General features: G+C 36.4%; 5 protein-coding genes across 23 annotated transcripts in view; 2 read left to right on the top strand and 3 right to left on the bottom strand.

Moving 5' to 3' along the window:
* Nucleotides 1–6,199: 6,199 nt before the first annotated feature.
* LOC135585357 (probable leucine-rich repeat receptor-like protein kinase At1g35710) lies at nt 6,200–13,224 on the bottom strand. Its single transcript, XM_065113767.1, has 11 exons — nt 13,000–13,224; nt 11,669–11,816; nt 10,717–10,788; nt 9,954–10,025; nt 7,690–7,761; nt 7,469–7,612; nt 7,094–7,174; nt 6,947–7,018; nt 6,776–6,847; nt 6,582–6,653; nt 6,200–6,498 (listed from the first exon to the last, which is right to left on the bottom strand). The coding sequence occupies exons 1-11, from the start codon at nt 13,082–13,084 to the stop codon at nt 6,408–6,410; spliced, it is 981 nt and encodes a 326-aa protein (XP_064969839.1). The 5' UTR covers nt 13,085–13,224; the 3' UTR covers nt 6,200–6,407.
* Nucleotides 13,225–19,603: 6,379 nt separating this feature from the next.
* On the top strand, nt 19,604–30,703 carry LOC135585354 (uncharacterized). 4 transcript variants are annotated; one of them, XM_065113763.1, is made up of 3 exons: nt 19,612–19,739; nt 21,269–21,441; nt 28,749–30,703. In XM_065113763.1, exons 2-3 carry the CDS (start codon nt 21,300–21,302, stop codon nt 30,344–30,346), a joined length of 1,740 nt encoding a protein of 579 aa, XP_064969835.1. In that variant the 5' UTR covers nt 19,612–19,739; nt 21,269–21,299; the 3' UTR covers nt 30,347–30,703. The 4 variants fall into 4 exon arrangements, with proteins under 4 accessions (XP_064969836.1, XP_064969837.1, XP_064969834.1 ...); XM_065113764.1 differs by lacking the exon at nt 21,269–21,441 and having other exon boundaries at nt 19,604–19,739; XM_065113765.1 differs by lacking the exon at nt 21,269–21,441 and having other exon boundaries at nt 19,605–19,788.
* A 1,067-nt stretch (nt 30,704–31,770) lies between these two features.
* On the bottom strand, nt 31,771–35,867 carry LOC103989002 (SNAP25 homologous protein SNAP33). Of its 3 annotated transcripts, none has more exons than XM_009407722.3 (9): nt 35,784–35,867; nt 35,604–35,690; nt 35,469–35,510; nt 34,287–34,516; nt 33,951–34,198; nt 33,620–33,713; nt 33,418–33,539; nt 33,249–33,346; nt 31,771–32,062 (listed from the first exon to the last, which is right to left on the bottom strand). In XM_009407722.3, exons 4-9 carry the CDS (start codon nt 34,414–34,416, stop codon nt 31,963–31,965), a joined length of 792 nt encoding a protein of 263 aa, XP_009405997.2. In that variant the 5' UTR covers nt 34,417–34,516; nt 35,469–35,510; nt 35,604–35,690; nt 35,784–35,867; the 3' UTR covers nt 31,771–31,962. The 3 variants fall into 3 exon arrangements, with proteins under 3 accessions (XP_009405997.2, XP_009405995.2, XP_064969833.1); XM_009407720.3 differs by having other exon boundaries at nt 33,951–34,207; nt 35,784–35,858; XM_065113761.1 differs by having other exon boundaries at nt 33,951–34,207; nt 35,639–35,690; nt 35,784–35,849.
* A 21,222-nt stretch (nt 35,868–57,089) lies between these two features.
* Nucleotides 57,090–62,572, bottom strand: LOC135615372 (uncharacterized). 4 transcript variants are annotated; one of them, XM_065113757.1, is made up of 5 exons: nt 61,954–62,572; nt 61,825–61,861; nt 59,186–59,346; nt 58,829–59,092; nt 57,090–58,721 (listed from the first exon to the last, which is right to left on the bottom strand). In XM_065113757.1, the coding sequence occupies exons 3-5, from the start codon at nt 59,337–59,339 to the stop codon at nt 57,313–57,315; spliced, it is 1,827 nt and encodes a 608-aa protein (XP_064969829.1). In that variant the 5' UTR covers nt 59,340–59,346; nt 61,825–61,861; nt 61,954–62,572; the 3' UTR covers nt 57,090–57,312. The 4 variants fall into 4 exon arrangements, with proteins under 4 accessions (XP_064969829.1, XP_064969831.1, XP_064969828.1 ...); XM_065113759.1 differs by having other exon boundaries at nt 62,424–62,569; XM_065113756.1 differs by having other exon boundaries at nt 61,825–62,572.
* A 2,720-nt stretch (nt 62,573–65,292) lies between these two features.
* The window catches only part of LOC103988999 (uncharacterized), an 8,161-nt gene continuing 2,160 nt past the window's right edge, over nt 65,293–71,293 (top strand). For 5 of the 11 annotated variants that reach the window (XR_010488003.1, XM_065113754.1, XM_065113752.1 and 2 more), the window contains exons 1-7: nt 65,293–66,047; nt 66,475–66,692; nt 66,962–67,076; nt 67,695–67,784; nt 67,962–68,147; nt 68,232–68,399; nt 69,052–69,162. Coding sequence is in view for 4 of the 11 variants with exons in the window: in XM_065113754.1 (XP_064969826.1) it covers nt 65,877–66,047; nt 66,475–66,692; nt 66,962–67,076; nt 67,695–67,784; nt 67,962–68,147; nt 68,232–68,399; nt 69,052–69,162 (1,059 nt within the window). In the remaining 7 variants the exon portion in view is untranslated. The remainder of the gene's footprint in view (nt 66,048–66,474; nt 66,693–66,961; nt 67,077–67,694; nt 67,785–67,961; nt 68,148–68,231; nt 68,400–69,051; nt 69,163–71,293) is intronic. The other 6 variants (XR_010488001.1, XR_010487999.1, XR_010488002.1 and 3 more) reach the window with 2 other exon arrangements.

Below are 71,293 nucleotides of genomic sequence, written 5' to 3'. Positions count from 1 at the left end.
ATAATTACTATTATTATTATTATTTATGAGAATAAGTTTGAAGGGAAGTGAATATATTAATTATATATTGGGGGGTATATGGGCATCATTTGACAAAACGGTGGGAAAGGAACATGTGTGGCCGTCCATGGATGACTTTTAGTCAGAGTCAGTAGAAAGAGGGAGTGTGTGTCTCCACTTAAAATATTTGTTTGTGTGTGAGAAAAAGTATGAAGGGGAAGTGGAAGGTGTGAAAAAGAAGACTGACACACCGAAAGCGTAGAGAGACAAACTCCTCCTCCTCTTTTCCCTCTTCACTCATAGCTGCTGACTCATGTGGCCATGATTCTATTGGATTGAGTTGGGATGAGACCCACAGGTTGGAGATGCAAGTGTTTGTGAGGAAAGAAAAATAGTGAGAGTGGGGTTCAGCTGAGGTACCGGCAACCATCAAATGATGGTGCTGTCTTTTCCGGTGTGATTGCTTTTGTTAGAGGCATCTCTTCCAGCTTTAGTTGTCGTAAAAGTTGCAGGTTGGGCTCATGTACTTTTTTCTTTCTAGTTTTTTGCTTGGATGTGTAGTTCTTGGCAGGATAATTACCCTCGCAGCTTGAATCGATTTACTAGATCTATATCAATTAGCTATCGATCGATAATTAGAGTCTCTCCACTTAGAGATTTGATATCCTCATCATAAACTCAAATAACATTGACTCTCCTGCAGTGCTGTCATAATGTAATACATCATAAAACTTATAGTTTGAATTACTTACTAAGATATTTTAACTTAAGCTAATATTGAATTTTTATTTTTTTGTTTATCTTTCTGGTCACCATATTTTCCTTCAGCATTCTATGTCAACAGAAACAAGATTGATTAGTGCTTTGTCAAAATTGTCTGCATGTCTTTCAAGTAGGTAGTCAGCTTGCTGCTGTTCCTGGGTGAAGACTAAAAGTTGTAGATGTTGACTTAATTTTTGTAGTATGTGGATCTGCTTGGTTTTATAGGGAGAGTTGTGCTCCAAGCAATTATTGATGTTTTCAAAACATTTGAGGGCTATTTTTTCTTCCTATACATAAATTTGATAGGACACAATGAGATTGCATGAGTGTCCAATACAAAATAGACAATCATTGATCAGATGTCCAAACTACCTCCAATTCTATAGATGATTTAAGTAATATATATGTATATAAATATAGAAGACCATTCTTGATGGTGGTAGGTTGCAGCCTCCTAATTATTCATTGCAGGTGCAAAAAGTAAGAGAGGAATGCAATTTATTATGGTAGATAAAGTCATGATAGCCATATCATATTCAATCCTATGAAGGGAAAGAAATCAAGTGCATGGGAGTGTTTTAGTTACTTCAATCATGCATAATAAGAGCATTAGTTTGACCATCCATGGAGACACTTTTTACTACCACTTATCTCCATTAACAACCAACACACTCATTCCATGCCATATCAGTTGACATACCTTCCATTCCACATTTATGATCAACTTTTTTACCTACTAATAATGTCTCTTCCTGCAAGCACAGATCCAAAAGAATGGACTTTAAAAATGTACAAGGGAAAATTTAAACTATTGTAGATAGAATAATAATAAATAGAAAGCAGTGAAATGTGCCATTCTTGGACAGTGGGGATTTTAATTAAATTAGGATCATTATGATGCCTGTCTGTCTGTCTTTGACAACAACATCAGTCTTTTGATTTAATAGCTCATGGAAGAGGATAGGATCAAATGCCATAACTTAATCTGCCATTATGCACTTGTTTATAAAAAAGATGTGCATGTATTTGGACTCATGTGTTAGGAACTGAGGATGCTTTTCCATCCATGTGATGCCCATATGGCATGCACCACCATGTCAATCAATGAGAGAGTTTGGATATATGATGGGCAATTTCCAATGAGCTTTTGATACCATGATAAATGATGAGTTTGAGTTACCACTTAATCCCCAAAAGCTTAAGTTATTAGAATCTTGTGTTTGAAATTGCCACCAATAGCAACATTTCTTTTAAGAATTCTGTGTGCATGCCAATCATATGGTCAATTCATTGTGATAGGTTTTGAAGATTGCATGGCTCTAAAATATTGCCTCAGATTTAGTCACTTCACCTACTAATCCTAAACTAATACAGCAATAACTAGTAAATCCAATTATTCATGATTTTTAAAGAATTTTTTCTTAATCGATTATGACATTTAAGAAATTTTCCCCAAAACAACTTTTAATCATGGTGTGTTTTTTTCTATCATTTTTTACTAATTTTTCTGTGTCTTTTGCTAAATATATAAATGAATATGTCTGCAGTAATCATTTCTACAAGTTTTTTTTAACCTTTATTAATATTGCTGACTAATTCCCAATTTTATCAATCTTATATATGTATTCAGTAATCATTTCTACAAGTTTTTAATTTTTAGAAAAAAATATATATATATAAATAAAGACATCATAAGCTAAAGATTTGATGTCCAAAATGGTTGTTTTGAGAGCCCAAAAGATTACAGCAACTCCATTAAGCATGCCAATGAGACTGGCAGTATCAGATCTAATCCAAATAGTGTTATCCTTCTCTCTCAGCTATCCTGAAAGCCTCCAAGAAAATAAAACCTTCCACTTTAGAAGGGGTGTTAATAAGGTAGAGAGCATATCCATCCATCTTCAAGGAGGGGACCATCCTCCCTCCTAAAGATATCAATTAATAGAGTAGTGAAATGAGCCATGGCAAGCAAGTATAAGAGCAAGCAGGGAACATATCAGAAAAGTCACTTTGTTACTACTGGTCACCAACAGTAGTGCACAAGAAGTAGAATTCTTAATGGAGTAGCTGAACTCTCTCTCCCTCTCTCTCTCTTTATGGTGTTCAAGGATTCCCCACACCTTCAAATATGTACATGAAATATGAAGAGAATCTTCTACCAAGCAAAATCAAGTCCCTGTTTCACTATTTTATGCACAGTCACCTCCTGCTCAAGGCTGTGGCATGGATTTTGCCTTGTTGACAATGTCAACCAGCAAAAGATATAAACAAGGCCTGATGATGCAGAAAGGTAGGTTGGCAAGCAAGCTGCTTTCTTTTTTCCTGGTCTTTTCCTTTTGCACATGGACTCCCAATTCCCTCCTCTTTGGTGACTGTTTATTTGTAAAAGAACTTTTCTCCATGCTTCTTTTTCTTTCTCGACCATATTTGATTCCCGCAGTAGCCTAAAATGAAGTCTCAGAACAGGCAATGGGGCTTAAACAGTCGAAGCATTCCAATTCAAGGCTCTGAAACCAAGAAAAGAACATGATTGGGTCCTCCTTCACACTGGCCTTGAGAAATGCTGCAGATCTCTTTTGGAAAGAACAGGTTAAAGCTGCTCATCTAACCTTGAAGAACTGTAAGAATAGCTGTTATAATATGGCCTGTTATATGTTCCCCAGCAAGCATCTATCAAGCATATATACACAAGAAATGTTTTCCTCACTCGATGAAGGAACCATAAATTAAGAGATGAGACATCCATCCAAAAGGGAAATAAAATTCCATCAAGAATATATTAAGGGAATCCTTTGGTTAAGTATAATCTTCTCTTTTGACACAGTAATACGTCAAAATAAAAAAGAAAGAATGTTCCTTTCTTTTGTTTCACACCCAAAATCTAGCTCCAGTAAAGGTCTTGCTAATTCATATAAGAAATCCAATCATTGGTTTGTTAGATTGGCAGCTTTCAGCATCAAACAATAATTTTGCAATAGCTGTTAGTAATCTGTGATGCAAACTTGGATGCTAAAAGTGATTCGGATCATAGAGTCTCATGAATATATTATTATTAATTTAGATTTAAATATTTAATATCAATATTTAGGTTTTTAATATATGAGCTATCACATAATATTGAGATGAATAGATGTTCGAACAAAAAAGAATTACGATGATAGAGTATACATCATAATGCGAAGTCATTACTAAGCTAAGCCTCATGTGCACCATATTAAAATTCAATTCGGATTATAATAGGTTTTTCATAAGGATATAAAATTGTTTAGGAGGAGATTATAATATCCCTAGTTTAATTTCACGTAGAAATGGATAAAAGGATTGAATTAGACATGAGAAATGGATAAAGTATTGAATTAGACTTTAAGAGTGAGATGAGTATGTTCTTACTAACTCTGACTTAAGATTCAACAAGTTAATACGTTAATTATTATTATTCTGAATCATGACATAATTGATCTTTCTGTAAGGTCTGGACTGCCACTAATACTTAAATATAATCTGGAATTCTGATGTGAGATATGCCTCTTTTTTCCATTGGCCAGTCACCATTAGCTGGAAAAATATTCATACCTTGGAATTCAATTACTACCATAACTTAAACCTGCAGAATGGAAACAGAGTGTCGCCACAAAAGCCTAAATCACAAGCACAAGAAAAGGTATCAACAGAAGATCCAACTGTTGATGTCATTGTAATACATGTGTTCTTGTTGAAACAAAGTGCTTTCAATAATAGGTCCCAAAAGGTACAGTTCTGCAAATAATGTGAAGCCACAAAGACAAATGTGACCCAACCTTCTTTGCAAAGATTGTGATCATAAGAAGAAAAAATATGGAAAATTAAAGAAAAAAAAAAAGCCACTGTGGTTGTCAAAAACTGGAGAGGAGCTACAAAAGATGGCACAAATGTAGAAAATAATAAGCTATACAGTTACCTTATTATACAAAACCATGGCTTATGTACGTTCTTCTGTACAGCCATTTGAATGAAGGGAAGGAATGAGGTATGTCAGTATCCAGTTTGATGGGAAAAACCTGAATTTGGGTGGGTCATGCTTAACTGGTTCCTGGGATCATAAATAGGATGGGAGGGTAGGCTTTATTGTGAAGTTGCAGCTACTCTGGAAGAACTCAAAACTGCAATCCAACAAGGAAAGGAATCAGATTTATTCATGTGGAGATTGATTCACAAGTTTTGATGGAAATTTTTTGCAGGCATACTGCTCTTCCTCGAAGGATTTTGAATATTTGAGTTCAAATTCAGCAGTATGTCTGCTTGTAGATGTGGCTAAGAATTTTGCAGGCATACTCAAAACTACAACCGGAGAATAAATCGCACCCACAAGCAGGTGTGTGAAGGAGCAGCGCTCGGATTCCCATGGCTAAGAAGCTTGACACCAGAGTCGACGGGCCTGGGCTCACCTCCAGCATCCATGGAGTATGATGGCAGGTCTTGGCCATGGAGACGACGATTGCTTTGTAATCTGAGGGTTAATTATAAATTAATTCTTATAATTAATTATATTTAATATTACGATTCCTATACTTTTAAAAATTATATTATGATCCCTATATTTATAAAAATAAAATATTTAACCCCATTATTTCAATAAAATATCTAATTTTTAACTCTGTATGAGAATTTTAATATTTTAATTTCGGACGTATAGAGATATCAATATAATTTTTTAAAAATATAAAAATTATGATGATTAATTATAGGTAATTAGCCTGCTGAACATGTTAGCACAAAACGTTCCCCCAAATCAGACTTCAACTTTGACTTTTTGTGCTGTGTTCGGAGAAGGTTGACTGACTGCATACGATGACTGGAATGCTCTATCATGTACCTACCTAAAGCTTACAGAAAGTAGGAGAGTTACGGAGGTGGCCTCTCCTGACCGATTCAATTATCCATGTAATCGAGAATCTAGATTGTTGGGATGATAAATCTCCTTATCATCTAAGAGCATTCATTCTAGAGTACTAAGATGACCGAGCTTTCATATCACACGTCGGCATGGCTCACGGACTAGAAAGAGACGTACCCGTCATTCATGACCCATCGGACAATTAATGCTGACGATGGAGGTGACAACGCACCTCGCAGAACGGTGATTGTAGCTGCAGGAAGAAGATAGAGAACAGCCGAGGCCGGGAAAAGAACTCGACAGGATCGACGGACAGGATCACCATGCAGGCTAAATCATGCTTTCCCAAACAGGATCGACGGTCAGGATCCTCTATTATGAAATATATTCCATGTACATGTAAGTTTCACCTATCGACATCCATTACACGCCATCGACATGCATGCGACTATATATGCATGTCTTTTCATCCAAGAAGATGATGATGATGGGTTGTTTCAACCCTTTATCTGCAACACTAGGACCACTGCACTGTCAAACAGGTAATCTAGCAAGTCCTATTGATTTCAAAAAGCTAAATTTCAAATAAATAACATAAAAAGTACAATCAAGAACATCTCAAGCAGATAAGAACTTCTAATTTACATGTGAGAAATTGAGTAAAAAAATTAACTGCACCAAATAATATTTGTAGGCTAATTATGACAGTAAGATGCATAGTGGCAATGGACAATCCTAAATCTTAAGGTAACAACAAATCAAAGAAAGCCTACTAGAACAAGAACTCTGTGTCGATCAGGTCAAGCACCTTGTGATTGCCCTTTGGCTTTGCCCCAGGTTTGAATTGGTTACCCTCAATATACCTGCATCCAATTTTCTATCATGAATTTATTCATAGTATAGTATATGTTGTTGTTCAAACACAACGACAACCAAAGAATCTTACAGTTCTTTTAAAAAGGAGTGCTTGTAAAACCCATCAGGGATTCTCCCCGTAAATGCATTATGGTCTAGATACCTGAAAAAAGGAAAGTAATTGAGCTCCCAGTATCCATAAAGCTTCTATTTAGTTTCATGAGATGGAAACCCAAAATAAATCCGAATTATTGCTCAGGATTGGGCATTTAGACAGTGACTCACAAATTGGTCAATCTTGGAATTTCAACAAGCTTTGGAGTTACTGGTCCAATCATCTTGTTGTATGACAAATACCTGTAAAGCATGTATGAAACAATATATATATATAAGAAGATGATTTATTAATTGTGTTAGTCTAAGAGTGTTTATTTCACTTAAGATAGAAACACTAACAAAATTTCTAGGTTGGTCAAATTTGCAAGCTGATCAGGTAATCCACCACTCATTTGGTTATTATTCAAGTACCTAACAACACAGACAATGATATAGATGTTAGTGAAGTTGCATGTCATAATTAAAACGAACAAGACATCCACATACAGATTACGGAGAGAAGGAAAGCCAGCTCGATTGCGGATAAGATCCCTTAGTGTTCCAGTCAAGTGATTGTTGCCTACATCACTGGGCATAAAGTTATGTGGTTAGTACACTACTCTGTTTGCTCACCATCAAGGCATTGTAAAAAATGATAGAGGGAGAAGCTTCAATATCCAGCAACCATACTGGATGATCCTTTTGAAGCACCATCAATATGCAAAAGAACAACAGCATTTCATACAAGCAAAGATAAACAGATATCAACAAAGTCATGCAGACATTTGTGCACTCAAACACATAGGAACAAACTTAAAAATATGTACACACACAACCAACATGCATATTTATAAAGATGCACAAAGAGGGAGTGAGCAATACAGGTGGCGTAGGTATTTTAGGTTTCCCAACTCAGGAGGAATTTTTCCAGTAAGGCGATTTTCATGAAGATAGAGATAACGAAGTTCTTGAAGATTTGCCAGCTCCACAGGAATATCACCTTTAAAATTATTGAAGCTCAGGTACCTACAGAGTTTTCAATCAATCATCACAAAAATATAAGACATCCAAAGAAGGAAAAACCAAATGCAAAACATACTTACAGATGTGTCAGTTTTTTCAATTCACCAATTTCAGGCGGAATGGCATCTTGCAGCTTATTCCATCTCAGGTTCCTAAGAAGCACAATAAGAAGCATGGAAAATGAAACTATAATTATTTTATTTATTATCAATCAGGTCAAATTAGGTATAACAACTGTTGGTTACTGAGGACAAAGTCACTTTTCACACAGTTTGAGTAACTATCCCAAAATAAGAATATATACCTAAGTGCTGCTTATTCACAATAGCTATTTGATCAGCTAAAATTTCTGAAATACACAACTGCCAACATTTGTGCAAAACAAATTAATTCAATTTTAATGGGTTGACGGTACAAGACAGATTAGTTAAATTTTCAACTTATAGACCCTCCTGGTAAACTTGTTGTGCACAGTAAACAATACATTGTTAGATTCAATTCACAAGACAAAAGTCAATTTAAGTTCGTAAGACAAAAATCCAAAACATGTAATTTGCAAGTGGAATGGATGGATTTTCTTCAGCAAGAAAATAGTGGTCACCAGCAATTCAGTTTAGCACCATAGGAAGGTCCAAGATTGGTCAGATGTCAGTTACTCTAAATTATAGTTCAGAAAAGTGCATAACCCAATCTATATTAAATTAATACATAATCTGCAAAATGGGCACATTCCCTTGGTGGTTAAGACCAATTCTACTACTCACTAAGGCTGCAAATTCAGCCAGTTGTCTTCCCCAATAAGATAAAGAAATCTTTTCATACATACTCCTGCAGAACACCAAAATATTGAGTTTATCCTTCAAAACATCAAAATATACTACTGTATGTCCTCTAAAAGTGAGAAACTACCAAATTCAACCCTAACATTAATAGTTATTTGTTTTAAAAAAATAAGGTTGGTTGATCTCAATTAAGCTCCAACCCAGGTTAAAGATGTGTCTAACTTAACAAATAACCAATTTAGCCCAATCTAACCCAATCCAGATCCCTACCCTTAAAACTTAGCCAACTCATCCCTTATTGTAAGTATTTTCTATGTTTTTTGTAAGATTTGCATAAGTCTATACATTTTGATGAATATATACAAAAGAAAAAGATAAAAGATGGGAAAAAAATTGCATGCTGTTTCTACAGGATCACAGGGGCACATATGAAAAGAGCAAATGAAAATTTTTCTTGTAAAAACCAATATGCTGCACAAAAGAACATCAAACAGAAACTAGCAGAGTCGCTTTGCAAAAAAGGTCAAATGCCAACAGTTCCTCAATGGGAACTGATCACAGAAGCAAATTCAACACTTTTCACCTTTAGAGTGACGCATGATATTTGAAGTCTTAAGAAATAAATTTGATATTTAAGAGTTCTCCAGGGATATATATGAATTTTTTCCTAAAATAATCCATAAAAATTTGGAAATTTTGGGAACTGGAGAAGAGTAGGACTAAGTGATAAGGTATATCCTATGCATACTCATCATGCTTGTTGACTCTCGAATAGAAGTACATGATAACAGAGCCAAAGTGTCAATTAGTAAAGCTAATTACATGTACAGAGAAGAAATATTACTCAATAACATAACCTGATCGGTGCAATACTCAGCAGAAACCAAAAAAGAAAATAAAATTGTCAAAAAAAATTCAATAACAATTGTTCTCAATTCAACCAACATGCTGTCTTCTCAAACATCACTTCGGTCCATTTTATTTATTTTATTTAATATCATTTTTTTCAAACAGTTACATTTGTAGCAATAGGCCCCTCTTTGGATTCATCTTTAACAAAAAAATGATATTTAACAACTTAGTTGTTCAATTGGATGGTTCTTCTCACAAATATAGTAGGCTGCCTTAAGTGTTGTAGTGGAAAGTATGATATCTGAGTGGACATCTTAAGTCATTTACTGTAATGACCAAGATTAAAATGAACCTACCTCCATAAATTCAATAAACTTTGTTCACAGTATTTTTGGACTGCTTGACTGGCATTTTCTTTCCCAACTTGCTTACAATTCTTGAGCCCAAAAATTCATCCATCAACAATGTCAATGAAATGTGTTAGTGAGTTACTATACAATCAGTGAGCTCCATGTGCACAGACATGCTTGAATATTGTCTTTAAATGAGATCATTTTAGAAGTAGAGAGGGATTATAAGTTAGCAATGCCTACAGATTAAAACAAAAAAGAGAGGATCCAACATAAAAGATCTAAATATGGAAACATAGCATGCAGAAGATACATAATTTAAAATTAATGCCCTAACAGAGAAGCTGTGAAGGAGTATACAATATTTTGAGGTGTTTCAGCTGCCCAATCTGAGGAGGGATCGGCCCAGTCAACTTGTTATTGTGAAGATCCCTGTCATTTAGATTATGTAAAGGTTAAAAGACTGCAGTCTCTAAAATGAGTAGTCACATCCAGAAGAAATTCCATTCTAATAAGCTGAACTACATTTTTTAAGCATGAAGCAAGATAAGACTCCTAATCAGCAAGGTACATGCTATGGAAATAAAATCTAAAGGTTCAAAAGTCCACTAAAGTGACCTTTTTTCTTAAAAGACAGTTCCTGTATTATATGATTGAATGCAGTATCATGTTCATGCTAAGCATCAAGACACATTGTTGGTTCTCCAATTCAGCCAAAAGTAACAGATGCAAGTACAAATCCAAAAAAGGCATCCTTATATTTCCAATTTTCTTAAAAGGTTTCACTATATCATATTTACATTACACTCCACGTTAGATGATACAATAAGCCCAATATGTGGTCAAGCTATCTGGGGACTCGAGTAGATATGTGCATGGTGTAAATGCAATAAGAAAGTAAATGACAAGAGAAGTCCAATTCCATATTTGACTCAAATTTTATGAGCAAAACCACAAGCAGGTGTAGCATTACACCAGAGTCCTTAAAATTACTTCTGAACATGTAACCTTTCACCACTTGAGGTCAAGGGAATTCAGTACCAAAAAATTCTACGGGAATGAATTACTAAAAGTGATGAAAATTCATAATCTGAAAATGATGTAAAGTGGAGAGAGTTCTTACAGTCTTGTAAGATCCAGGAGATTTGTAACAGCAATAGGGAAGGGACCAACAATTGATACTGCATAAACTTCCCTGCAAGCAGAGGTCTAAGATATAAGCTTTGCAATGAAATAAGTCTCCAATAATAATGTCTTGTCAACAGAAAAAAAAATGAACACAATGGTGCGATATTTATGCGAAGGACCATGTCAAATGTTTGAACTGCTTGCATAAGCAAAACCTAGTCACTGCATGCAGAGCATAAAACATCAAATTGACTATTATCTGATAAACTAGGCTAGTGAAGAGGTCAATAAACAGCAGTGCACTTTTTTGCATTTGTTAGTATTCAACAAGCAATATTTTCACTAAAAGTTGCCATCAGAAGCACAACTTGAAGATAGGAAACGGAAAGATGCACTGCTTTCATGAGAGATCATTTTTAAAGATCTCATTAATGTTCCAGTATATCAGTTTGCCCATACGGACTCACAGTATTCGTTGTCCAAGCACTATAGTGATAGAATTAGTCCTTGCTGCATACTAACACAATAAAGGAGGTAGCGACAATAGAATTTAAATCCCCATGTGTTAGACCTATAGGATATACTTGAAAAAAGAAAGACAAGGTTATTTCTATCTCAAACGATAACTTCTCTCGAACTTATGTGTTTTTTGAATAAATTCTTAACATAACAAGTATCACAACTGGATATCTTGCATGGTATAATTTCATACTGAATCAGACCATCAAAAACCATTATAATCAAGAACGTCAAATAGTGGATATCTTTTTTTAACCAGAAGCTGTCACAAAAGCCAAATAGATAACTTACAAATTGCATCTGAGGAAACTAAGGCAGAATCATTTATCATCTTGTCCATCATACAAAGAGAAAAAGCAGATAATAGGAGTTTAAGACATTTTATATATACATCAATATTCAGGGGAAAGAATAGAAATTTGACATACAATTCCGTAACAACCCTGTAATCTCCTTGTTGTGAGCATGTAACGCCTGACCACGGGGGAAGGTCACCATCTCCACAAGGATCATCTCCAACCCATGCATAAACCACTCGCCAACCAAGTGAAGCCTTAATTTCATTCAGTGCCTTTACTGCATGAAAAGATAGTTTCTCATCTCATGAGAAGGAACCAACAAATTCTACACATTTAGATTATACACTATCAATGCATATTCTCATCTTAAAAAATAACAATTCAACTTATAAACTAAACATAATGAGAAATGTACTATCATAATGAACACAATAGTCATTGCGGAATAGCCCAAGTGATGGTATGGACACAGACATGGAGTATGTCACTTAACTTCATGGTATGTGTGAGATAGACATATGATTATTCGATTCATTATTCTTGAATCATGTTATTTACTGAATTTTGATCACTTAAGGGAAGTGACTAGCGCACGAGTCTCCCGCCAATGGAGGGTTTGGGAGAGTCAATGTACACAGCTTAGCCTCCCACGTCAAAAAGGAGCGCCTGACTGTTGTACCAAGACCCACCCTCACATACTCTGATCACTTGCTGCAATTAATTATTTTTTGTCTTACCATGTAACTAACTATGCATCTAATTGAATCAATAACAATAGTCGCTGAAGACCTGAAAGCTATGAAATCATCCATTTTTCTTTCATTTTAGGGTTTTTTGAAGAATTTTAAAGAAGAAATTTCTGTCGAACCTTTTTGTCAGTTAATATTAATAAAATCAAATGCACATTGCTGAGATTGGATCCCAGTCCCAACATTCTAAATTGTGCACCATAGTGAACCGAAAAGCAAACGGACTGTAAATTGAAACCAGAAATTCAGGTTGCAGCTAACAGGGAGTAAAGGATCCTAATTAGTAGATAAAGGGTATACAGTATCTATCTCGTTGTACTGGATAAGCTAAATCCGGAGAGTGGAGACACGTAAAGTTGCATCGATTATTGCAGTTGACAGTGCCCTTACCACCCACCTTGTGATTTAAAGTGACAAAATTTGATAAAAACCAGGAATAATTTTTTGTTTTGAAAAAAAGCCAGCTGCAGAAACGAAAAACAGATTTTGGCTATCTTTCCTACTCAAACAAAAAAGGCAACTATTTTACCACGTCTTGAGCCCTTGCTTCCAATCTCAAAACCCCATTAATCCATCGCATCAAAGAGCAAAGAGACCCCAAGCAAAATCACCAAACTCCCAAGACACTCGCCTTTCTCACTAAAATAGAGGACTCGGGACGTAATGAAACCCAGATCTTGAAATGAATGCAGCAGGAAGTGCAAGAAGTACCGTCTCTCTTCACGGTTTTACATTGCGCGAAGCCGAAGAGAAAAACGAACAAGGCAACTGAGGCCAAAGTAGCGGAGCCCGCCATCCGACGCCCCGATCTTGGGAAGAAGAAACCGATGGTTGCCCGGGCTACCCAGATCACCGATCACCGTCCCCCGCCGGGTTCCGAAAGCTGCATCTCCCGTTGGGTGTCGGTAGCGGCAGAGAGCTCAGTGTCGGTGCGATCAGAGAGATCAATATAATAATATCAAAAACAAATATAATTCTCCCACCAGTTTCCCGAATACCTGCCTCTCTACCCGCCTTACTCACTGGATGGGTCCGCAGCTGAACGAGAGAGGTAAACCAATCACAAGGCCGGTAAACCATTCATTTGCTTATCCATTGAGAAAATATTATTTTGATAGCTTTACGCATGCCGTTGTAGAGAATGACAATAGCGTGCTTACGGTGGATAGTTAGAAACAGCTAATTTCAACACAACTATTGCATTTGGTACAGTTAGGTGTATAAAATCGCATTGGAATAATTTATTAATGTGATTATTAATTTAGCGGGTAAGACCTCAACATATATATATATATATATATATATATATATATACTACAGAATCAACAAACTTATGGGAAATTAAGTAATGATGGAAGAGAATAAAAAGAAAAGAGAGAGAAAGAGAATCAAAATAACATAAAGAATAAAGGTAAAAAAATAGATATGCAAAACAAGTATACAAATTTAAACTCAAAAATTAAAATTTTTAATTCTCGAAAAATAAGGGGCAAGGGGACTGATTATTCTTATTCTTATTATAAGATTGTGATTTGATCCGAATTTATTTTTTTTGGCAAGATTAATACAAGTTGAAAATTGAATCTGATAGTTAGAGTTGGTCAAAATGCTAGTAATCTGCCACCAGGAGACTATGAAATTACATAATTAGATCATACATTCTGACTCAAGTCTGATAAGTCCTTATAAGTCAATCTTAATCTTGCTCACTTTCAATGGGAAAATAATCAGGGATGTTACATATTTTGTCTTTGACTACTGAACTAAGCAAAGATAGAGCTATAATATTTTTTATTTAGTGACAAAATAAAATAAAATAACTATGTTAGAAAAATTTAGTAACTATATTCCACTTCAGTTAAATTGGATTTGAACGAGAATATGTTCTCTTTTCTTTTATAATAAAGGTATTTTGATATTTTTATAAAAGGAATATGTTCTCTTTGGAAAATGATGCCATTATTAGGAAAACCCCAAAACCTAAGCCTTTTTTGTCCAACAACTCGTCTTGTTAGACAAACAAACTCTCTTAATTGATGGCTAATTAGTATATGTTGAGAGATTCTAATGATTATTGCATTACTGTATGATTGATAGATTGGTTCCAAACTTATTTTTTAAAATATTAAAATCTAATTAGAGAAACAGAATGTTGAAAATTGTAGATATTTAAGGAAGAAATGTACTTCTTTCAGCAGCACAACATGTTAAGGTATCTTTGGAAATTAAGTCTGGACTCTGTGATATAAAACTTTGTTTTGTGTTGCAAAATATTTTATAGCACAGCAAAATTAGGCCAGTGCAAATTACATATATTTATTTGTAATCATTGTAAATTCTTAAACCATATGAACTTAGTAATTTAAGTGCTTGTGTCAATAAAATGAAAAGCTCCAAAAAAAATATTCCATTACCAATATCTTAATTATCAATAATATTTTTTTTTCGATAAACTTATCCTAAACTTTCCTATAAAACATGCTTCTCAAGTTTTAAAAGGACAATATGTTACCACCTCTTTTCTAAGTTAAAATTATTTATTTTTTTCTTGAAACTATGAAATGTTCATTAAAGAAGAAAAAATAGGCAATATATCTTCTATAGGAAAACCAATATTGTATTTTTCAAAATGGCAAAAATGGGTTAAGTTAGGATCTTATCTGAAAAAATATTCTTAAGATTTATATTGGTAATCTCCGCTATTTGCAATCCCACTTTAAGAACTTTTAGTACTCCTAACATATGCGTATACACATATACACATGAACATAAATATCCTCAATTCATTAATCCTTTTTTTTAATATAATAATTTTTGACTTTTAATTGTTTGGTCAGAGGGGACACGACTAAGATTTCAATGTGACTCTCGCGAGGATGATTAACTAATAGATGAAATATGTTATATGAAGTAAGGATAATTGAGGGGGTATGAAAAAAAAGAAAGAAGAGATATGAGAGGTAATTGAGATCATCTATTTAATAAAATTATATTTATTATTTTTAATGGTTTTATGAAGTAAGGGCCAATATCAAAATGAGATTGTCATTAGCAATCTCCTTTTTTTAAAAAAGATTTTCATATCTATCCTTTCAGAGTTTAAAATGACAGATTTATCCCTTCATTTTTTTTAGAATATTTAAATCATATATATGTATATTCATCCCTATAACTCCCTGTTGATGTTCATCCACTAAACTCAAAGTAATCATTAAATTTCAAGTCTTAACATATTAAAATTTTGGGTACACATAATATCTGTTATAATTTTTTTTTATTGATTTATTAATTTATTTTTTAAATTAAATTTAGATGGATAAATATAAAAGTTACTAATTTAATAATAGTATATAAGTATTTTCTAAGAGTATTAATATAAATTACTCTAAGTTAATGGGAGAATATTAATTATAATGATATTTTGATAAGTGTTTTAGTTTTATAATATCGATAACATCAAATTTTTTTCAACTTAAATTCAATATATGCATTTAAAAGGATATATGATTATTTAAGTTCAAGTTTATTATAATAATTTAAAACAATCGATAGATAAGGGTGCCTGGTTAAAAATCCACAATCAATTAGTTGTTATCATAAAAAAGGAGAGATTATTGAATCCTGAATTTTGATGATGAAACTAATTGATAAATCTATTAGACTAAATATGTTTTTGAGATAGGTTATACATGAAATACTTTGATCAAGGACTTAGATCATCGAAGTAGTAATTATCGAGTAGGAGAGTTGGACATGGCGTTGAAAAGTTCTCATGCTAAAAATTAGATGTCGAGCTGAAGGATTTATTGACATTTTGGAGATCGAACTTCGTACTATAATTCGGGCATCATGCTAAAAGGATCGAATATTACGTCAAAAAATTAGATGTCATAGAAAAATCTGACATGTCGGTGGAATGAGTGATATACCGAAGGAAAGGATGATGTATCGAACATTCATACAAAGTGTCAGAAGATGTTGGAATAACATACAATGTGCTGAAAGCTTCGTTAATGTGTCATATAAGTGGTTGATTTATCATAGGTTTGATCGAGATCATTATGGGTCAATTTGAGTTATATTGGTTCAAAACCATGCTAACTTATCAAAGAACCCATTGGGCTTAAACTAGCATCGAATTGGATATATTAGAAGGTCAAATTAGTGGCCTAAACTAGGCCTAAGCAATGGTACCATCAAGCCCAAGTAATAGTGTCGTTGAGTTAACCGAAAAGCATTATTTATATTTCTAATGATAGTACTATCCATGCTAATATTAGTACCACCCAAGGCGGTAGTACTACCATCTAGGTTGACGATAGTATTACTAGAGCCATGATTTGTGGCCCCATTATGGTGGTAACACTTCTCGGTGCTTGCGATAGTACCATAAATACCCTAAATTTTTAGAGATTTAAATTTTTAGCCCCATTCTTGAAGTCTTTTGGGACCTATAAATACCTCACCTAGGCTTAATTGATGGACTAACTATTTCTTAGCACTAAACTCTTATTTTGAGCATAATTTTAGTCTTCCCCCTCTTGAGTTTGGTTACAATTCTATATTATAGGAGGTGAGAGATTTTATATAAAAGGATAGTCTAAAGGTTATTTGCTCAGTCTTAAAAAAGATAAAGTTATAAATGGATAGTTCACCTTGCCCATTGAAAAAAAAATCAATAGTGAAAGTCGAGTTTTCGATACATATTGATTTATCGTTTTAAAATTGATTAAAATATTATTGAATTAATTCACCCCCTCTTAGTATCTTTAAGATCCTAACAATTATATCCAAGAGTGCTTCCCTTAGGAAATATTTTATCATTGTAGGTTTTCTTGTAGGTGTCAGCTTGATAATAATCTTCACAAAAGAATATGGATTATCATTCTTATACCTAATAACAACCATAGCATGAAAATATAAAATTTTTAAAATATCAAAATCCCGATATGAATAATTTTTTTTCCTCAAATCTATCATAACCATCTTAAAGGATGTCTATATTTGTAATTTAGTATGAGTATAAGGAAAGACACTATAGTACAACCCTTGTCCTTTTGATACTTATCAAAGTTGATTTTAAAATATTAGCTATTTTATGATGGATGTAGAATTTTTTTAGCAACATTCCTAGTAATTTCGATCATAAAGGTAATATTTAAGCCACAAACATCCTTTAGTAAAATATTTGAGCAACAAACATCCTTAATTTATACTTTTTGATTTATTTAGCATTCTATAACAATGGCCAAGGAAATATGTAGAAGATCATTTCTCCTTCTTAATTTTAGATATTCGTATGAAACTTTTTCTGTAATTTTTTTTCTCAACTTTTGCATGCATTCATTAAACTTGTACATAATAGGGGATCTAGCAACAACCTTAAATAGTTTTATAGCCTCTGTCTCCGATATCATTTATAAGATTTTTAGATAGATAAACTATGTAAGTCATGATATGTTTGGGTAGATCTCTTTCACAATTTTTTTTTTGGATTTTGATCATTAATAATAGTCAAATTTTTATATCGCATAATACATACTTGATGCAATCACAACTCTCTTAAATCTCTATACTCAATCTCCATCATAGCAAATCAATTGAAATAATCTATTACAACCATCAATAATTATTGCTGTCATCAAAACATCGAGATATTTTTCCAATAGATGTGTAATATCGATACCAAAAACGGGTTGCACATATAAAAAAAATCTAAGGCAACCTCATAAAGCCCAAAATATTTTTTTAAAATAATATTTTTGATGAAATTATTATTTGGACATGACTCTCACAACTATGCAATTTTAACTCTTAAAAATATAAGCCTTCTTATATGAAATATTAATTTCAAATCTTTTTTTAATATTAGTAATAATCATCTTTAAAATATAATCAACATTTACCATAACTTGATCTTTGATTTAACTATAATGAAAGAACGATTGTATTCCTTATGCCTATTTAATCTTGATAAATTACAATCATGCTCTTTATGAACCTTGATAATTCAAAAACTATTAGTTTCATCATGAGCTACTATCATCCATTGATAATTAGAAACCTTACATTTTGTTTTTAACTATTAACTTCTAATTGCAACATGCTTAATCTCAAAATTTCTATATATTCTTTTAAGATTTTTTGAAATTTAGCCATATGAAAGATATTATTTGAGTTACAAGATAATATATATATCAAAAAATATAATAAAATAATTTTAATATCATTCAAATATCATACTTGACTAACAAATAGATCATCGTATGAACGATTATCGTCTTTAGCAAAAGGAACTTGTGTGTTTAACAACATATCCTCATCTTTACTACAATCATATTTAGCAAGTACTTATTTAATATTATCATACATATTCTCACTTAAAATAACTCATTGACCAACAACATCTAATACATCATAAATATTAGGGTTTATGTCACCTTCAAACTTTTATTATAGTATTTTTTTCAGCCAATTCATTTTCGAAGATATTACAATCATTATCTTCATCACAAGAAAATTAATTATTGAAGTCTATAAAAAGAGGTTCAATACTTGAGCTATGATTTTAATTCAAACTTGATGATTGTTTATCAATATCATAAAGAATTGAAAATACTTTATCGGGAATAAAATCCTCCCTACAATGAGATTATTAAAATTAAAAATATTATTTTGTAAAAAATCAATAAACCAACATGACAGTAAAATGAGTTAACATATTGGCTTTTATGAAAGTACAACAAGAAACAGATATTATTTTTGAAAGACATCAATATACTTACATGATTTTTTTTGTTTTCTTGATTCAGGAAAAAAAAATAAAAGACAAAAGAATAAGAAGATGTACAATTTTTTTTTTATTGAGATCAAAACTCATATTATGATAATAGCTTATTGTACACTGTGCCACTCACTTTGCAAGTCTCTTTAACAGAGTTAAAATGTTAAATCACTGTTTTGGATCAATAAAACCTTAACGATCCAAAAGTCACTGTTTTGGATGAAAAAAAAAGGTAATTGGAAAAATAGTTTTCCAAGAGATGCTGTTTAGATAATTTATTTTCATAAATTATCTATCTAAAGTTAGATGTTTATTTTCATAAATTCGTATATATATTTATCTTTTTTCTTTTAAATTCCCTTTTTTTTTTTTGAAGGATCGATCGGACGGTGCACAGTTCTTATGCGCGAACATAGAAGAAGAAGAAGAAGAAGAAGAAGAAGAAGAAGAGCTAATATAAAAACGTAGAGAAAGATAGGGTGTTTTCTGCAAAAGGAATTTATTCTAATATTTATTCCATGATGAATCAGACGGTCCGCGCTCCGCGGTGCTCGTATAGCAGATGGTGTTCGTCTTTCGCTTCTCATCCGTCGAAGTCGTGGCGGAGGCCGCGTTTCTGCTGGGATTTCCATCACTTCCTGCCTTTTCCCCTTCCATTTTTCGGCTGGTTAGATCCTCTCCTCGGTGCATTCTAAATCCCTGTAACTCTTGAGAAGGTCCTTCTTCTTCTTCTTCTTCTTCTTCTTCTTCTTCTTCTTGATTCTTGGATTCGAAACCAGTCTCTTGACGTTCTTGGAAGGTAATTGTGTTATTTCGCGTCTTCAATGATACGAGCTCTGTGTCTTGGATTCGTCGAGTTTTTGACATTCGGTGTCAGGTTCTGATGAAATGGTGGTATGGAAGATGAGGATTATTGCAGAGAATTCTTGATTACACGAGAATGTTTCGTGTGGCTTGGTTTGGATTGATTTATTGGTTAGGGTTTCTGTGATCTTGAGGAGACAGTTTTGGAAATTTTGTGAAAGATTGGACATTGTTTTCTATATTCTGAAGAGGACGGTTTCGTCCTCTTCTGCGAGTTGGTACCGGGTTTCGGGTTCGTCATCTGCTACTGCTGGATGTAATAATTGGTGATTATGGTTTGAGTTTGATGGTTTGTTTTTTATTCTTCCTTCCATCTTGTGATTCTAGGTTGATTTTTGGTTTGGTTTTGTGAATACATGGAATTATTTTCTTTTTCTTTCTTTATATGATCGATTGGAGAGAAACTGGTTTATGATCAATCAGTACACTTGAAATGCATTTACATGCTCTTTAGGTGCTAAAGTTATATTGTACTTCACAAGATTGCGATTAAGGAGTTAGCCGTGTTTGAGGCAGTAAATGTCAATGAAACATTATTATAGATATGTGACGGGTCAGGGAAATCTGAGTGTTGGGGCCCCGGGATTCATTATGTACCGAGTGGAAGACCCAAACGCTTGAAAGCACAATGAACATTCACATCCTTGCTTTCTTCTTTCTTGCCACCTCCACCTCTCTCTTTCTTGTGTATTTGCTTGTCTTCTCTCTCTTTTTCCCCTTATTTTCATTTTTTATTTGGACAATTTTTTATGCTTAAAGAAGGCATTTACTGTTTATCTTTTGTTGGTTTCCTCAACTTGTTTAGTTGTGGTTTAGAGCATTATCTTTGATACGATGCTTTTCCTATGAATACTTGACAAATTGATGAAAATCAAATTTTATTTCGCTGACGTGAAAAGAAAAGGACTGACCCGTATCACTTTGCATTGGTGGTAAACTCAGGTTCAAGTTCAATTGATATTTTAGGGTTGTCACATAACATCATACACAATTGGGATCTTATTTCCTAGATTGACAATAAAGTAGAAGAACAAAATAAATAAAAAGAATATTGCAATAATCATCATCTTGTAGGAAAGGAAAGACATAATGCACAAAGAAGGAAGATTACTTTACAGAATCATCATCTTACAAGAAAGGAAGAATATCATGCATAAAAAAAATAATATTTTACAAAACTATCCTAGAAGCTTATCTTCTCAAAAAATAACTAGATACAGTGTGTTGACTTGTCTTGATGTGTTTTTTATTTTCTTTCTTGTTAGTTACTTCCTGTTCTTCTTGTATTTGTGGTCTGTATAAAGAGGGCAATAATTGTAATGAGATCATTAGTCTTTGGATGCCATGTGAGTGGTGAGAGGGCATGGTTTCCCTATCAGTCGGAGGACTTGGAGTGAGTCTAAGACTATGCTTTGCTTTCCTCTGCTCTCTGAAGCCAACCTGCAATGAAGGCATGTTGATTGAACTTGCAACGTCTCTTAAAGCTCTCCTCCTTGACCATCTTGGTACGCATTGAATTCCAACACTTGTTCCTTATTTTTTAAATTAATATTTCTGAAAATTGGATTTTTCTTGTTTCCTCCCTCTTTCCGGTTTAGTTTGTTTTTTCATTTATTACCCACCCCACCAATTCTCTCATCATATTAAGCATCACCTTTAGGGTTGCCTTACATCATATTTGGTATCGATTCTTTTGGTTTGGCCAAGATGTTCCATCGTCAAGACCAATCCTTATTTCATGAACTTGAGGCAAGTTCCTACATAGAGGAGGCGTATGATGCTAAACCAATTTAGTTTATAACTTATTTAAATAATTTTGATTAGTTTAGGGGTTATTTTGTATATATCATAAATTGCCACATGGCAACATCCATAATAATTATAACCCAGTTTCCTAATTTACTCTAGGAATAGAAAAAAGTAAAAAGTGTGAAAAATTTTAAATTGATCTCTACGAGGATGGAAATATATCAATCAAGAATATTATCTTCTTTGGAGGAAACATCAAATCATATATTTTTTTTAAATTATAATTGTAATTTTTTAAATATTTATTTTCTTTTCTTGTACTTGGGCTAGAAACAGATGTTAGAACATTCTAATGCATCAGTTAGAAGATCAGTGAATTGAGTTCTAGTGGCGCAATACCATAATTATTTTCCTGATGAAATGATTTCATCTTCTTGCGAGACCTATGGAAGTGCAAGCCCTTTATTCTACGAGTCTTCTTCAGCAAGTCTGGAAGTTATCCATTTATTTTCTATTATCTTGTCACTATTATCTTCCTCTTCCTCTAATTCTATTCCTCTATCATCTAAAAGAAATATTTTGTTACTTGTCCTCCATCACAAATTCCAATATAGGAAGGTTTTTTAAATTCCATTGCCTTGATCTCCTCATGGTTTCAATGTCTTAGAATATCAAAGGCCTAAGTGTGTTGGACAATATGAAATTTGTTAGTTTTTTTAGGGACCTATGCTCATCGTATTGAGGTTAACCACGTGCACAATAGGTATCAGCTGGACCATGATTAATGGGAAACATTTTGGGTTGCGGTATGATATCATGCGGGTGGAGATAGGTGAACCTGGTTTCTCTTGGAGGTTAAGTGTGGGGGTTTTGGGGAGGCCCCTAGATACATATTTGAAAGTTTCGAATCGAAACATATACTAATAAACAAAAGAGTATGTTTTTGTCATCAGCCATTTTGTACTTGTATCACCCACCATTCAGTTTGATATGTCACAAATTATTTTTGCATTTGATTAACCAAGGTAAGTATATCCTATATTCGATTACAAAATAGTAGGATGACCATAAATATCTACAGTTAGATGGTGCAAAGATTTTTCAGAAATGTTTGTTAAACAACAGCCATTCTAAGGAATTAATTGGTGTTGATTTTTTATGTTAATGGTGGATTCATAATAGAGATGCTGGTCAAATTTTGGTACATACGAAAAGGAAATCATAACTTCTATGCAGAAGAGGTAGACAATGTTTGGCCGTTGTAGAGTTCAAAAGAATTGGCAATCATTGCAGTATGGGTCAAATGGGTTAGGCAACACTGTCTAGTAGACTACCTTACATAAAGGGTGACTTTAATATCCATGCCAAACAAAGTACGAAAATGCAGAGTTGGGGGCCACTTGGAGGTCACACATATGGTGAATGGAATGTAATAAATAGATGATTTTAGTTATCAATGTTAAAATGAAAAAAATAAATGTCTGATAATACTGAGTAGATTGAATTATAGTCAGTTGCATTTCTTCTTACTAGACTGAAAGGTATAATAACATGGAATGTTCATAATGTTACGATGAAGTGCTGATGTAGAACCATTTAATAAATGTACCACTGTGCCTAAAGGTGTATGATGCAATGTCTAGTTACATAGATGCTATGCATGCAAAAATGGATCTGACACAAATAGAGCTTAGAGTAGTAAAAGTAGGTAAATTAAGCGTAGAATAATAAACTGTAAACAGATTGTGTTTGCAATAAATATACTTAGATTTTTATATTGATTCCAATTCTGAAGTTCATGAACCAAATGTGTCAAGGGATTCAATCATTTTTATTTCATTCTTGTGGATCTCAAAACTTAATTCAGATTGAGATTCTGTTGATAAGCTAATTATTCTGGATTTATATCCTAGGTGGATCCTATTTGATAACAAGATTACAAAACCGAATATGGTTCAGTTTTTTATCTATCTGATAGGGTACCAGCATGTGGAATTGCCGACCTTGCCTGGTTTGGTCTGGGATGAGTTGTACTGTGTTTGTAAAGCTCAGAGTGCGGGGTTTACTAGGTGGTAAAGAGATCAGTAACGAAGGGTACTGGCTGGTAAGCCTATTGTTTGGTGTTGATCTTTTGCTTGTATCTCTATGTCTCTCTTCATCTCTCTAATTTTCCAATTGTTTCTATGTTTCTCTTTCTCCGTCTCCTCCTTCCCACATTGCCACCACTACCAAGTCATCACTATTGTTGCTGCCACAGCCTCCTACCACCATGCATCTGCTCCTCCTCATCTCCTAGTTGACCCATATCGGTCTTTATTTTGCTTGAATTTCTAGCAAGTCCAATTTTTCTTTGTTTTCTATAAAAGTTAGATCCTTGGCTAATTAAATATCCTAGCGTTATAGAAAATATCTTCTGTCCATCTTGATTTTTTGAAGGCAAAAGGTGTGATTTTGTAGTTTGACAGAAATTTTTATGTTACGGTGACCAAGGAATGCAATATCGTGCGAATCAGTAACCGATTGTGCTGGTCCAATCTGGGATCGGTACATACCGAAAAACCCAAAAATACCTGAAAAATCGAAAAAGCTTAAATTAAAGACTTTCAATTATAACTTAATGCAAATTTAGTTCAATTTATAAGAAAATGTCAAAATAAGGAATAATGGATTTATCTTTTTTATATGTTGAGGAGCAGCTTTGCGGCACGTTTAGGATGGTTCTTCCCTTGATATTTCATCATCTACTAAGATACGAGTTGAAATGTTAGGTTACATGTTAAGACTTTAAGATTTTAGTAAATTCAATAATAAATGGAAGCAAATTGTGTATACATGCTTCTATCACCAAAGTAAATGGTGGGATTCTACAATCGGTGAATCAGTGTCTTCGTTCCTATGAATTCGTATAGCAATTTGGCATATCTGTTAAGACCCAATCTTGAAATTGCTCCCATGACAAGGTGTACCGATAAACTATATGTCGTTGGTGCATCAACGTAATAATGGTTGTTGCCTGATCGTCCTGAACAACATGTGTCTGAGGAGCCTTCGAAGGCAAGTATGATAGTGGCATGTAAGGGTGGGGAGGCTGGAGTACATTGGAACTTTTGCTATTGCCACTAACTTATTGTTCCATATCATAAGAATGATCAGCTTATAAAAAGAATGACCAATTATCACTGTACTATTATTGGCTGCAAGATCATTGATAAAATGATAGTTGTGAATACGACGAGCTTCGCTTTGTGTCTATATCGTAAAGGCTCGGTCACATCTATTCAAAGTTATCGATTGCCTTGCCCTTCCCCTTTCGTGTTGAACCTTAAGCTCTATGATTGCATGCGTAAAATGTTGCTCCTCGATGCATGCACCATGCTAAGGCTGAGTAGATGAAACCATCAACATCCCTAGTATCACCGCCATTGTCGATCGAGGGCACTACTATCGATGTCACTACTGTCTCTACACATTGATTGGAGTGTGACTGTGATAGAGATGGTGTCTCGTTGTCGGATTAAAATTGTTACTTGTCGCTCTTTGCCTTGGCACGTTGGGCGGATGACTATGATTGTTAGGTGTCATGACCTCGATTAGTTTGACTCGAGGTTGTCGGGTTCCTTTCGCCATGTTCTGACTGAGGGTATCTTCCTCATGCTAGGATGTTGTCCCTCTTTTTCTATTGTCTCAGACTCTCAATGATAAAACAAGAAAGACATAGAGGGTATCTTGCCTCATCAAGTAAAGGATCCCCTAGGTTCTACTGCTTTGACCCATTCTTGCATCGGTTGAAAATCTTTATTGTAAAATTAGAGATCGAAGAGAACCACTCGATGTCATCATTTGTGAAAGTACATGGGTGACCAATTTTGTCTAATCCTTTCATGAACTTGTGAAAGACCACCCTTCTGTTGCAACACACTAAGAAATTGATGATGTTCATTCTAATCGGTTCGGTCCAACTGTCACACATAAGTGTCACCCCATATAATTTGATTTGCTTCTTGAATGATTTAATCTAATCTTTGAATTCTGTCATCTCATTTAGATAAACATCGTTATCTCCTTTAACGTAGTAGATTGGATGCCTGTGGCAACCTTTTCAATTAATGACACCATGCTTTGAAAATATGAACCTTGAGCTATCTATGCTTGAATCCCGTGGAAGTTAAACCACTTTGCAATGACTTCGTCAATAATTTGCTTCTTTTCTAGTGTATCTGCATCATCAATTGAAGTCTATTTTGCTGAATGTGGTGCATAAGCTTGTGGATCAATATCGACAACTTCAAGTGTTGACCTCCAGCCAAGCCCTCTAACAAAACCTTGTATGCCATCCTACCTTATGCTGTCAATCTTGCTCAACCAAGGAGGAGTGGCAACTAGCTACTTCATGCTGACACTCCTTCCCAATCCTTGTGGCCCAGTGGCACCATCACCATTATGCTCCAACGAAACATAGATACTAGCTGCAAGGTCTGGGTTGACATCATCGTGATGACTCTGGTATAGATGGGTTCCTTTGTAGCCCGTTTATATTCTTCTTGTTGGTCGGTCTTCCTTTAGATTGCATCATACTTTGCCTTTTGCAACTTTTCTTAAAATGATTTTCTCATTCCCATTGGAATCTTGGTGCATTTTGCGACATCGAGAAACCTGTCAACCAAATGTTGTTTCAACCAAGTGATTTCTCTAGTCTAACTGACGTAGTCACAATGAATACACTGTCAACGATGGCAGTTGTTGTCCAAACGATGGGCATGATCCCAAGCTGGATCATGCATCTGTTCCTCTGGGATCATTTTCCTATGAATATTTATTAAATTAATAAGCTGTGATAATGCATTATCAATCAAGGACTCCAACTGAGTCTAAAAGTAACAAATTTAGACTAATTGGCTCTAATTAGAATCACTAGACCATAATCCATAATCCAACAATTAATGAACTTAAAAAGAAAACTCTTCTTTAAAGAGAAACACAAGAAATGAACTTTAAAGAATCAAGATAAATACTGCTCGTAATCCAACAAATAATTATAAGCTGTGTTTATACCTAATTACCCCCAAATTAGGTTTATATGTTACCTAATGGCCCTAATTGCCCCTAAAGTTAAGATAAACAAACTAATCATAAGAGGAAGACATGAAATTGGGCTCTATATAACCTTAATGACAAAATAATTCTAAATTAGATAGAATGACACTAATCACACTATTAACATACAACATTTAGCCCTAATTACCTCAAATTGATACTAAAAATAAGATATTGACCCTAATAGTATCTAATCATATATAAAATGACACTAAACATTATTAACTTGATATAATTACACTAATAAGGAGTTAATCATATCAAAGCTAACTAGAAGTAGATTAATGGCCCTAATTATGCCTAAATTAGATAGAATGACACTAATCATACTATTAACAAGCTGCGTGTAGGTCTAGGTACCCCAAATTGACACTAAAAGTAAGAGATTGACCCTAATAGTGTTTAATCACATATAAAATGACACTTAACATCATTAACTTGATATAATTACACTAATAAGGAGTCATGTCAAAAGCTAACTAAAAGTAGAATAATGGCCCTTATTATGCCTAAATTAGATAGAATGACACTAATTACAATATTAACAAGTTGTGTTTAGGCCTAATTACCCCACATTGGCATTAAAAGTAAGAGACTGACCCTAATAGTGTCTAATTATATATAAAATGATATTAATCATCATTAAATTGATAAAATTACACTGATATGGAGCTAATAAGGAGCTAATCATGCCAAAAGTTAATTAAAAAGTAGAAAGAGAATACAACTAATAGATCTTCCACCAAATGACTTGTTAGAATGAGTAAATCCTCCCAATTGAAACTCTAATCACCAAAGACCATCCTTAATGGAGAAAGAGAGTGAGAATGAATGATAAAGAGAGTGAGTGAGAGAGAGTGAAAGAGGGGATGGAGGGGTGATATTTAGGGTTTAAACTAGGTTAGAAAGTGGTCCAATGGTCAATTCAACGGTCAAATTGACAGTTGGACCAGGATCAATCACACCCCTTGATTGGTTTCGGTCGAAATCCTACTATTAGCGATCAGTATAGGTTAGTAACGGTTAAATTTCGATTGTTTTGCTTGGTACAAACATGTATCGCTCAATATAATCCCACTTTTTAAATACCACCCGATATGGAGCAGTCCACATTTCAGACGATGGGCAGACCGGTACTTACCGCCCGTATCATACAATGTCAGGGTGGTACATCAATCAATGGTGGTGACTGTACGAAGTTACCAGAAATATAGAATAACAAAATGTTTTCGTGTGCGAACAATTTGGTGCAGTTCTGATAGAAGATTGAAGTGTGGCAAAATTATGCTTAGAGGAGATACATAAATATCTTGGTTATCATCAGTTCTGATAGATGTATCTATGCAAAATATGCTTCTATAACATCTGTACTGCGACTTCTGCTACAACTGTACTTTGACAGTTGTTTGGTATCAACCTCTTTCATATGCATCTCTTAAAATCAAGATTCTTCCTTGTTGTGCAATGAGTCACGTTCATAGTTATTTAGTCATATTTGATGGAGCAAGTGCCAATTTACAACATTTTAAAGATGAGATTAAATTACTTTGGTAAACCTTACTGTTTCCAAGTAATTTTTACACTATTTAGTGATGTACAACTGATAAACTTGATTAAATTAGCTATTAGAGCCGATCAGTGTTACATGGGTAATATAGTTTGTCTAACTTAATTGACACCTTCAGTCAATGATATATTCTGGTTCTCCAACTATTATTGTTACATGCATTATAATGTTGGTCCACTATAATAAACATTTAAATGATTAGATATCCACATGCTTCTTTTTAACAATATCTTTTTTTCTCTATGCTATTTTGACTTACATACAGAATAATTAGATGCCATCTATTTCAGAAGATATGTGTCTGATTATTTGGTTGATATGTATAAATGTTTCATACTTTCAATGTCTCTTTGATCTCATGCTTGATAATCATGTTCTTTTCCTTAAACATTTTTGTCACAGTGGAATTGAAGATGTCTTGTGAGGATAAAGCAATGGCCAGTCGAATTCCTTCACCGAAAGTTACAATGACAGGGATATCAAGCTCGAGTGGCATCATCTCCATAAATTCAGACAGAGAACCAACTCAAGCACTTGACCAGCAAATTGGGGCCTCGCATGGACATGTGGCTATCCTTTGGGACATTGAGAACTGTCCGGTTCCAAGTGATGTCCGGCCCGAAGATGTTGCTGGTAACATAAGAATCGCTCTACGAGTGCATCCTTTCATTAGGGGAGTTGTTACAGTATTCTCTGCTTATGGGGATTTTAATGCTTTCCCCAGACGATTGAGGGAGGGCTGCCAGAGAACTGGAGTTAAACTAGTAGACATCCCAAACACTAGAAAAGATGCTGCCGACAAGGCTATCTTGGTTGATATGTTTCTTTTTGCTCTAGATAACCAACCACCCTCGTCAATCGTGCTGATATCTGGCGACATAGACTTTGCTCCTGCTTTGCATATTCTTGGTCAGCGTGGATACACCATAATCCTTGTCATCCCTTCAGGAGTCGGTGTTTCTTCAGCTCTCAGAAATGCAGGACAGTTTGTATGGGACTGGCCTTGTGTAGTCCGTGGCGAAGGTTTTGTGCCTCCAAAGACTTTTCCCCATGGCTACGTCATGAATTTCAGGAATGAGGATAACCCTGACATGGAAAATGGAGAAGAGACCATTGTTTATCAAGGACTCTCGATAAGCGAAGATCCCACTTGGGGTAACTTTAACCAAGCATATAGTTGTATGCCTTCGCAAGTATCTAGAGAACGTAGTGGAGCTTCTCAATCATCAGAGTACAATATCAATAACTTAGCAGCTGGGTCTTGTTTTACTTCTTCAAGATGTGAAAGTCTTCCATCTGTTCAAGTACATCAGAATTCTTCCCTGGATCAGGAGTGGTGGGTTCAACCAGGAGATCTTCAGGGTTTGAAGGGCCAGATAGTAAGGCTGCTTGAGATGTCTGGTGGGAGTTTGCCTCTCGTACGTGTTCCTTCAGAGTATCTCAAGGTATTTAGGAGGCCGCTCTATGTGTCAGAGTATGGAGCTTACAAACTGGTGAATCTCTTTCAGAAAATGGCTGATGCACTATTTGTAGTCGGGAAGGGGCATAGAAAGCTGCTGTGTCTTCACAATTCTGCTGGTAGACATATAAAAAAGTGCCTAGGTAGTCCAGCTATGGTGATGACAAATGAAAAGGGAAAGAGGGTTCCGGAAGAGAGCATCGATATCAGCACCTGTCCTCAATTAGGTAGCTTCTCTGATGAATCCTTGGAAGATGAGAAGAATGATGATTTTTTTCTAGGTTCAACCTATGATTTTGAGGACCAGCTTACAAATATCAGACAGGAAACGCAAGAGCTTCTTGTTTGTTACTCCTGTCCAATTCCCCTTGGTGCTTTTGCAGCTCTCTATGAGCAGCGTTACAAGAAAGTCCTCGACTACCAGAGCTTTGGAGTGGATTGTCTAGAACAATTGATTGAGAAGATGAGAGATGTTGTGAAGTTGCGTGAGGATCGGGATAGCAAGAAAAAGTTTCTTGTATCCAGTTTCTTAAGCAGATAAGTTAACTTGAAAGTTTGACTTACCAGAGAACAAATGATAAGTTGAAAAATGTCGTGAAGTTGTACGAGGATCAGCAAAGCAAGAGGGAGTTTCCTGTATCCAAATTTTTTATGTGGATAAGGTCATTTCTAGTGGCCAATTCGTCACTGCTATCTTCTCTACTTCATAATCAGCAAGTCAAATATTATGTTGTGCAGTAGTATGCGTCCAGTGCCAACAATGACACCTATTTTTTTCCAAGTGTCTGTAAAGCATGTCCAAAGGCACAAGCTGCACTTTATGTACTTTATGATGTTAGCAAATGAGATGCCAAATGGAACTCTACATTTTCAAAAGTGGAGAATTGACTTTATTTTCTTTGATGTGATTTTGGTTGTCTTAAGATTTATTTTGCAGTATGTTTGACTGAATAAGAAGATTCATCGGCTTGGAAACCAAAATATTTTGGGTTTATAATCACGGTTCAATCTTTGTATTCAACTGTATCTTCAAGCAATATTTGCTAAAGTAAATTTTGGTTATTAACACCTAGGGCTGTTTAATTGTTCTTTGTGGATATTTACGTGGATGATTTGGTCTATCTTGATGCTACGATGCTTCCGAGGCACATTTGGAATAGTGATCTATTGTTGAAGCCAATATTAGTATTGGAAACTTGATGTGGCATCTCTCTGAAATATAATTGTCACTGTTTTAGTCACTGCTGGCTGAAGCCAAGGAGAAAAGAATTTTGTGCTTGTAAAAGTTAATAAAAGTAGTTTGCAATTTGGTTTAGATGTTGCTGTTGACATTCATTTCAGGTTTGATGCAAAAATTTGTTTGGAGAAAGTAGAAGAGTTATTTTGGATTTTGAGACTAAACATGTAGTAAGTTACTCTTCTTTTTTTTTTTTGGTTTGTTTGAGGAAACTAATGTAGTAAAAGTTTATCCATTTTATGGTTCTCTGTTTATTTTTTCTCTTTAGAGCATTTTATGTGATTCATTTTGCATTTATCAATAAATTTAGTATATGTTGGTTGAGACACATTTGTATGACTTTACACAAGCAATCTTACCAATGCTTCTGCATCAACAACTGTATTCTTTTTATCTATCTATCAAACGATTACTTATTTTGCGTTCTTCCCTCTGAACTCGACTCTCTCATAACTCGTAACTCACTCGCAGCTGGAGTTTAAGATTGCTTTTGACTTCAACAAAACAGCCCGTTTGAGCATAATAATAGCTCAAGGAATCTGATAACTTCAAATGATTACAGCCTCCTAACATGATGCCAAAATACACACTCTTATGTGCACTCTCAAATGAGTCTGCCATCATCACCTTTCATGTGTTAAGAGAAATTTGTAGGGAATATGTATGAATCATCTTTTTGCTGAAATCATTCATGAGCAGGAAGAAGAGTGCAGTAAAACAGGTGTACAAAGCTGAAAACTCCAGAAATCATTAATGAGCAGGAAAAATGTAGTGCAGAAATAGGTGTGTGTAGTACAAGGCTGAAAAGTTTTCATATGACAGAAATAAAAGGGGTCGGTGGGGGGGGGGGAGTAAATGTAAACACAACAACGACTTGCAGCTTCGACTGGTGGTATCTTCAATGATGGAACATTTGCGCTCTATTTCCCGAGTAAGTGGCGAGCACGTTGGTTGGCTCCTTTCACCCTGGAATTCAGCTCATCCACATCATCGTGCAAGGCATCCAATGCCTTGTTTTGCCTGCAAAGCAGCCAGAAGATTAGGGGTGTCATCTGAGAGAAAGAAACCAGTAAATTATCCCTGGCAACTTGGATCTGCCTCAACAGTTCTTGAACTCAAGGTGAATGAAACTACTTTTTCTTCACTTTGATCAAGCTTTATTAAGATATGTAACTTTTTTATGCAAGAAGAGAGATATGAGAGACAGAAACCAGTAAATTATCCCTGGCAACTTGGATCTGCCTCAACAGTTCTTGAACTCAAGGTGAATGAAGCAACTTTTTCTTCACTTTGATCAAGCTATAAGATATGTAACTCTTTTATGCAAGAAGAGAGATATGAGCGTCACAGAACTGCCAAATGCTCCAACCACATTGGTATGATGTGAACGGTACATGCAATAAATCAAACGATTCTCTGTTTCACCTAGCATCTCATCTCAGTTAACATACTATAGTTTCATCCAGTCTTAACATTTCACTAGCATTAAGCAAAAATAAAAAGGTTGATTTCTCTACATGAAAATGAACATGGAAAAATGTACACACGAAACCGTATAAAGAAGATGCCCGGACATGTGGAAGAAGGAAAAGGTTGCATAACAAAAGATCTAAAAGATTATTGAATACTGAGGTGACAAATATCTAAAAGCCATTGATGATACATACTGCATCCATAGGGCTAACATGAACATAGAAACTGATTACTAATGCGATGACCGATGCTTTCCTTTTTAATTAAAGATTGGTTATGTTTGACAATAGTTCTCACTTAACATTTGTGATTATGTTTATGATTATTATTATTATTTTTTCCTCGTGTCAAACGAATATGTATGCTCACACAGATAAAGGAAACAATAAAAACCTTTGAATTTGACCAAATCTCAAAGTAAATTTTGTCAAAGTCGCTTAGAAAATGCTACACAAAAGCAAGGAAGCAACAACATCCTCTACACAGCTACATGAGGTAGGAAAGCTTGAAATCCTTCAAGAATTTGAATGAGAATGCTAGCAAGGAGATCAGTTCTACTACTAATCCTCTATCATTGACTTCAATCAATTTATGCTAGCAAGATGACACTAACTAGTTAAACAAACATCAATTCTCATACTAACCAGCTAACATTTATAGCATTAACGAATTTATGTGCGAGCGAGTAGATAAAGAAAGAATATAAATTCAGAAGAATAAATTAGTATCCGACCTGTCCATCTCTGAACCCATGTCAACAGCCATGCCCTTAAGCTGGCCCAAGACATCGCTTAAATCTGAAAGGGTGTCATCTTGCTTTGCCTTCTCCATCTACAAGAAATCCAAATATAATACCGAATAATCCAGACACTGCTCATCTTAAAAGTCATAAGAACACCAACCTGGACTTTATCCATAGCAGATGTGGGTTCAGAATAATTCCGTGGATTTGACTGAGGCTTTGAAGACAATCCTAACTTTTCTCTCTGTTCCATGTGGCTTATCTTCTTCGACAATGAATCATCTGAATGAAGGAGTACCAAATCAAGCACAGACACCAACCAAAATTAGTCTTGTTTTACTGGTTCTTTTATATGTACATACCTGTTGTAGGAGCCGGACCCTTTATTTGGTGAGCTTTATTTGGCTTCCAAGGTCTAGAGAAAAAGCCCCCCAGACTCCCCAAAAGTTTCTCACCCTGCAAAGAATGCCATGACTCAGAAAATCTCCACCATCAGTACCAATAAGTTACCTTTCTATCGGCTTATACAACAAGAACAATATCCGGCATAATTACAAACAATATCATATGAAATGTATGAACGCTGCACACATCTTGTAGCTCATTTTCAGATTGACTTTGTGTCCCTATATTATGATCTTGAATGTACAAAAATTTGATGCACAAAGAGATATAAAGGTATAGAACGAATACCCGACTAAGGTCTTGATCAATGCTAACAGCAGTTTCATGAGTCCGAGTGATCTGCTCCCCTTGCTGATGCAGCATCACGAGTGTGTTTGAAGCATCTTCCCTTATGACTTCAGCAATCTTGAGACAGTCATTTACTTTTTGTGTAGTTTCTTCAGCCTTGTATGCAGCATAACTTTCCAGTTCCTGCACAGATTGGTTCTCCAACCCTCCTTCATCACGGAAATCGTTCTTATATCTGTTTCTTGCAGCTGCAGAAGCTGAGTATGAATATGAAGAAGATGAGGCCTTTCTTCCTTCATTTTCATCATCTAGAGGAGCTTTTCGGATTTTTCTTACCAGTTGCTGTGCCTGAGGAAGACATTCCATGTTTAGGATTCATTTCAGATTCAGAATCTGAATCAAAAGGGTTGGGCTTCGATAAAGCAGGGTCAGAAGAACGTTGCTTGGCACCCCTAGATACAGGCATCTTGGTGGTGTCGGATTCAAGCAAAGAAGTGATAGGTACAGATTCAGGAACCAAGGATTTTAGTGACCCCAGTCAACTGTGATCTCCATTTTTTTTGTACCTACCAACACAATCAGAAGGCAATCAATGGATCTTAGCTATAAGGCAAAGAGAGATATGAATAATAATCATGTAAACTTTAATAAATAAAGATAAAGGATTTACAAGACAGAGAGTATATTAATGAGAACCATTAACAAACATAAACTCCATCAAGAAGATTATGCAGATCTGCACAGCAAGCCAATGCATCCAAGAGCAGTTTCACCACTGGATAATAACTCAAAACTAAGCATGTGGTGGAGAAGATATATGAGAAACCCACCAGGATGATCATTTACAGAAATGATAAGCTAGGAAAAATAGTGATCCAATTCAGTATCTGGTAATAGAACAAATAAATAGGGGGAGAAAGGGAATATGAACTACATAGATCATCTCAACGAAAGATATGTGGACGACGAAGGTAAATAATCAAACACAACAAATTACAAGGCTTGATAACACATTATCTGAAATCTTATTACATTAAGAAGAGCATATCATATTCACAAAAAAAAGAAATAATACAGCATGGAAAAAGACTGAAAAATGGATAAAGAGGAAAGACCCAAGCCAACGTATATCCCAAACATAGAAAATCTTAAAGCAACAACGTTTGAAAATGGTAGAGAGTCAGGCTGAAAGAAACAAAGGGCAAATCTTAGTACTTGAGCACCGGAATAGCTTTACAGGAGAAAGTCACATAATCAAAGAAGGCAAGGAACATAGACCAAGACAAATTAAGAGTCACATAGACTGAGGCAGTCTTTTGAGAAGAAGACAATCTCAAATCATAATCCAAGTAGTTAATAGAATACAACTAACATCAACAAAAAGATCCCTGAACAACATTAATTCCAACAAAAAAAAAAGATATATCGTCAAAATCAGAAGAAATCACAAGAAAATGACAAAGGAAACACAATTTCCAAACCCAATTTGAAGAAAGACATCATAGCAAAAAGACATACCACTTCTCTTTTCGTCTCCTTCCTCTTCTCTTGTGTATCAACCTAAAGAAACAGAGGAGCAATGATTGAGGTCGAAAACCAAAACCATATAAAGGAAACAAATTTCAAATCGAGAGAGAGGTCTGGAAACTAAACTCGTGATGTAATTCGAGAGGGTCAAGAACGCGAACAAGAGGAAGCCTCCTCCTTTTCTTCGTCTCCGATTCGATCTGGTCAAAACATCTGCAAACAAAACGGGAATTAGAGATCAAAAACCGGGCCATTGGATGTATCTCCCAGGACGTCAAGTGAAGGGGGAGGACAGAAGATTCTCACCGAAGACGATTCGACGGGAAAAGGTGACTCCTTTTCTCCTCCTCTTCCTCCATCTCGTTTGCGCACTTGGGGGTTATATAACAGGAGGGGGGTTGGGGAAGAGAAGGAAAAATTGGACCGTTACCCTTACAACACGGAGGGGAGAGAGAAAAATTAGGGCGATTTATCCTAATTTTCCTAGAAAAAGACTAAGAAAAGCCCTCCATTTCTTATTCTCTCTTTAAAATATTATTTTGGTCTCTTCTTTTTGAATGATCAGATTAAAAATATTATAAAAAAAATGAACTTTTTTTTTTTACATAGCCACAGCTTGAAATTATATTAATTAATATGTATCATTTTTTTTATAAAGAAAAGAATTCTATATTAGGTTAACCAGATTTATAAATTCAAGGTCTGTAATTTCGTATCGTACCGGAGTTTCAACGTTTGCTCGGTACGGTATAAAACTATATACCAAACTGTCATGGACAAACTTCTAAACAGGGTGTTTGATGTAATGCTTACGTATGTCCGTGTCTTTTGGTATGTTCATGCTTTGTACGAGGGACGACAGAAGGCTTAATAGTCTCATTTTAGTTAAGTTGGTGGCCGCTTTAGGCTTGTAAATAAAGGTTGTGTCATGTGGACACGTGTGAGAGATTTTTGATCTGTAATGGACCATTTTACCCTTTGTTGTGCAACTGTTCAGAACTTGTCTATGAAGTGGTTTTTCTGACATGTTTGCTTGTGGATCCCGAGTGAGGCATTTTCTCTATCATATTCTCTCAAATGTGGGTCCTAAGGGACCATGGGAGGCTTCGGGTAGGCTGACCTTTGCGAACGGACACGTAAGGGTGCCGCACGACTTAGGCAAAACCAGCTAAGTCCGTGACAGATGGTATCAGAGCCGGGCAAGCACTCATAGAAACACTTAGCATGCAAACGTGGGAGACCTAGCGGGGCTGCGTTAAGGGCAGTCAGCACACGCGCGACCATTTGGGGGAAAACGGGCATGGGGATGTAGAGAAAAGGAGTTGCTCGGAGGAGCGGGCACCTGAGATTGGCATTCAGAGGAATGGCCAACCCTTCGCGCAAGAGGCACCATGAGAACAGACAAGCTTGGAAGAATGCGAAGCTCACAAAGGTTGGGATGGCTGAGTTTGAGCTACGGCTCAACGTTGACAACCGTACTTGATGGTGCTCAAGATAAGCGAGGCGCTTGGTAAAGGATGAGACCATGCAAGGTGGAATGAGTTGCTCAGCGACCGAAAGAGTTGTGCAAAGCTCACAGAGGTGAGGGAAATTGCTAACTCAAAGAATTCGGTACTCATACATGGGCTTGTATGCGGACGATGGAATGTTCGCGGCCATCCCAAGGCGACCGAAACTCGGCGCCATGGAGTATTGAAACTTTCTTTTCGGCATGTGAATGATATATCCGTAGGAGGCTGAAGGGTGCAACGAGTTCAGCAGGTTGCTAGGCCTTGAGTGGTACAGTGGGGGCTGTATTGACATGGAGTTGCAATCTAGCAAGTTGGAGGAGGCAGAACAATGCACAGTTTGTTCAGCAGATCGGAGTAGTCCAAAGGGGATGGTGGTCTCCGAAACGAAGAGAGATGTTGCTCCAACGGGATAGTTATCCAGGAGAGATAAGTCCCGGCTCTCCAGAGGGAGAATCATGTGGGATGGACCTCACAAGTTGAGGAGGAGTACCTCAACAAACAACAACTCCACGAAGCTCAATGGACTGAGCAAGCGGCGAGGAGTCGTCGCATGATCTCGCTTGAGAGAATGCATTGGTAGATGCATTGCGAGATCAAGTGGGGGAGCGACCCAAAGCAACATAAATGAAGGCACACTTGGAATCGATATGGAGATCGGACTCAAGGGAGGGCTGACCCGTGAAATGGTGGGCGCGAGGGCCACCATCAACTCAATGCAAAAATGAGGAGTGGAGCAACTTGGATGTAACTTGGCGAAGTACCCAAGCCGCATGAAGGGAGCCAGCATAGAAGATGGAACATGGAGCGGAGGCATAGTGCTTTCCTTGGACAGAGGTCAAGGACATGAACTCTTACAGAGGCAAGAGTAGGTTCATGTTGTTCCATGGGTCATTCATTCTGACGGAGCGGACTCATCTTGCATGGTGCCAAAGACGAAGGGAGCTTCTGAGCACATGCACCTTATCTCGAAGGAGCATTTGATGGAGGAACTAAGGCGACTCAATTTGCGGAGGCGAAGTTGGGTTCAGAAGGCCTTAGCACGGGGCAAGAGGACACAGAGGCAAGTACTTTTGAAGAATATGCCACAGTGTTGTCATTCAAGTTGCTGTGAAGGAAGCGGTGCGCAACGAAGATTGTGCTGGTAGGGGTAGAGGCCCAGGATCTAGACAATGATGCACTAATTACAGCGAAGTCGGGGGTCTTCGGGAGCTACTAGGTGACGAACTGTCCTAGAGCGGTGCTTCATCTAGGTGTAATCCAAGAGTGAGTGGATGAAGGTCGATTGCCAAAGGAGTGAACAAAATCGAAGGTGGAAGAGACCCTGCGATGTATTGGCAGAGACCACACATGAAGGGTTCACAATTCGAGTTCATCCCACAAGGATCAGAATGCAATAGAGATGTCACCAGGAGGCGACATGGTGCAGCGGATCGTGGTGGAACAGTTCGTGGCAATGCGATACACATAACCTATCCCCGTGAGGGACTAGATCATACGGAGGTATGATCAGGAGCTATTGGAAGCTCCACTTCGGTGAACAACATGACGACAAGAAGGGCTATGGATTCAATGAGTGAAGGCTATGGTACCGTAGAGGCGGGTCTTTCGTGCGTTCATCGAATTTTGCATCGGATGAAAGCCTTGGTCATCAGCATATGGGGGCTGTGTTCCACCAAGGGAAAAGTTCGAATGCAAGTACCAGTGAGTCCCATGGGAGGGACTTGATCATGCGGAGGTATGATCGAAGCAGTTGGAGAGTTGGACTGCTTAAGAGCTCATATTCGCTTAAGGGAGCCCGGCAAGTCAGAGGACAAGGTCGAGTAAGCGAACGTTGCTACCAAGGAAGCTAAGGAGAGCAGAATCGGTGCAAACCCTACAATATGATGGCAGAGGCCATGCATGGGAGTTGCAGTCTGTCTTTCCATCGACCAAAGGGAGCTGCTTGGAGAACACAGAGGTGTTGAAGCACGGGGTCGAAAGGGGCGAGGAAGCGACGACGAGTCCAAAGGGACTTAGCTACCAAAAATTCAAGCATCAGATAGAATGGAGGTGGACTCAGAGGAGTACCACAGAGGCATATCTACTGATTGTGAAGAAAAGGGATGCAGATGCGAGGCGACGGATAGTAGTGCCATGGGCATGGCAGCGCCATGGTACCGCAGAGGCGGGACTTCCGTGAAAGGCATTGATCCCTTGCTCTCATTGAGGGAGAGTGCTTGGTCGTGAAAGGGGCCGAGGAGGTAGAGCATGCAGAGGCAAACTCCAAGTACCGATACAAGGCTGAAGGGCAGAGGCTAAGGAACTTCATAAGACCGGTGTCAATGAGTTTCTCATCAAGATAGCCGAAAGTGAAGGACTTCGGGTCATGCAAGAGTGAACGACCAAGGAACGAAGTAGACAGTACGTGGTGCTGTACCTTCGCTACTCAGGGGAGTAGGCGACAGGGTTGATGGAGAAGATGGTACAATCCCAGAGGTGACCAAATCTATTAGAGAACAACTCCAAGTTGGGGTGAAGACTTCCTGCATTCCAGAAGTTCGATGGCATTATGAAGGTGAATCACAGTAGCTAACTCAACGCAAGGAGTGCAAACACTTTAAGTGCTTCAGAAGTGTGAGTAAAGAGTAGGCGAAAGCTAGTAACCAGCTCGATGCATGGAGTACAATCTCGAGGAGGCGGGCAAAGTCAAGTAACCTTTGCCTTCTCAACTCTGAAGAGAATGGGCGAAATCGAGTATCCCAATTCTCTTATCTATCCAGCAGAGGAGCTCTGCATATGTTCAAAGACCCTTCGAAGATAATGGAAGACAATAGTTGTCAAATCCTCACCAACGGTGATTAGTGTTACTGAGAGTGGATTGTCCGCTTCATTTCCCAACGAAATGTCAATCAAAAGCAGAAGTGATGTGAACTTACTTGGATGTGACAACTAAGTGAAAGAAGAGTCAATGAGCAAAATTTTATGGAGGAAGGATCCAAAATTTCAGAAGTTTGCGAGATGATGCTCGTTAAAGCTCCAATAAGCATCCACCCAGTTCGAACAGCATGAGGCATTTGAGAGACTGGCGCAGTAAGGATGGTCTTTTTCTTCATTTTGGAGGATCCGCAGGAATCAATAGGGATCAACACAACTCAGCCAACCCCACACTAGAGTCAAAGTCATTTGCGAGTTCAAACAGCATGGCGGATCAAAGGTTCGACTACTCAAAAATAGCAACGGAGAGCAGCTGGGAGCCAAGAGGCGCATTGTAGCTGGAGCAGAAGATTGAAGACTCAGCAAAGGCGAGGAGTTGCAGTGTCGGCAAAGGCTTCAACGAGGACGTCAAAGGAATAAGTGGGGGAGAATGTCACGGACAAACTTCTAAATAGGGTGTTTGATGTAATGCTTACGTATGTCCGTGTCTTTTGGTATTTTCATACTTTGTACAACATGTAGAGGGACGACAGAAGGCTTAATAGTCCCATTTTAGTTAAGTTGGTGGCCGCTTTAGGCTTGTAAATAAAGGTTGTGTCATGTGGACACGTGTGAGAGATTTTTGATCTATAATGGACCATTTTACCCTTTGTTGTGCAACTGTTCAGAGCTTGTAAAGTCTGTTTGTAATTTGCATTATTTATGAAGTGGTTTTTCGAATATGTTTGCTTGTGGATCCCGAGTGAGGCGTTTTCTCTATCATGTTCTCTCAAATATGGGTCCTAAGGGACCATGGGAGGCTTCGGGTAGGCTGACCTTTGCGAACGGACACGCAAGGGTGCCGCACGACTTAGGCAAAACCAGCTAAGTCCGTGACAAAATGGTATACCGTTAGATAAATATAAATATAAATATATATATATATATATATATATATATATATATATATATATATATATATATATATATATATATATATATATATATATATATATATATATATATATTCGTTCCGTCCGATAGTGGGTGATCTGCGTACCGGTATGTCATCGAATGGGTACATACCGGGTGGTATCATTCGATATTACCTACCTTGATAAAATCCAAAGCAATTGGGTTCTTATGAGAAAGACAAAAAAAAAAGCATAATTATTTGCCCTACAAAAATTGTCATGATATATCTAGACAACGTAGAGTCTCCAACAAACATATTGTCATGACGACTGATGAGGCATAGCAAGGAAAACCACCCTCTAAAATGATGCTTGAAAAATCGGATAAAAATATATATGAATAAAAATAATTAATTATCAATTTTTTTTCTCTCACTTGTATGAATATGTTAGAAGATAATGAATAATTAAATCACAAGCACACAAGAATATCGATAATTTTTAATTAAAAAACTTATTCAATGTGAATGATAAAAATCATGGGACCTCTCCTGATTCAAATTAAAATCTCCACTATGAAAATATTGTTCATAGTAGCAAAGATGCATGAATAAATTTATTCCATAATAAATTCAAAATCCACAACTCAAATACCCATCAAACAGAAACAGAAATCACATACGATAGATATTATTAAATATCCATATGCAATCTCCACCATTCAGATTAAAGAAACACTAGTAGTCTAAAATATGTTTACTAAAAATCAACCAAATCGAACTATAAATGACAGTCCTGAATGAGATGAAACTATTTGAAGTAGAAAACCAATAGCATAGTTTTTGTTGAAGCAGTAAAAAGAGATACTTAAAGACCTTCAAACTCGATCTTTGCCATTCAGAATGCACAACCAAAAGCCTTATACTTGCTGATAAAGTTTCAACCAAATCGAACGGTTGAATATTACCCAATAATGAGTCAAAGTGAACTGATAGGTGATAAAATAATTAGTGAATAACTACTGTTCAAGAAGCCAAAACCCTATGAAGAAGATCTCAGATCATCACTATTCAAAATGAAGATCGCTAAATCTAAAATATCTTTAAAGATTAGTACGATTTGATAAAAACTCATTGTCATATCGCTAGAGATAAATGGCTGGATGAATATTAGAAAGACGTAGAAAAGTATGAGTTATGTCTCTTGAATGTTTCAAAATGTTATCATAGTGATTTGGCTAAAATTATTTATTGTTGGGCTTTCTCACATCGGAGTGACCAAACCCAACAAATGATTTGATCATCCAAGATTCCTTGAGAACGAATTCACCACCTCCAAGACTCCTTTCGTCGTGCACTATTTCTTTTGCCATCTCTTCCCTATATATCTTCATCTTCCTCCATAGTTTGTTCTCTTTCCACCCCTCCTCTCATATGTATTCTCTTCATTTCTATATTTATATCACTTTTCTATATTTTTTTTCATTTCTCTTCTATTAGTAATCGATTGATTGTCTGCCCATTTACCGTTGATCATTGTTGTTTCTAAGGTTATCTTTTCATCATCATCTCTTCTTCTTGTTATTGTATCTTTCTCATTAAAATAAATATTATTCTGACTATCATCGTATATGAATATTAATATTCTTGCTTAGGTAACTAAATTTCATATTTATCTGTTAATATTTTATATATTATCATGTGTTTTTTTAATGTGTATGAAGGTTTATGTATATAATATTAGTTGATGATATTATTTTTATCATATTTTACAATATTAAAATTTTGTTTTTCATTTGTTTAAGATTTTTTTATTTTTTATTAATTTTGATATTTTAGATTTTTCACTATATAGAAATTTAAATTATTTATAAGTTTTAAAGTAATTTTATAATTAAACATGAAATCTAACTGGTTGATGCAATTGTTCAACTAGTGATGTCAATTTACATATATTTCTTTTTTTTAGACAAGGTCTACATTTAAAAAAAAAAAACATAAAGAGGAGATATAAGAAAGAAGAAAGAGAGAACTCTCATGTGGAGCAGTTCATTGTCACACAACCTAACAATCAAAATTAGATGTAGGAATTAGGTTTCATATTATCATTGGAACTACCATAGACATGAATATAAGTAGACATTATAGTTTTGGCTTGCTCATCGTCGTCATCGTTGTACTCTAAGGTGGTGTCGTTGAGCTCCACACTCTCACATAGACTAGTTTCATAGCTTTTGGCGAGGTAGAGGTCCCTTTGATATTTTTGAATTTGATGCCCTTAATCTTAACTAGAGAATGATCCTAGGGATGATGCATAAATTTTAAGACTTAAGTCCAATTAACAACTATGATGATACATATAACAGTAGTAGAAACAATAAGGTATATATTTTCGACACAATTAGCAAAGGAATAATAGTTTTGATCTATAATAATGAGGTTATAGACATTGTTCATAATAATATCTTCAAAGAGAAAATTGGTGGTTTTCAATGTAGATGGAGAACATTGTCATGTCCTAATCATCGATCTATTTGTTGTATCGGTTAGAGTGCATTTTCTCACCGTCAACCCGATGATATTTTTCTCATTAACATTCTTGTCAAAACTACTGATGATGATATTATGGTCGAGACTATATAATATATTAAAGATGATCAAATTGGTGTTAATATACTGATGCTGATGATTGAGTTAGCAACCTAGATATTGATCAGGTTAGTGATATTAACGCCATCGGTGTTTGGGTAGTCTCCAAGAGCACTGATCCTAAAGGAATCATGGGTTATTTTTGTTGATTCAAAGATATGTATGTGGAAGAATTATCATGTGAATGTGCATGAAGGTTTATGTATATGATATTATTTTTATCATATTTTATGTGAGTGAGGTTTTGTATATATTTATTTTTTATATTTTTATATTTTTATATTTTATTAATTTTGATATTTTAGATTTTTACCATATAAAATTTTAAATTATTTATATTATTTTAAAGTATTTTTATCTTACTAATAGACACAATTGTTTAACCATTGATGGAAGGTTTGGCCAAATCACTTCTCGATAATATTAATAACAATATTTTATGGTTATAAAGTTACTAAAATTTAGTATATATTCTTCAAAAAAAAATATGAAATTAACTTGAGTTTGTAATCTTTAATTTTCTCTAGATTATTCTTCTTAGGTATAAAGATAACGAACGTCTTCCTTCAACTAAGGAGGCAGAGATTACGGTGGAAAAAGTTAAAAGCTTCAACGATGCTATTACTAAGGGAGTCCAAAGAATTCAAATTTCACATTACCATCTGATGAAGTATCATTAATTTCGATCGGGTTAAATGGTTCCATATCTTATCAAAGAGCTTAGGAAAGTATTAAATAAATGGTTCTGATAGTTTCTCAAAGAGCTTAGGAAAGTAGAAATGGAATCCCAATAATGAGAGGAAAATAGATTGATTCATAGGGTGCCACAAGATAAATATACTAGTTTGACAAGTTGGAGAGAATGTCATTATCCTTTGGATAAGCACACCGTTCTCAAGCTTGAGGATATTTATGCAATTCTAAGGATGGCAACCTTATCGAAAAAGGCAATGTTTCTATCACCTTTCGAGTTTCACTTAATTTTGGCCATTGTGGACCATTTTATATGAAGTTATTTGTTTAGAGCAATCAGTTGGTTACGTAGGTATAGCAGCCTAGTGAGTTTTTGTTGGGAAGAAACATGTTAAAGCGGAATAATTTTTTTCTCTCTTGTATCAAAATGGGTTCCTCATCAAAAATATCAACTTAATATCCAAATAAAAATATCAACCAGCACAGTATAAACAATAGAGAAAAAATAATCACACAATGAGACCAAATCTTTTTAACGTGAAAAATCCAATGTGGGAAAAACCACGAGACCGTAGTCCACCTCAAACTTTCACTATCAATGATAACAGGTTTACAGTAGATCTTCTCTAGAATAACTAGAGGATCAGAATAACATCAAGATCATAGATCTTGGTTCAATAATAACATATCTTCATCATGATGGATCTCCTCAAAAGAGAATTCTAGGTCTCACAGAGTGGATATCATAGGAAAGTACCTTAGAGAGAGTAAACTGTAGATCAACACCATTAGGATTGTAGAGTTTACTACAAGGATTCTCCACATAAAATTTGGGTCAAAACTGACAACGTTTGGCTACCGATCGTCAAGCAGAAATCTCAGAAACCTAATCTTTCTCTCTCTATTTTTCTCTCCTCTTTTCTCTGCACGTCGTCGGACGCTACAATCTGCACACACACTCACTGCACACGCTACCCTCTCACTCAATTTTGCCCTTTCTCTCTTGATTTTTTTGATTTGGGCTGATGGCCCAAATTTGTCCAAGCCCACATATAGGCTGGACCCAATAATTCTCCCCCTCCAACTCATATGGTGGGCTGTACCAAGCCCGCTCTTCGCCTACATGCTTCAAGCTTCTCCTTAGGCAAAGACTTTGTCAACATATCTGAACCATTCTCACTGGTATGCACTTTTTCCAACTGTAATTCTTTCATCTCAAGCACATCACGAATCCAGTGATATCTCACATCAATATGCTTGGATCTAGAATGGTATGTTGAATTCTTGGAGAGGTGAATGACGCTCTCTGTCACAGTAAACAGTATATACTTCCTGTTTCAAGCCCAATTCCTGTAGAAACTTTTTCATCCATAAAGTTTCCTTACAGGCTTCAGTAACTGCTATGTATTCTGCTTCTGTGGTTGATAGAGTAATACACTTCTGTAACTTAGACTGCCAAGAGACTACTCCTCCTGCAAATGTCATCAAGAATCCTGAAGTGGACTTCCTGGAATCAGTATCACCTACCATGTCTGCATCTGTGTAGCCTTCTAACACAGGTTCATCACTGCCAAAACATAAACACAACCTGGAAGTACCTCTTAGATATCTTAATATCCATTTCATTGCTGCCCAATGTTCCTTTCCAGGATTAGAGATAAATCGACTGACAACTCCAATTGCATGAGTTATATCTGGCCTAGTACAAACCATAGCATACATCAAACTGCCTACTGCAGATGAGTAAGGCACTCTGGACATTTCTTCTTTTTCTTTCTCACTTGTAGGACATTGTTTCGAATTAAGCTTGAAATGACCTGCAAGTGGGGAACAAACTGCTTTGGCTTTACTCATGTTGAATCTTTCAAGAACCTTTTCAATGTAAGTCTCCTGAGATAGCCAAATCTTTCTTTTCTTCCTATCACGAAGAATCTTCATGCCAAGTATTTGTCTCACCGATCCCAAGTCTTTCATGACAAAAGACTTACTTAGCTCTCTTTTAAGCTTTCCAATTTTTCCAACATCATGGCCAACAATCAGCATATCATCAACATATAACAGTAAAATAATAAAATCATCATCTGAAAATTTTTTCATAAATACACAATGATCAGATGTGGTTCTATCATACCCTTGGCTCATCATAAAGGAATCAAACTTCTTATACCACTGTCTAGGTGCCTGTTTGAGTCCATATAAGCTTTTCTTAAGCTTACATACCATATTTTCTTTTCCCTTGACTTTAAAACCTTCTAGTTGCTCCATGTAAATTTCTTCTTCTAAATCACCATGAAGAAATGCTGTTTTTACATCAAGTTGCTCAACTTCTAAATTCAAGCGGGCAGCCAAACCAAGAACAACTCGGATAGAGGACATTTTTATAACCGGAGAAAATATTTCTTCAAAGTCAATACCTTTCTTCTGACTGAATCCTTTCACAACTAGTCGTGCCTTGTATCTCTGTTGTGAGCTATTGCTTTCGGTCTTCAATTTGTAAACCCACTTATTCTTGAGAGCTTTCTTCTCTTTAGGCAACTTTACCAAGTCATAGGTATGGTTCTCAAGCAGGGATCTTATCTCTTCTTGCATGGCTTTAACCCACTCATTCTTATTCTCATGTAGAATAGCTTCTTAGTAAGTTTCTGGCTCTCCCCCGTCAGTAAGTATAATATACTCATGTGGAGGATATCTGGTAGAGGGTTGTCGCTCTCTAGTGGATCTTCTAAATGAAATCTCAATTGGTGGTAGAGGTAGTTGTTCAGTTGGTTCAGCATCATCAACTGTAGGTGTATCATCACTGGTATTTTCACCACAATCTTCTTGTTCATCTCCCCTATGATCATCATGAACTATAGGTGAAGAAACTGGACCCAGACTCCAAGGAATATAAACAGAGGTTTCTGGCTTCTCAATATTATCACCATCATCAAACAATTGGTCTTCAAGAAACACAACATCTCTGCTTCTAATAATCTTCTTATTCACTGGATCACATAATCTGTACCCAAACTCTTCATGACCATATCCCAAGAAGATACATGCTTTTGCCTTATTATCAAGCTTGGACCTCTCATCTTTGGGAATATGAACAAATGCTTTACACCCAAAGACTCTCAAATGATTATAAGATATATCTTTTCCTCTCCATACTCTCTCTGGAACATCATCTTGCAGAGGAACTGATGGAGAAAGATTTATCAGGTCAACTGTAGTTCTTATAGCCTCCCCCCAAAATGACTTCGGTAACTTGGCGTGAGAAAGCATACACCTAATCCTTTCTTCAATGGTTCTGTTCATTCTTTCTGCCACACCGTTCTGCTAAGGAGTTTTAGGAACTGTTTTCTCAAGCCTGATACCATGAAACCTGTAATAATTCTAAAAAGGACCCCTGTACTCGCCACCATTATCTGATCGAATACACTTTAGTTTTCTACCAGTTTCTCTTTCAACACTGACATGAAACTCCTTGAAAGCATCGAGTACCTGGTCTTTAGATTTCAAAGTAAAAGCCCAAACTTTTCTAGAATTGTCATCAATAAAAGTAACAAAATAAAGAGCACCTCCAAGAGTTCTAATTTGCATAGTACAGACATCAGTATGAACTAAATCAATAACATCTGATCTTCTAGATGATGGGTATGTCTGAAATGCAACTCTATGTGTTTTTCCAGCTAAGCAATGATCACAAGATTTAAGAGATGTACCTTGCAACTCTGGTAAGAACTACTTTCTAGCAAGAGTTTGAAGTCCCTTCTCGCTGATATGTCCAAGCCTCTTATGCCAAAGATCTATACTTTCACCTTTTCGAATTGCATTAATCTCTCCTTTGTGTAGCTTAGCTTCCATGACATAAAAAGAGTTAATATTCTTTCCTTTTGCCATAATTAGAGAACCTTTAGTGAGTTTCCATTTACTATCACCAAAATAATGTGCAAAGCCCTCATCATCAAGTCTACCTGTAGATATCAAGTTAAGACGAATATCTGGAACATGCCTTACATCTTTGAGTATTAATTTGCTCCCAATACTGGTCTCTAAGCAAATATCTCCAATACCCACAATCTTAGATGTACCACTGTTTCCCATTCTGACATTACCAAAATCACCAGCAGTGTAAGATCTAAAGAAATCACCATGAGAAGTGACATGAAATGAAGCACCAGAGTCAATTACCCAATTACTGTCCTGAGCTACAAGGTTAACACAACCTTCATCACAGACAATAGTGAAATTACCTTCAGCAGCAACTGTATTTGTCTCTTTCTCATTTTTCTTCATTTCATTCTGTTCTCGCTTCCAAAACCTACACTCTTTCTTCATGTGACCTGGCCTGTTACAGTGAAAACATTTGATATCTCTTCTAGACTTAGATCTTCCTCTATATCCATGTGGATTTCTGCTATGACTTCTTCTACGTCTTTCTTGTTTTTCAGTAACAAATGCCCCAGAAGAAGATTCACCTTGTTTTTTCCTTCTGACATCTTCATTTAGCAAACTGTCTTTAACCATATCTATAGTTAGAGTCCCCTCTGGCGTGGAGTTACAAATAGTCACCACATACGTTTCCCAACTTTCTGGTAAAGAGCTGAGAAGTAATAATCCCTGCATCTCATCATCTATATTCATTTTCATAGTAACCAACTTGTTTGCAAGACTCTGAAATAGGCTTATGTGCTCAACAATGTTACCACCATCTTTATACTTCAAATTTACAAGCCTTCTGAGGAGAGAAATTCTATTTCCCACTGTCTTCTTCGCAAAGAGATTTTCTAACCTTTGCCAAACAATATCAGCTCTGGTTTCATCTGAAATATGCTCATGCAAGTTTATATCCATCCATCTTCTAATATAGGCAATAGCTTTTCTATGTTGAACTTCTCATTCTTCATCGTCCATAGTAGAAGGTTTATCTTTAACCTTGATGGGCTTATACAAATCTTTGCAATAAAGCAAATCTTCCATCATACGCCTCCAAGTTGAATAATTTGATGAGTTCAATTTAATCATACCATCTGATTGCTCCATTTCAATCACACAAGAAACCTGTTACTCTGATACCGCTTGTTGGGAAGAAACCTGTTAAAGCGGAATAACTCTTTTCCCTCTTTGTGTATCAAAATGGGTTCCTCATCAAAAATATCAACTTAATATCCAAATAAAAATATCAACCAGCACAGCATAAACAATAGAGCAAAAAACAATCACACGGTGAGACCAAATCTTTTTAACGTGGAAAACCCAATGTGGGAAAAACCACGGGACCGTAGTCCACCTCAAACTTCCACTATCAATGATAACAGGTTTACAGTAGGTCTTCTCTAGAATAACTAGAGGATCAGAATAAGATCAAGATCATAGATCTTGGCTCAAGAATAACATATCTTCATCATGTACGATGGATCTCCTCAAAAGAGAATTCTAGGTCTCACAGAGTGGATATCACAGGAAAGTACCTTAGAGAGGGTAAACTGTAGATCAACACCGTTAGGATTGTAGAGTTTACTGCAATGATTTTCCACATAAAATTTGGGCCAAAACTGATAACGTTTGGCCACCGATCGTCAAGCAGAAATCTCAGAAACCTAATCTTTCTCTCTCCTCTTTTCTCTGCACGTCGCCACACGCTACAATCTGCATACTCACTGTGCACGCTGCCCTCTCACTCAATTTTGCCCTTTCTCTCTTGATTTCTTTGATTTGGGCTGATGGCCCAAATTTGTCCAAGCCCACATATGGGCTAGACTCAACAATTTTCTGTTAGAAAAAATACCAACTTAATGTCAAAACTAAATAATTTTTTTCCTTATTTATGTATCAAAATAAGTTCTTCATCGAAATACCAACTTAATTTCAAATATCAACCAGAGTAATAAATCAATCACACATTTATATCAAAATTTTAATGTGGAAAACCCGGAAAAACTACAGGACCGTAGTCCACCTCAAACTTCCATTATCAATAGTAATAATAATATGTTTACAATAGGTCTTCTCTAAAATAGTAAGAGGATCACAATAACATCAATATCATATATTTTGGCTCAAAAATAGCATATCTTCATCGTATAGATGGATCTCATCATAAGAAAATTTTATATCTTACAAAATGGGTATAATAGAAAAGTACTTCAGAAAAGGTAAACTACATATCAACACTATTAGGATTGTAGAGTTTGCTGCAAGGATTCTCCACATATAATTTGGGCCAAAACTAACAACATTTAACCATTGATCGTCAAGTAGGAAACTTAGAATCCTCTATTTCTCTCTCTGTTCTTTCCTCTCGTTGTGCGCCGCCACGTTCTCTCGCTGCATGCACGCTCGCTCACCTTGCCCTCAACTACGTGCCTGACTTTTCTTTTCTTTTCTTTTCTTTGATTTGGGCTCAAAAGGCCCAATTGTCCAAGCCCACACATGGGCTGGACCCAACAATTCTCTCCCTCCAGCTCATATGGTGGGTTGTATTAAGTCCGCTCTTCGCCTACATACTTCAAGCTTCTTCTTAGGTAAAGACTTTGTCAATATATATGATCCATTCTCATTCATATGCACATTTTCTAATTGTAATTCTTTCAACTCAAGTACATCACAAATCCAATGATATCTCACATCAATATGCTTAGATCTAGAATGGTATGTTGAATTATTGGAGAGGTGAATGACGCTCTGACTATCATAGTCAACAATATATCCTTCCTGTTTCAAGCTCAATTCTTGTAAAAAACTTTTTCATCCATAAAGTTTCTTTATAAGCTTTAGTAATTGGTATGTATTCTGCTTCTGTGGTTGATAGAGCAATATAATTCTGTAACTTAGACTGCCAAGAGACTGCTTCCCTTGCAAATGTCATCAAGAACCCCGAAATGGACTTCTTGGAATCAGTATCACCTACCATGTCTGCATCTGTGTATCATTCTAACACAGATTCATCACTGCCAAAACATAAACACAACCCTGGAAGTACCTCTTACATATCTTAATATCTATTTCACTACTATCCAATGTTCCTTTCCAAAATTAGAGAGAAATTGACTGATAACTCCAATTGCATGAGCTATATTTTGCCTAATACAAACTATAACATACATTAAACTGCCTACTGCAAATAAGTAAGGCACTCTAGACATTTCTTCTTTTTTTTTCTCACTTGTAGGATATTGTTGCGAACTAAGCTTGAAATAACCTACAAATGGAGAACAAACTACTTTGGCTTTACTTATGTTGAATTTTTCAATAACTTTTTTCAATGTAAGTCTCCTGAGATAGTCAAATCTTCCTTTTCTTCTTATCACAAAGAATCTTCATGCCAAGTATTTATTTCACTGATCCCAAGACTTTCATGGTAAAAAACTTACTTAGCTCTCTTTTAAGCTTTTCAATTTTACTAGTTTCATGGCCAACAATCAGTATACCATCAACATATAGCAGTAGAATAATAAAATTATTATCTAAAAATTTCTTTATAAACACTCAATGATGGTTTTATTATACCCTTGGCAGGAATCAAATTTTTTGTACCACTATCTAGATGCCTATTTGAGTCCATATAAGATATTCCTAAGCTTACACATCAGATTTTCTTTTTCCTTAACTTTGAAACCTTCTGGTTGCTCTATGTAAATTTCTTCTTCTAAGTCACCACGAAGAAATGATATTTTCACATCAAGTTGCTCAACTTCTAAATTCAAGCGGGTAGCCAAACCAAGAACAACTCTGATAGAGGATATTTTCATCACAAGAGAAAATATTTCTTTAAAGTTAATACATTTCTTTTGACTGAATCCTTTCACAACTAGTCGTGTCTTGTATCTTTGTTATGAGCTATAATTTTTGGTCTTAAATTTATAAACTCATTTATTCTTGAGATCTTTCTTCTCTTTAGGCAACTTTACCAAGTAATATGTGTGGTTCTCAAGCAAGGATCTCATTTCTTCTTGCATGGCTTTAACCCACTCATTCTTATGCTCATTTAGAATAGCTTCTTAGTAAGTTTCTGGCTCTCCCCTGTCAGTAAGCATAACATATTCATGTGAAGGATATCTGGTAGATGGTTGTCGCTCTCTAGTGGATCTTCTCAATAGAATCTCAACTGGTGGTGGAGGTACTTGTTCAGTTGGTTCAGCATCATCAATTGTAGGAGTATCATTACTTGCAGTCTCACCATAATCTTCTTGTTCATCTCCCCCATGATCATTATGAACTATAGGTGAAGGAATCGAATCCAAACTCCAAGGAATATAAACAGAGGTTTTTGGCTTCTCAATATTATCACCATCATCAAACAATTGACCTTCAAGAAATACAACATCTCTGTTTCTAATAATCTTCTTATTCACTGAATCTCATAATCTGTACCCAAACTCTTCATGACTATATCCCAAAAAATATATGCTTTTGCTTTATTATCAAGCTTGGACCTTTCATCTTTAGGAATATGAACAAATGCTTTACACCAAAAGACTCTCAAATGGTTATAAGATATATCTTTTTATTTCCATACTCTCTTTGGAACATCACCTTTCAGAAGAATTGATGGAGAAAGATTTATCAGGTCAATTGTAGTTCTCATAGCCTCCCCCCAAAATGACTTCGATAACTTGGCATGAGAAAGCATACACCTAATTATTTCTTCAATGGTTATGTTCATTTTTTTTACTACACCATTCTGCTGAGGAGTTTTAGGAACTGCTTTCTCAAGCCTGATACCATAGAATCTGTAATAATTCTCAAAAGGACCCCTGTACTCACCACCATTATTTGATCGAACACACTTTAGCTTTCTGCCAGTTTTTCTTTCAACACTAACATAAAACTCTTTGAAAACATCGAGTACCTGGTCTTTAGATTTCAAAGCAAAAGCCCACACTTTTCTAGAATGATCATCAATAAAATTAACAAAATAAAGAGCACCTCCAAGAGTTCTAATTTGCATAGTACAAACATCAGTATAAATCAAATCAATAACATCTGATTTTCTAGATGATGAATATGCATAAAATGTAACTTTATGTGTTTTTCCAACTAAGCAATGATCACAAGATTTAAGAGATGTACCTTGCAACTCAGGTAAGAACTACTTTCTAGCAAGAGTTTGAAGTCCATTCTCGCTGATATAACCAAGCCTCTTATACCAAAGATCTATACTTTCACCCTTATGAATTGCATTAATCTCTCCTTTGTATAACTTAGCTTCCATGATATAAAAAGAGTTAAGCTTCTTTCTTCTTGCTACAATTAGAGAACCTTTAATGAGTTTTCATTTACTTTCACGAAAATAATGTGTCATCAAGTTTGCCTGTAGATATTAAGTTAGCTTGTAGAAATCAAGTTAAGACGAATATCTGAAACATGTCTGACATCTTTGAGTATCAATTTGCTCCCAATACTGGTCTCCAAGTAAATATCTCCAATACACACAATCTTAGATGTACCACTGTTTTCCATTCTGATATTACCAAAATCACCAGTAGTGTAAGACCTGAAGAAATCACCATGAGAAGTAACATAAAATAAAGCACCAGAGTCAATTATCTAGTCCTAAACTACAAAACTAACACAACCGTCATCACAAATAATAATGATATCACCTTAAGTAGTAATTGTATTGGTCTCTTTCTTAGTTTTCTTCCTTTCATTCTATTCTTGCTTTCAAAACCTATACTCTTTCTTCATGTGACCTGCTTTATTACAGTGAAAACATTTAATATCTCTTCTAGACTTAGATCTTTCTCTATAACCATGTGGATTTCTACTATGACTTCTTTCACGTTTTTCTTATTTTTTAGTAACAAATGCCCCAGAAGAAGATTCACCATATTCTTTTCTTCTAACATCTTTATTTAGCAAACTGTCTTTAATCATATCTATAGTTAGAGTCCCCTCTAGCATAGAGTTACAAATTGTCACCACATACGTTTCCCAACTTTTTGGTAAAGAGCTAAGAAATAATAATTCTTGCATCTCATTATCTATATTCATTTTCATAGCAACCAGCTTATTTGCAAGACTCTGAAATAGGCTTATGTGCTTAACAATATTATCATCATCTTTATAATTCAAATTTACAAACCTTCCGAGGAGAGAAATTTTATTTCTCATTGTCTTTTTCATAAAGAGGTTTTCTAACCTTTGCCAAACAACATCAACTCTCATTTCATCAGAAATATGCTTATTTAAGTTTATATTCATCCATCTTCTAATATAGGCAACAGTTTTCTATATTGAACTTCTCATTCCTCATCGTCCATAGTAGAAGTTTATCTTTAACCTTGATATGCTTATATAAATCTTTACAATAAAATAAATCTTTCATCATACATCTACAAGTAGAATAATTTGATGAGTTCAATTTAATCATACCATTTGACTACTCCATTTCAATCACACAAGAAAAAACTAGCACCAAATAACCTGACTCTAATACCACTTGTTGGGAAAAACATATTAAAGCGAAATAATTATTTTCCCTCTTTGTGTATCAAAAAAAGGTTTCTCTTCAAAATATCAACTTAATATCAAATATCAACGAGAGCAACATAAACATTAGAGTAATAAATCAATCATAAGACCAAAATTTTAATGTGAAAAATTTAATGTGGGAAAAATCACAGGACCGTAGTCCACCTCAAACTTCCACTATCAATAGTAAGATAACAAGTTTATAATAGATCTTCGAGGATCATATCTTCGAGAATTTTAGGTCTCACAAAATAGGTATTATAGAAAAATATCTCAGAAAGGGTAAACTGTAGATTAACACGTTAGAATTATATAGAATTTACTGTAAGGATTCTCCTGGGCCAAAATTAAAAACGTCTCTAATCGTTTAATTCTTTAATCGCTCACCTTGCCCTCAACTGTATGCCTCATTTTTCTTTTCTTTTCTTTTTTTTGATTTGAGCTCTCTAAGCCACGTATGAGCTGGACCGAACATTTTCAGTAGTCAATACACCTGAAATTTCTTGTCAGTGTTAGCAATAGTCTTTGGGAGAGGTTGATAGGTGTAAAACAACTTTGACATGCAAGTCCACAAGCAGGTTGTATGATCCCCCAATGTTCCTCCAGAAGGAACAGATAATATCCCTAACCTCTTGGTATTTCAACCAATATGTCTCAAACGTAAGAATCTTTGTTTTAGGTTCATCATTCACAATATAAGAAACACCAATGAGAAGTGATGCATGATGTGAAACTGATCAAGCAAGATACAGAAGAGTAATTTTTGTCAAAAAAAAGAAAGAAAAGAAAACCCAGTTTTGATTACCGTGGGCTTTGCCCAATCTAGCCAACACCACCCTTGAAGTTCCAAATCGATTATTAAACCTAGATAGATGAGGCCATTGCTAAAAATGAAAATTTTGAATGTTGATGTCCGAGAAAGGTGGAAGGGTCTGCCTCCAAACTTGCAGGCAATATGATATTAGAGTCACCGCTCATCAGCATCTGAAAACAAGTTCCAAAGACTACGGTGAACCAGCGGAGAAGTGCTAGCATATCTTGTGTAGGGAGAAGAGGAAAGGGGGGCATACCTGGAGCCTCAACTAAGAGATCAAGGCTTTACGGGTTTTTATCCACAGCGACAGCGACAGCGACAGCTTTGAACGACGCGGCTTTTCAGGCCACGAGGATGCCACCAGATCTACCATTAGCGGGAACAAAAGTCTCCAAGCTTCCCAAGGAAACGACAACTAGTCTTCGTTCAGGTGTGTTTCTAGCACAGAGATGATACTCGAGCAGTATGTCTCAATGAGGCCCGGCAGGACGTGTGCGGCCCCTCCTTCTTGGTTGCACCCGTGCATTTCCAGGCAAGGCAGAGCATGAGGTTTAATGTGCTTGTGCAGCTTCACCTACATACAGATTGGAGAGTTTTCTTCTTCTTGCTCTGTGCAGAGCTGGGAAATCTCCTTCTGACTATTAACTAAACTTGGTGTTCGTATAACTATAACTCAAGTAAATCACCATTAACCATGATTGTTAATAGATAATTTCTATTTTTAAAATATATAAATATAAAATACATAAAAAGTGTTCTTAATATTCCTAAAAGGTGCGAATTTTTTGTTAGAGCTTCGAAGGCGATACCTATAGATGATAGCCAACGTTAGAAAGATATATATATACATATAAGTTTTTAGGTTTTTGTTTAAATTAAGATTGATAAATAATAAAAAAATTCATATATATATATTATCAAAGAAAAATAAATCGGAAAATCAATCAAAACGGGACATCATTTGAAAATTTTTAAGGAATAAAATTATGTTGTTAACTAATATTCATAAGTTCTTCCTAATAAATCGTCTAATTGGCATCGAGGATTATATCTCGCCGGTGGGCCTTTGTTTCTAGCAGTTGACTTTATCAACGCAAACTAGTGCATCATTAAACAGGTGGGCATCCATTCGGCCTTTCGAGGTCAACGCTGACGTTGACTACTTCAAATGTGGAGCCTCCGGGAAGACATCCCCCACCTGTCAAACGTTGACTTCTGCGGTGCTTGAATTAATATTGCATTGACGGACTGACAACTGTTGCCTCCAAAGCTTCACACCCACGTGTGACAACCAAATATAGGCACGTGCGTAAGTCGACATCGGTCCAATCTTTTATTGATCTCACCATTTCCATGGATCGAGTTTTTAGGGGTCTGAACCTACCCCGCTTGGACATTGAAATATCTGCTACCAAGAGATAATAATAGGAATCTCTGCAATCGAAATCTGGAGGGAAGGCAGACATGAAACGACCAAAGAACCCAGAAGATATTTACGGAAAAGAACTCACATAAAATAACGAGAAACAGTTCTGAACACTGCTTACTACTAGATAGATATTAAATCTTAAGAATTAAATTTGGCGAGGTTTCAATTTGCTTTTCCCCCCCCCCCCCCCCCCCCCCCTCTGAACGGTTCTCCCAGAGGGTAGAGGAGGTTTCACTCCTCCATTACTCCTCCATTATTAAACACTTTTCTTTACAAGACGGCGATCTAATAACAAAGGAAAGGTGGAAAGGCTACACTGTCCGACCAGCAATCCCTATCCTAGACCAAGTGGGAGTCATAAGAATTTACTCAATTGGGATATCAATCATAGTGGGCGATACACGGTAAAGCAAGGAAAAAGGAAAAAAAATATCCAAGACTAGTCATATTGGCATTAACCATAACTGCCTTTCTCTTCATTTGGCGTCGCCGGGTTCTTTTCCAAACACCTCCTCTATCAGGTTATTTGTTGATAAGAAATCATCTTTTTCTGCCCCACAGCTATAACTCATGTCCCATGCTTTTGGATCACAGTGGCCATCATAGAACCCATCATCTGTTAACCGACTTAAACTATCATTCTGGTATTCTTTGCAGAAATCATGATCCGCATTCAAACCATGTTGAAGGTCAAAGAAACCGAGAGGATCACAGGAATCAGACCCATTATGCTGGCCCTCAAAGGATGTGCATGAATCATCTTGAATGTCTTGCTCCTCTGTACAATTATACAGACTGCTTTCTGTGAACTGCATGTTAGAGATAAGGTTTGTCTGACTAGAAATGCACCCTTTCACAGCACCACAGGTCCCTTTTTCATTGTTCCTAGCGAGGGCATAAAAATCACAATTCTCTATGTCATCAGCTGTTTCAGATATTTCTTCCTCCTCGGTTTCATCTTCCTCACCAGCATCATCATCATCTTCATCTTCATCTTCATCTTCCAGAGGAGACTCCACTACAGAATCTTCATCTTCTCCCGTTGCAAATTCACCATGATGACTTTCTTGCCATTCATCATCATCACTGTCTACATGCAGGGGGTCCAACCTATTCTGTTTAGCTCTTTTCTGAAGCATGAAAACATTGAAGTAGTAACTTACTAGTTCTTTACTACTTCTAGTTGGAAACACCTGAGGCAGTTTATCCCAAAAGTTTTTGCCCAATGATGCAGGATTTGACAACACAATTTCATGGAATAACTGTTCCTCCTCTTCGGTCCATTTTTGAGCTACAACCTCACCCATATCGCCAAAACCCAACTCTATAAACTTGTCCTGACCTAACTGTTTCTTCAGCTTTTCTCTTGTTTCCATCACGTGCTGCCTCACACATCTTATTGAACCCTCATCTGGGCATCCGCAGTCCTTGCATTGCAAGACTAAAACATTTGAAGCCAATAAAGCAGATTCAGGTAATGGCATTGCGCATGTCCCGACCCATCTATCACTTTCAACTTCATCAACTACATGATTTGATGACGGTGGAGTTGTCTCGGAAGGCAATGTGGAAGCAAAATCCTCATAATCCCCAATATGGTTATTAGATCTCCACTCTGGAATATCAACCTGATGATTCACTCCAATAGCAACATGTTTCCTTTTGAAGTAATCAAAAACAGGTGAACAGATCTCTTCAACTTGATCAAATTCAACTGCTTGATGGATATTACCCATATAACTATGATGGGAAGGTTCTCGAGCAGTGTCCAAACCAGCTTCTCTGCTAGTACCCTGTGCAACACAATGGCGGGTAGTTGCCTGATTAATAGCATCCACAGCAACAGAGATTCTTGTATCTTTCAAGTCCTCAGCAGCAGCAGCAGCTAAAAACACATTTTTTCATAAAAAGGTCAGAATATTTTAATATCTTGCTTCAGAATCTTATATATTATCTGATTAAAGCAAGAATATAGTTCAATATTCAGATTACCTAAAGGTGGTTTCTCAAAGGCAGGGAAGCAGTTGTCTTCAAATGAACCCAATTGCTTTGAATGCTTCCTTGCATATAGGCAAGTTTCGTCATCACAAAACAACCTTTTGCCATTTTCTGACCAAATGACTTCACTGTTGTTGACCACCATCCATGAAAAGCTAGGATTGCCATTGAGATCACTATGAAGGTTGTCATAGGGAGGATCAGCAGTCACATTCTCAAAATCTTTGTGGCAGTTGGAGAAACCCTTCTGCTCTTCATCTTTACATCAGGGAAAGAACAAAAAAAAAAACATAAGGAGATCTAGGCTAATTACTCCCTGTAACTTGCATACTAAGTGTTCCCTTTAGTTACCAGAAGATTGTGATTTTGAAGGGATAGCCTCACATGCAGAATCTTCAGCAAATGGTGAAAGTTGATCATCATAAGCCAGATGTCTTTCATGTTCATAAGCAAATTGGTCAGACATGTGACCAGAAAATGGCTGTCCATTTTGGTTGAACACCATATTTAACCTACAAAAGTAACAAGCAAAGTAAGTCTAAAAGGTGCCAACAACTAAAACAACTTAGGAGAACAACAATTTCTATGAAAATAAAAAACAAATGTTAAATGCCCCCGAATGATAAAAACATGGAGAAACATTTTTATATATTCCAAAAGGAGGGTAAATTTGGACATTGACAAAGAACCTCATGAATAACTTGGAACATCTCACTCGATGACTGTTCCATACAAACTGAACCAGATAAAAAAGTGAAAAAAAAAACATACAAGCAAAACATACTGTAACAAGGTTCAATGACTAATTCTAATGTAGGAGAACAAAATCTTGTAGATCAAAAGAATGACCTGATTCTTATAATTAAGTCCATCAGCAGCAATTAAACAACAAAGACTTACCCAAAAACACATCTGGTCAAAGTCCAGTGTGTACCAGTCTAGTAATCAGAAGTAGGCATGAAACTCTGGCAAATTCGAAAAAAAAAAGACTATAGGGATGATAGTATATGTTATCAATAACTAAGAAACAAGCAATGATCTTTTTGACTATATAAATCCAACAAACAATCAATCATGTTTCCTACTTAAAGGTCTTAGTCAGCATCCAGACATAACCAAAAAATAACATCCAGAGGCATATTAAAGACTCCTGATCAATTCATCCAGATATCCACACTGTTCCACTTCTAGATTTATGACACTGTAATTCTCAACTTCTTAGTGATAATGTCTGCTTATACTGTGAATATATAAAACAAATGGTTCCTTATAGTATTACACATGGTTTCTTAAAATATTACATGCCTGACACTTTAAATTATCTTATTCATCAAGTTCTGAAAACTTATAAGGTGTCACATGTCAAGTCTCAGTAGCACAAGAAAATTCCAATTAATAACAAATTCATCATTCGGCATCAAATTTAAGCACGCCTTACTCTGTCAAAAGATCGCATGACACCAGCAAGTCCTTCGAGAGCACTACGATAGTTGGAGTTTTAGGTCTATGGCTATGGTTTTTGAAAAAGATCTCCTTGTCCTAAAAGTACCCATACTATACACCATCAAAATTTACCAATCTTTGCAACGATTAAATTTTCCTAAATTTCCCTCCATCATCCACCTGAACAACTTTGCAGTGTTGGATTACAGAAGAAAAAAATGCTCACATCTGTCATGAAGGCGAAATGTAGAAAAGAACATGCCAGCAATTTGTCTTTCACGGTCACCAATGCTCAAATAGCCAGAAAGAGAACTACCATCCAACCAAAGCTAAAGCAAGCAAATTAAGTGCATAGAGACAGTGAATTTACATTTACAAACAACAGGAAAAATGAAGCCATCAATGAGAAATAATGAAATATCAAGAACAAGCTTTTCATATTAAGAAAATACATCTTCAGCACCAAAATGCCCCAGGAAGAAACAATGAAGGAGCAACCCAAAGACCACAACAACAAATATCCTTATATAATAAATTATCCATAAATAGCCAAAATGTAATGAGCTTAACACAAAAAGACTCCTCCAATAAATAGCCAAAATGAAAAGCATTGGCAATCCAGTTCATATTTTATGTTTTCATTTTGCATTTGTGTGCTGCAGAATTTTTCCTGTGTAGACAATTAGATTTCTTTTCATTGGCAGCAATCATCCTGATAGAAGGCATGGGCATTCAGCATTATGCATTTACAGAAAGAAAGGTGATGGATTAAATACTGTATCAGCTTAATTATAGCCTATTTCACAAACAATGATAATGTATGTCCTGTACAAGTTCATTGGCACTACCATATGTTAATCATATACCACTACAATTTAACAACTGTCTTGTAAATGAAAAAATTGATTGCTGCATTGGTCATTTAATTCAATGTTCCCAACACTATGATCAAGCAAATCAGCATAGAGACTTCCATCCATAGGACAACACTTGATACCAACAAGGCCATTTTTGCTTGAAAAAACAAGGAGGCAATTGTAACACTATATACTCATTTGACCAGTCGAAACCCATATCGGAAAGGACATGCATCGATCACACCAATAAATTACAGATATCTCATATATTTTAAATCTTTTCGGCAGTACACATCGAACCATACTGTATTACCTGATAGATACCAGTACAAGAAGATTTTAGCAAGGATTCCAGTACCAGTATCTAAATCCATAGAAGTAATTGGATAACAATGGGCAAAAACCAGAGTTTTACATTCCAGTAAATTGTTCTCTCGTATAAGTAACCTAATAGCAAACAGAACAGGCAAACCTTCATTCAAATAATTCAAGTGTTTAGACATGTAATACTAGTGAAAGCCATTTCCAAATTGTCAACATTATGAAATGTGAAGACCAAGTTGCTGCATCTAATTTAACTATTCTTTCAATAACGTAAGTAACTTGTTTAGGACAAAAATGTAAATCTAATTTAGCTAAGAATGACATAAAACTAAACACAGGTTGCTGCATTTCGTGACTGCTATTTACCTTTAAGGAGTAATCCACCAAAAAGAACTAGTGTGCCCTGGGACATCAATCAACAAAATTTAGGTTGCTATATAACACAGATTTAAAGAAATTTGAGAAAAACAAGAAGAAAAATATATATTAACCTACCAACAAGCTGAAACTCCCAGAATTCAAAGTGATAAAAAAAAAAATGCAAATCCTAGGTCCTAATTTCTTCCGGAAATAAGACCTATCGATTGATTCGATAGATGGTCGTGATATGCCCCACCCCCGGAGAAACAGGCGGAATCGGGGAGATTCCGGCTTCACAAAAGATAACAATAGATTGAAAGAGGGGAACGCGGCAAAATGCAGACGAAGATTATGGAAGAAAAGATGTAGGAAACGGGTCTCAGCAACCTAGCGGATCCAGAACCCGAATCAAACCCTAACCCTAGATTCGATTTCGATCTACCTACCAACGAGCGAATCGGGATCAATCGAGCTACGGCGAAGGCAGCAGGCCGATCGAAGAACGTATTGATGAAACAAGATCCGGAGATGGGGATCGAAATCGAGGCACGGAAACCCTAACCCTAGAAGCCGTCATGCACTTCAAAGGAAGGCGAGTGGGGTACCAATCGGAAGCGGAGGACGAGGCCGGATCAGCACGGGATTGGGTTAAGAGATTTGACGGAGTAATCGGAGGGGAATCAGTGAATTTGGCGGCGAGGACCAAAAGAGGGCAAACTGCTCGCGTCCGTCACGTTTTTTTTGTTGTTATTATTATTATTTTCTATCGTGTGTGGGTGCGCGTCTATTAAGCGCGTCTTAAGACGATGGAGTTTACTAAACTACCCTCCTCGTATTTTGCGGGAGCACGGGAATGGCAATTAAAAGAGCTCATTAATTGATCGTTAAATAAAAGCTCTTTATTTTCGGGTATTGCGGCATATCGACGACACTAAGCTGCTTGCTTGCTTTTTGTCGGATTGGTAGAATTATTTATATACAGAGGGAGGTGGGATGCTTATAAATAGATTTATTATATCTATGCGGCCACGTAGGCGTAAACAGAGCTGCATGGACAAGAAAACACAGTAACAGCAGTTGAACGTCAAACTACTACTGTGATTCCCTGCCAGCTCAGTGATCACAATGAGTCAATCAACAAGCCATTAATCTGATATCACCTCTCATATAAAAGTTTTAATGGAGAAAAAAAATATCGCTAAAAAATATATAATTTAAAAATAACATATATTATTTATTATTTGTAAAATAAAAGTATTAATTATAAGGGCTAAAGAAACAAAAAAAAAAACGATTAAAAAAGACATCTATAAGAATGTATGTTGTTTTTGAATATTATCTTAATACTCTCGACAGGTTGAGTATTGTTATCAGTTTTTTTTTTTACTATTGGAATCTCTTACGAAGGTTTGAGACTTCTCACAACAGTTAGATAAAGTTTTGACGAGGGACTTTGATTGTTGGAAACTTCTCTGGCTTTTGTTGGAGGTCTTTGGGGGTTGAGAGATAATAATTCTTGAGCTTTTAAAATATTAAAATCAAGCTTTGTTTGAGTTTTATCTTCTTGAGTTTCTAGTCGAGTTACTAAATTTAAAATGTACGTGATTCTTAAAAATAATCAAGTGTAAAGATTTTTTCGTCAGCTTTGAAAATGAGAATGTTGTGAAGGATTGTTAATCTTGAAAGAAAAATTAGCAGTAAATGTTGGTGGCCATAGGTTAAAAAGATTGAACCCGTATAAAATTGATTTGTCTCTCAATCTTTACTTGTTCTATTGATCATGCTTATTTCTCGATTGAATTTTCTTTCAATACTTTTCCTTTCTTGATTGAAATTTTAGAGTTCTTAAATTGAGTCTTTTTTTTTTTTTTTCATTCGTGTGTGGGGTCATCGATAAATAATTGGGCTAGATTTTATAAACTAAACAGTAAAAGATCCAAAAGATTTTTTAGGCATGTTCCTACCACATGAAATTCTATATATGAATTACTTAAAAAATCATTTGAATATAAAGAATTATTATATATTTGTATTACAAATAATGTGTAACATATAATTTATATATTATCTATTATTTATTATCTTATTGTTTATAATTTTTATCTAGTAGTAGTGAGGAATTACGGTTAATAAGCCAATGACCTTCTCGAGGTGGATTAAGGGCAGCACAGATCGTTTCGTTGGTGAGGGGAGAAGAGAGAGGCTTCGTTGAGGATCAACGAAGATCGCTTGGCAGAATAGGAAATCAGTAGCGATAGCGATTGGAGTTTGACACGGTCAAGAATAGCTATAAGGAGAAGCAATACAATAATTGCAATGACTTAGAAGTTTGCTAATTGACGACAGATCAACATATGTTATCGTTGGTATACCAACGATAGATTGTTGACAACAAGGAAGAGAAATTTTTTGCTCGAGACAATACATTTATTTGAGACAAATATTTATATAAATTTTTAAAAAAAGATTAGTTTCGATCATGTATTCAAATCACGTAATCAAATAACTATTCAAATTTATAATTAATCCTCAAATATTAAATTTTCATGTATATCTCTATCATATCACCAACGGCAAAACAAGGTAAAAAAAACCCTAGAGCTACAGAGTTGAGGGAAATACGAATCGGGATTCCATTACATGTGTCGTCAGCTCCCAGCAAACGCGCGAGGGTTTTTTATAGGGAAGACTAGAAAGGGTTAAGGAAGCCCGGAAACAGGAGAGGAGAGGAGAGAACAAAAAAAAAAAAAAATGGAGACAAATTGCAATCCACCGCGAGACCCCGTCGCCACCTCCCCCTCCTCCTTTCCCCCTTTCCTTCCCTTCCTCATTCTCCTCCGCCTTCTCCTGCCCCTCCCTTCCCTATATGCAGCACCGCCCACCCATCGCCTCCGCTCCTACTTCTACCGTGAGCGGTGCTCTCCGTTGTCTCCTCCTCCCCCATCCCTTCCCTCTGTGCAGCACCACCCGTCCCGTCCCGTCGCCTCCGCCCCCTGCTCTCACGCAAGCTCGTCGCCTCCTCCCTCCTCCCTCCTCCTCAGGAGGCAAGAATGCCGAAAAGTGTGGCGGCGACGTCCTTCTTCGCGCGGGACCCACTAGACTCGAGGAAGGCCACCAGGGGAGGGATGGCGTCGGAGCATCTGATGACGGTGCGGAGGTCGTCGAGCTGGGGGAGGACGCAGGCGACGTTCTCGCGGGCGACTAGGTACCGGTGCAGAGGGCGCGAACGAGGGGGCGGATCCCCTCGACAGCGATGATCAGGGTCTTGCTCCCGTCGCAGAGGGAGCGGTCCAACATGGGGATGACGCTGTGCTCCTAGAGCCGGGGGTCTGGGTGAGAGAGCAGTGCGACTAAGGTGCTAACTGCGTCGACGACGACGATGCGTAGCCGACTCTTCGTGTTGTCTTCACGATGGGAGTCTAGGGCGGCGGGAGAGGGGCGGGGGGGGGGGGGGGGGAGGGGGGAGGAGGAGGCCAGGAGGAGAAAGGGGGGAGGGAAGGGTAAACGGGAAGGGAGGAGGGGTGGGAGGCGACGGGCGACGCCGCTCGCGATGGGAGTTGGGGCGAAGGCGACACGTGGCGCCACTCGCCGTGGTTGACTGATGCAGCGCAAGGATGTTTTTATCAAGTGATAAAAAAGGATCAGTCCAAGATAAAAATTAATGACGGATATTTTAGAATAAAGCATGGCTTCTAACCTCGAAAATGATTGGTTTGGTAATTAGTATAAGTTATCAAAAGGAGGCACGAATAATCCTTCTACCCACCCGTCTACCACCGCACCGTTCTCTTCTGGTGCTGATTGATGGTCGGTCCCGCTGCTGGCCTTTTGGTAGATTCGGCGGTACGAATATATGGGGCATAGTATGGATTGCTCTTAAAGGAGCCATGTGGTTATCTGGGAGGGTGGTGGCCCAGAGATTCTAGCCGTCCGATTTTGATTTGCCGGTGATTTGCAATACCTTGTATAATTCCTCGGGAGCCGCCTTCCTTGCCCTTCTCCCTCTAGCTACTTCGATCGCCGAGATATCGTAAACACCACGCTCCGCTGCTTCAGCCATGGAGAACGACGACGACGCCCCGCCTCTCGCCGTCCGAATTGGAAAAGAACCCGAGAGTAATCCTCCGGAACGTTCCTACCGTTCCCAAAATGTACAGCGGGGAACCTCGGAGGAATCTCCGGTCGGAGTCACTGTCATCACTGGGTACCTCGGCGCCGGCAAATCCACGGTCCGTCTTATGTCCTTCCATCGCCAAAGTAATTCATAGATTGATTATTCCGACTTCAGCTTGCTAAGATTTCTTGGTTAATTAGGGTTGTGCCATGTAATATTTTCTCCCTTTTGTTTCTAAGAAGAAAAGTCTATATGGGCAAAGAAATGAATTAATCTAGTTGGATGATTTATGGACTCTTTCATGGCTTTCACATTTGTAGTTTGGAAACCAGGAAGTTGTCTTCGCCTCCCTGCTCGCTTTTGTTCGATTCTGTACAGTTACTGAAACTAGTAATCGCACATCAAGAGTTTGATATTTGCAGTCCGAGAATTCATCTAGATGCCCATTTTATTTCTAAAAGTATGCTGAAAATTATTATTAGCAAGTTTATGCCTAAACATAGGGAACAGATTATAAAGCTGCTTGTATTCTGAATTTCCAGTTAGTTAATTACATCCTGAATGCGCAACATGGAAAGAAGATTGCCGTGATATTGAATGAGTTTGGAGAGGAGATAGGAGTAGAGAGGGCGATGATCAATGAGGGTGAAGGTGGTGCGCTTGTGGAGGAATGGGTGGAGTTGGCCAATGGCTGTGTTTGTTGCACCGTTAAGCACAGCCTTGTACAAGCTCTGGAGCAGCTTGTTCAGCGGAAAGAAAGGTTAGACTTCATGGGCCATCATGCTACAACCTGTTCTACATTTGTTAGTAATGTTGTGTAATAGATCAATAGGGATGCCTTGTTGGTAAAATTTTCCCAGGTACTGTTTTTTTTGGATGTCTCTGCTACTGAGCTTGCCTATCTGATTTTTGAGGTGTAAGGAAGAAAAAAAAGGGGAAATGTGGAAACAATTAATTCTTTCTTCCCATCCTTCTTCAAGACATGAGGTACATATATTATATTGTAATTTTTTTGTTTTCCTGCCTCAGACTCGATCATATATTGTTGGAGACAACTGGACTGGCTGATCCTGCTCCCCTTGCCTCTGTTCTTTGGCTGGATGATCAGCTGGAGTCAGAAATTACTCTTGATTCTATAATCACAGTGAGTTTTCTTATTTCATATAACCAGTTACTTTTCTCTTTGGAAAATGAAACGAGGGTCTGTTTTGTGTTTGTAATTGATGTCAGATTGATTGTATTGATATACTAGTTTGTTCTGCTTATCCCCTACTTGATTACCATGCGACAATAGGTAATCGCATCTTACTGCAGTATGTATTTTATGTGCTTTGATGTTTATTTATGTTCACTGTTCTGATGATTTCCCATGTCGGTCGAGTTGATAGAATTTCTGCTATCTGTCATATACAAGTCAAAGTATGATGCGCATAAGTGGTGTCTACTGTCTATTGTGCTTGGTTACTATGAAAGTTATGTTAAACAACTTTTCTTTTGCAAGATGGTATACAATAATATAATTCAATATTCATATACTTCTGGAACTTTTGGTCTTTCTTTACTGGTTATCTCAGATATATACATTTGTCCATGAAGTTCTTCAACTTCTTCTCTTGAGTAAACCAGAATGGAAACTATTCTTATCTAAGTAATCCTCCTGTCAAATATCTGAGGTTTCCTAGTCTGTAAAACTTGTTTAATGCTACTCTATTTTCCTACTTATTGCACTCATTTACGACTTTTCTGTTGCCTCCCCAAATAGGTTGTGGATGCCAAAAACTTACAACGACAGCTTGAGGAGCATCTTAAGTCTTCTTTCTTTCCTGAAGCATTCCTTCAGATAGCATTCGCTGTATTTCCTCTGCTTACTCAGTTGCAATTTTAATTTGTCATTTATTTCCGTATTCTTTGGACTGCTACATGTATGGTGTTTCTTCTTTTCTTTCACTTGTGAATTGAATTAATTTGAAGAAGGAAATGCAAAAATTGTTATCTTGAATTTCATTAATTTCCCTTCTCTTCAATGTAGGATGTCGTGATTTTAAACAAAGTTGATTTGGTCTTGCAAGAGGGTTATGGGCTTGATACTTCATCCATATTGGAAGAACTGGAAAAGAAGATCTATGATATCAACTCACTTGCCACTGTCATACATAGTGTTCGTTGCCAAGTTGATCTGTGTAAAATTTTGGATCGGCAGGCCTATGGTGCTAAGGTTTGAAGATGAATGCTATGTATCCCAATTGAATCTGTGACTCAGGACAAACTTGATTAAGGTGTTTTTGTATATTTATATCAGAATATAGCTCATCTGGAGAAACTTTTAGAAGACAGTAAATCTACATTTAGCAGAAGCCGTCATGATAACACTCTTCGCACATTGTGCATTTATGAGGAGCAACCAGTTGATTTAGATATGGTAGGGTCTTATTTACCAGCAACATGGGTGCCTGTTTCTTTAGTTCTGGTACTTCTTACTTCCATTAAGATCCCTAATAGCAGTTGGATGCAAGCACTAGTATCATATTATCTGTTTTTGCTTGTTTCTGTGTCATTTAGTGACAATAGAACATTAACTAGCTTTTAATGTCTATATTTCAAATTATTGATGCATGGTAAGTAGTTCCAGGTTTTCAATTAATTCACCAGGTTACAATGATGCTTTAAGATCCAACTGAGTAATCGATAATCACTTTGATTAATTTGATTCAAACCATGGAGCATTGTTCCGTGTGATTATTTCATAAACTAAAGGCAGCATGTGTGACAGATAATATGCTTTTCAATAATTAAATTTCCAAAGAAAAGGATATGATGTCTATCAGATCAATGGTGGCCATGGCCCTTGGCAGAGATGAAGTGCACAGAATAAATTCATTTTTCTAAATATATGAGTTGAGACTTGAGACTTTTATACTTCTATTACAAGTTTTCTACAGAAGTATCAGCTTATATTGGTCTCAGTTTTTTTTTTTTTTTCTGTAAGATGCCTCCTAGATCATGGATTAACCCATGCTTTTGCGAAAAACAATGCTACTTTATGCAACTTTTATTATGATGCAATGAAGATAATTTTAGGTTGGTCTTGCATTCCTCTAGTTGACATTATTTTCATGCAGGTTCGTTCTTGGCTAGAGGATCTTCTTTGGGAGAAGAAATCTAATATGGATGTCTATCGCTGCAAAGGGGTTTTAAATGTCCTCAACTCTGATCAACTTCATACTCTCCAGGTTTCTTCTAATAATTGAATGTGTTTTTGTCTATGGCTAATTATGGGTATGCTAAGAAAGTTGCATAAACTTACCTACCTCTGTCCACTTTTGAGACTGCAGCCATAGTTCATACTTCCACAGTTTTGTCTTATCTGAATTGTGTACATTACCAAAGTTGACATGATTGTTATTTGAATTTCCTTATTTGCTAGCTTTAAGGCTTGAGCTTAGCACCAGATATCTCCACACCACAAAATCTTTTGGCATGGAAAAAATAAATCTGAACGGCTATGACATTACATATCTCTTGCAAGTTTTTACAACCTTTGAAGTCTATACCATGGGCACCCAAGAGCGCAACATGGATTTCGCTTCATGCTATATCATGCCTAGATATTGTGTATAAACATGCATTCCTAGTATCGGCATATTCCTAAATAATGAACAGACATGTAGGCAAGTATTGCAATTTTGGGTACTGGACCAGTGCTGGTTGCTGACACTGGTATGAGTCCTGTGTTAAACAGTGTAATGACACATGGTATGCCGGCAGTACCGGGGAGGAGGAGGCTGAGGAAGAAAACAAGAGGATAGGAGGAGGTGAAGGAGGAGGAGAAGAGGAAGTGGCTCAGAAGAAGAGGGAAAGGAGGTACATGAGGAGGAGATGGCTGTGGAGAAGGATGAGGAGGCAGCGGCAGACGAGGATCGGGACAAGAGGAGTACCATCGGTGTACAGTGGGAGGTGGGCATTGAGCAGCTTGTGGTGTGTGGTGCAGGTCACGAGAGGCTTTGGGGGTTGATGGGCGGGGGGTTTTAGGGATAGAAAAAAAAAAAAGATGAAACATGGTTACTGCCTGGTTCACATGGCTTATCAGGAGGTAAGCCCTGTACCAGTTTCAGGCGAAATTGCATTCTTTGCATGTAGGTGGTACCGTGATATAGGCATGAACACACACCTTGTGGTCATGGTTTGTCATTAGATATTATGAACCACAAAGAAAAGTATCTAGAATTGGGAGCATGTGATTCATTAAACTGCATTTAAGTATTCTTTGTATTTTTTTTGTCTGCATACAATGGTTATATTGTAAATGTTCTAATAACCATTTTAATCATCCTATATAGGTACGTCACTAAGGGAAAAAAAGACAGTTGATAAGATTGAAGAAGTTTAACAATATATTGCATATGCAAATTTTCAGTATCGCATTATATTCAAATAGGATAAAAGAGCAAGTTCTGCATTTTCTGGACTAGCTTTAGTGGAGCACCACTGTGGAGCATAAACTCAGCTAGAATTTCTTTATGTTGATCAGCAGAACATTACACAACAATCGACTCTTTATATCTTTTTTCTTTATAGAAGCACGCCTTCAACAGTGGTTAACTTTACAATTCCATAAAATGCAGAGCTCATTATTGTTCATTCCTCTCCTTTGTTTTACAACTTTTGTAAGCGGAGATTTGAGTTGTTACTGTCAATTTGTCCATCTTCCTTGGAAACAATTATTTAAGCTATCTTTTTTGAGATGATAATCTGTTTCAAGTACGGATGATGTTTCTTTTTTAACAATTGTACTCAGATGTATAATAAGCATGTAGTTTAGGATATTATCTTCCTTCCCTTTCTGTTCAGATTGTGATTGAGCAAATAGTGTACTGAACCTAGATATAATATTAGGTGGTTTGATTAAATGAGGTGATGCAATGATTAATTTCTTAAGTAACCTAATCCTAGTTGAAGTTTCATAAGGAAGATACGAAGACGTTCAAGACTTGAGTAGTCGACTGGAGGTCCCAAAGAACAAATATATGTTTCAACCACAATGATTTCCTAGAAATCCTTAATGCAATTGTGTATGAAATCTATAAAATGCAATATGAAGCAGTTTTGGTGCTACTACTAAATAAATTATTTTGGCCTTCGGCTAATGACTTTGAGGTGGTTGTACAAGTGAATTATCATGAGCAGCATTTTCAAAAGCAGTTTGGATGCTAATACTTGGTAAATATTGTCCCTACTTGCTTTCCTCCTCTCCTTTCACTGACTATAGGGTTATAATTCAGACATGATTGAAATTCTAGTCGAGCTTGAAAATGATGATCGAGCTCCTAGACTTGATCCAGGGCAGCACATGCTCAGCTTATT

This window comes from Musa acuminata, chromosome BXJ2-6, assembly GCF_036884655.1.
Source record: "Musa acuminata AAA Group cultivar baxijiao chromosome BXJ2-6, Cavendish_Baxijiao_AAA, whole genome shotgun sequence".
Taxonomy (NCBI): Eukaryota; Viridiplantae; Streptophyta; class Magnoliopsida; order Zingiberales; family Musaceae; genus Musa; species Musa acuminata.
This window is presented reverse-complemented; position numbering and strand designations above follow the sequence as displayed.

Excerpts from the sequence above, each read along its gene's own strand:
- LOC135585357 (XM_065113767.1), bottom strand. The coding sequence starts at position 13,084 with ATGGCGGGCTCCGCTACTTTGGCCTCAGTTGCCTTGTTCGTTTTTCTC. Across the intron at positions 10,789-11,668 it reads TACAGGGTTGTTACGGAATT|GGAAGTTTATGCAGTATCAA; the intron begins GTATGTCAAATT and ends CTCTGCTTGCAG. Across the intron at positions 7,762-9,953 it reads CTGAAACACCTCAAAATATT|GAACCTGAGATGGAATAAGC; the intron begins GTATACTCCTTC and ends TGTGCTTCTTAG.
- LOC135585354 (XM_065113762.1), top strand. The coding sequence starts at position 21,300 with ATGGTTTCCCTATCAGTCGGAGGACTTGGAGTGAGTCTAAGACTATGC. Across the intron at positions 21,442-28,748 it reads TCTCCTCCTTGACCATCTTG|TGGAATTGAAGATGTCTTGT; the intron begins GTACGCATTGAA and ends TTTTTGTCACAG.
- LOC103989002 (XM_009407720.3), bottom strand. The coding sequence starts at position 34,416 with ATGCCTGTATCTAGGGGTGCCAAGCAACGTTCTTCTGACCCTGCTTTA. Across the intron at positions 34,208-34,286 it reads TTCCTCAGGCACAGCAACTG|CTTCTGCAGCTGCAAGAAAC; the intron begins GTAAGAAAAATC and ends ATTCATACTCAG. Across the intron at positions 33,714-33,950 it reads TTGATCAAGACCTTAGTCGG|GGTGAGAAACTTTTGGGGAG; the intron begins GTATTCGTTCTA and ends CATTCTTTGCAG.
- LOC135615372 (XM_065113756.1), bottom strand. The coding sequence starts at position 59,339 with ATGGTGTTCAACCAAAATGGACAGCCATTTTCTGGTCACATGTCTGAC. Across the intron at positions 59,093-59,185 it reads TTCAAAATCACAATCTTCTG|ATGAAGAGCAGAAGGGTTTC; the intron begins GTAACTAAAGGG and ends CCTGATGTAAAG. Across the intron at positions 58,722-58,828 it reads CTTTGAGAAACCACCTTTAG|CTGCTGCTGCTGCTGAGGAC; the intron begins GTAATCTGAATA and ends ATGTGTTTTTAG.